General features: G+C 40.2%; 1 non-coding gene and 1 pseudogene across 1 annotated transcript; one reads left to right on the top strand and one right to left on the bottom strand.

Moving 5' to 3' along the window:
• The first annotated feature begins 34,308 nt into the window (after positions 1 to 34,308).
• Positions 34,309 to 34,420, top strand: LOC133098462 (U6atac minor spliceosomal RNA; annotated as a pseudogene).
• A 12,728-nt stretch (positions 34,421 to 47,148) lies between these two features.
• LOC133098487 (U6 spliceosomal RNA) lies at positions 47,149 to 47,255 on the bottom strand. Its single transcript, XR_009702187.1, has one exon. It is a non-coding gene; the product is annotated as a U6 spliceosomal RNA (small nuclear RNA).
• Positions 47,256 to 72,089: the final 24,834 nt, after the last annotated feature.

The following is a 72,089-nucleotide window of genomic DNA, read 5'->3' as shown; positions in this document are numbered from 1 at the left end:
CCACTCATTTCCTCTCTAAGGCTCTCACACTGTGGTCCACTAACCACCTACCCTAATCACCCCAGGACTAGGTACCAGACAGCCAGGGACTGCGTCCGTGGCCCAGAGCCCACTGAAATTATTCAAAATAGCCAATCCTAAGCCTGCTTATTCCGCCTTGCCCATTCCTTCCCATGGAAGTCACAATACAGACTCTTGCCCATGCTTTCCCCCTCTCCCTCTGCCTCCTGACTGACACTGGTGCCTCCCTCTGTGGCCCTGCACGGCATGGTATGTCCCCCCCACCCCTTGGGAACTGTAAGGAACAAACTACCTTTTCAGCAGCAGTGATCTCCTGATCTGTTGGCCTCACTGTATCTCCAGTTTTGTATTAACATATACTGTTTTTGAAACATGGGTGTAGTGACCATGGTCCTCACACGGATTTTAAGTTTCAGCCTGAGAGGGGCTCACAGTTATACACCTTGTGTTTCACAAACATCAGCTCATTGTTTGAAGCTTCAAGTGGCAGAATTTCTCAACTGAGTAGGAAGCCATCTTTGTTGCTGTTCTTTCCATGTCTCCATAACCCAAAAGATACATATCAGCCCAGAGTTCGGATAAGGAGTTGTTTATTATTCTTGAAAGAATAAGGGGAGAGGAGGCAAATCTTGCATCAGAGACTTTGGGTGTCTCTGATGCAAGTTATGATAATGATGGAGAGTCGTTATCATAACTCTAGCCTCACGAGGAGGCCATCTTGTGAATGGGACAGCTGCCCGCAGTGTCCCGTGGATGGACCACTTCAGAAGTGGAAGTGAGGCAGGCAGCCATGCCTACCCAGGAACTCGCCAGCATGGATGCTTTTGCTCTCAGGGACAAAACCCTCTGGCCCTACGCAATTCAAAAGTAACTGCCACTCAATACCCCTGGCACGGCACTTTTGCTTGACTTGCCCCGCTTTGGAAAGACAAGATTTAAAAGGATAAAGTTCAAATATGAGGCAGCCAGTCCTGTCAACTTCATCTCTGCACATTATTTAAGTCAACAACAATCATGAACTTGTATGAACTGCCAGGAACAGAACCCAAATGACGTTCCCCTTTCTCGATCACATTTATTTATTTATTTATTTATTTTGTTAGCACAGCCACTACATTTTGCATTTTTATTACCCAGTCTGCAAACGACACCAAAATTCAAACATAGCAAACTTCCAAAATACATTTGAGAAGCTGTTGACTTGGGAGCGACACCCAAAATCAACAAATCAAATGGAGATAAATTGGCCCCAATTTGCTTGCTTGCGGCTGTGTAATGGACTCAGAGAGACAGGATGGATTTTATGGCTCTTGGAAAATAGTCTTGTGTCACTTTAATTAACTGGAGCATGATGGTGAAATGCAAGCATGAAATGGGGAATTTTTCCACTTCTGGCTTTCCTGGAAGCTCTGTTAGGACAGCCACGAGTCAGGTCTATGGGAACAGTGGGTCCTCACAGCCCATCAAAACAACCCCTCTGTTAAAGTTTCAGAGAATTAACGATGATCTGTAAAACTCACCTGAAAACTGCAGTGACATACCATGGCCTAGTCTATTTATCCTTTAAGAAAAGGAATCTAGTTACAAAAGGCATTTGAAGGCAACTTAGAACCTTTGCATATGACATCTCTCTACTAACACAGGTTATGCATACCTCTCCCCACGTGGTCTCCCAGCAAAGACAAGCTGAGGAAAGTTTGCTCTCAAAGTCTTCTTGCCGTTCTTTGTGGATTCACTCTCCTTAGCCTCTCTCCCAGGCTTCCCAATTGCCACTTGTGGAGAAATGGCTGATTGCCTATCCAGCATCCGTTGTTTCTTTCTGCCTTAGCAGGAGTCTAATTTTTTTCCTGGGTGTTAGTTTCCAAGCTACAAAATGAGACTTCTAATCCTGCATTGCTGCCAGGAGTGGTCAAGCAACCCAATTCTAGACAATGAGATGAATATGGACATAGTGGGTAGGTTTTCAAAGGAAAGTCTTTTAAAGAAATTGATCCTATTGGTGTTTTGTGCCTTCTACTCCCTTCTTTTTTTTTTCCTTTTTGAACCTGGAATGCAGATATATTGGTTGGAGGTGCAGCAGTCATTTGGGATGATGAGAAAAACTTGGGGGTGGAGGCCATGTCCCAGGACAAGGGAATCTTGAGGGTGAGTTCTAAAGATGGCAGAGGGTAAAGCCAGCAAGAGAACGGAGCACTGAGACATCATGGAATCATTGTACCAGACCCGGATGGCCTTCCTAAGAATTTCAAGTTATTTGGGTGGAATTAAGCCCCTAATAAATAACTTAAGCCACAGTGTGATATTAACCGAGTGCCCTCATAGGCACCTCCGAATCCACCCACACACATACAGACAAAGACACTGGTTCCTGGATGGAACCTAAGCTTCAGACTTTTGTTCACTCAATTTTTTTCTCCCTTTATTATGAAAAGTGACCCTTTCCCTGGGATGGCAACCTATTCTTAAGTAAGAAACTGGTTTCAGTAGAGTAGTACTTCTTGGTGTCTTCTAAATAAGACAAGCTTTTGTACCCATCACCTTCCACTTTATCATCTGTTCCCATGGATGTCCCTTCTCACAATGTCTCCCTGACAACACCATGCACATTTTTCAAGACTCAGCATAGACTTATCCTCTTCTGAAAAGCTCCCTGACCTCCCCAGGCAGCATCTGGGGCTCCTTTCCTGTGCTTTCAAAGTGCCTCCAGCAAAGAATGGCACTGGGGTTATCTGTTTTCCACATGTGAATTCGGAAAGGTCAGGAATGCTATCCATCCAACCAGCCTCTACCCAGTTCCTGGCTCTCTAACAAATGTTTGTTGAATGAATGACTGATTGTAGAATGCATTTCAGATTTAGCTGGATGGATAACTGAATCACTTGGCTGTACACCTGAAGCTAACACAATATTGTAAATCAATTATACTTCAATAAAATTTTTTTTAAAAATGTAGCTGGATGGATATGTTGGGACATTATAGGGTATTTGAAAAGGAAGCCCAAATCCTGCCCTGGCCCAATGCCTCCTCCTCTTTGAGAGGGGGATCACAGAAAACAGCAACACCATCTCCAGCTGAATGTGTGAGTCACCTAGAGTGAGACCAGCAGAAAAACAGTGCAGTCAACCCACAGAACCATGAGAAATAGCATTATTGTCTTAAGTCACTAAATTCTGGCATGGTTTGTTACACAGAGCAGATATTTGCTACGAGATTCTTTCTCCCTAATTCCTTATTCCTCTATTAGTGAGGCAACCTGAGCACTTCCTTGCACCTTAAGAGAGCACAGAGAGACTAAAGACCTGAATGGGACATCAGCATTGGCCTCGAAACAGTATCTGCAGAACGATTTCAGGGCACGGGCTCAGCCTCCCTCTACAGGCGGGTAGAATGACCAGCTTCTGTGGCCTCAGTCTCCACTACTCACGAGCAGCCTGAGTTGACACAGTGAGTTTTCGAAGTGCACTTTGAGGAACAGTGGGGTTTCCAGCAAAGTGCCTCGGGCGCAAGGCCAAGAGTATCCCTGTAACCAGGGCTAGGAAACCCTCCCCTTCTATCAGAGAAGCTGTTCTTGCATGGGTTTCATATATTAGGTTTTGCACAAAAATTTATCTGAAGAAAGCATTCAGTTGCTTTAAGCATGTGAAAGATCCCTGAACTAGATTTTTTTCAGGGCCTGTGGGGACCTAATCTTGAGTAAGCAGGAAATCCGCGGCTCCAGGAGGAGCCCGCTCCCATTTGGTGTCTTGCCGCAAACTTCCAGGAGAAGCTCGTGTCCAAAGCCCCCGCATGTTCACATGGAGCTGGAGAACATGCAGGCATGAGATGGGTACTCAGCACGAAGACATAACTGGCCTGGAGGCTTTGCACAGGGCCACCAGCATGACAGTTCACTTGGAGACTGTCATTTACAGTCTCCTCAGTGCAGGACGAACAGCCTTCGTGTTCCCTTCACGCATCCCGGGGTCCATCCTGCCGGGAATGGAATGTCATCTCCGAGTCCCTGCAGTGACCATGCTCTGTCTGCCTGTGGGAAGGGGCAGCCCGGAGAATTTGTTTTCAAGAAGGAGTTAACCCGCACATCCGTCAGAGGTGAAGGGCTTGGAGTGAGCATCCGCTGCAGAAAAAAGTGGGGAATTTTAAACAGCTATTTCAAAGGGCTGTGTATTTCTAATAAGGTGGGTTTATCTGGTCTGCATCTCACCCGGCCTCTCAGTGTGCAGATGTCCAACAGATGTGCTCACTCTACAGGGGGCTGGGAAAACCTTACATATGATTGACAGTGGGGTCCAGACAGGCCCTCCCCAGGTGTCCAGCACCAGCCCACCTCCCTCCCGCATTGCCCGCCTGTCACACAGGCCCCCTGCTGTCCCTCCTGCCTGTGCCCCGTCCCCAGGTGGACAGCGGAGGAAGGTTGGTGCCACTGCCAGCCTCCTGTCTCCCTTGGCCTCCTTCCTCCTTGGCTGTCTCAGAAAAGGGCACGTGGGAGGATGACCAACCTCAGCTGAGGTTTGAGGACCCAGGGAGGCAGCCATGGCCCGTGTTCTGCCAGATGCCTTATATGCAGTATTGCATAGAATTCAAACCACAGCCCTATGAGATGGAGGCTAATTATCTCCAGGCTACCCACGAGACAAGTGCACCTGAAAAGTTTAGCGAAGTAACCCAGACCACACAGCTACACTATGACCACAAGGCTTCCTGTGAGTCCCTGACAGAAGTACAGCCTGTGAGTGGTGCTTCTGGGCCTCAGAGGTGGGTGTTCATCTACCTTGAATTCCGCCAAACATCATACATTTCTACAGCTTCTCCTCAAAAATATTAGAAACCCATCTAGTATACAGCAGTATAAAATGACACTTCTGAGAGCCATCAACTTCCTATTGTATTAAAAAAGGAAATAAAATATCAAGGAAGCAACTCTAAGTCTGCTTTCTGCCTCTCTGGTGAAGCAGCTGCCTCTTCTGTGATGAGAACAGGCAGGGATTTGCTGGTGGCTGTCTGCAGCTCCAGCACATGGGCCGGCCACTGCAGCCGCCCACCTGCTGTCTGTGGGCCACAGCGGGCCTGTGCCCTGCCCTCTCCTATCTAATTTCTCAGAAATGTGTCTTCTGTGAAGCACAAGTGCAGCTTGGGAAGCCAATCTGGCAGGTGGCATTTCAGAGTGACTGTGGACACCAACTTCAGACTGGCAGCCAACGCGAGCGTGGACGCCCACTGCTTCAGCAGGTCAGGAAGACAGAGCTGTGAGGACATCACAGAGCCCCAGCTGGGGGCCTCCTGTTCCTGGAGCTGCCAGCCTCACCTGCGGTCTCTCATTTTAGCAGAATGTTGTCTTCATCTAAAAGAATCGGTTCAAAGAAAAAACTATTTTTTCTTGCTTTCCTTTTTCTCTCTGCCTTCAGGGCAATTGCTTTTATTTGCTTTGGCCACCAAGTTCTCAGTCTGGACCAGGCTCTTAATATCCTTTGGAGGGTTGCCTGTGGCTGCCTGAGCCATCCCAGGGCAGACTCGTGGCCTGCAGGTCTGTGATCTGCGCCCACGGTGCCTGAGATGGGAGCTGTCTGGAGAGCTACAGGAAGTCCCCTGGAACAGTGACTCATGCTGCCAGTGTCATAAAGCACAAAGCAGGGATGTTTAGTGTGAAAGACACATTGCCTTTTCTAGGTAAATCACTCCAAAACAATTGCTTTATCCAAGTGAGGCAGAGGATATTCCAAATGGGGTAATAAAGAGAGGGGAAAAGGAAGAGGACAAGGATAAGCCCACCCTAAATCCTGCCCAGTCTAGGTCCCAGGATCCACTCTCTGTGGTCCCTTAACCAAGTGGTAGCCTGTCCCCTGGACCATATTTTGAGTCTCTTCGTTTTTTTCTTTTCTGTTCTGGTTCCATTTGTTGGATTTTCTGAATTTGCATTGTTCATTGAATATTTCCAATTCTTCCTAGGGCCAGGTTGTTGCTAACAAGAAATAGAATCCATCTAAGTGTACTTTATACAGTCAGGACTCAGGCAGCACAATTATAAAATGTCATTCTCTTTGTCTCTTTTAAGGCACAGACCTTGAGAAGGTATCCAATGGAGGTATGCCTTCCCCTGGCCCTGGATGAAAATTCTAGCAGACCTCATACTTCTTTTAACCTCTTGATGGAAGTGTTCTGATTATTATCAAGTTTTCAAAAGTCTGAGGGTCACTTTAAGTCTGCTGGCCAGTCTGCAGCCTGAAGCTTCTGTTCTGCTTGACCTCCTCCCCCACTCACTACTGAGGCTTAATGCCCCCACACTAAGCCTTGGAGGAGAGAAAATAGGAGGAAGCCTACCCAGTGGGCCTGGGAAGTACCTCCATGTGGTTCTCTCAGGGGTGTTCTCCTGGCTTCTCTAGGCTCACTGCTCCCTGGGACTTCTCTCACCTGCAGCCCTTTCCCCTGTAGTTGGGTTCACTTTCTTCTGTTAGTTGTTTACTCAGGAAGCTGGAGGTCAGCCCAGCTTCTCCTCACTGAACGGAGGGAGCTAAGCTGGTCTTCAGTGCTGGCTGCCTCCTGCATGAGGCCCACATCCAGCGTCAGTGGTTCTACCCCCTGCTCTTACACAGGAACAAGACCCTTTCTGTGGGCAGGGCACATTCTCCAAGGCCTCCTGTGGAGCCCCTCTGTTGACTAGAGGTCAAAGGGGAAATGCCCTCCACCCCTGATAGGTGCCTGGGATTTACATAACTACCCGCCCCACCCCCCAAATTATCCTCCTTACAAATGATCTCTCACACGTGAGGTCTAGATGTGTTTGAATGTGTCCTATAGTGGCAAGACCAATTTTTAACTGATTCCTTTGTACGCTTTGCACCTTTTTTGAAATGCAGCCATTAGGGTGTGATGACAGCAATATGGTAGAATAGGACATTACAGTCCATATCGCCTCACAGGAACATTGAGATAAACGACTATCCATACACAAAAATGCCTTCATGAGAGATCTGGATTCCAGGTGAGAGATTACAGCACCTGGTGGAACACAGAAATGAGAAAAGACACACTGAAGAGGGTAGGAAGGACAGCTTCATTCTATCTGAGTTACCTCTCCCCCAAGCCTATGCAGTGTAGGGCCAAGAGAGAGACACTCCACAATGGTATGAAACTAGAAATCGATAACAGGAGGAAAATCATAAAATTCAAAAACATGTGGAAATTAAACAACACATAATTGAAGAATTAATGGGTCAAAGAAGAAATCAAAAGGGAAATGAAAATATATCTTAAGGCAAGTGAAAATAGAAACACAACATGCCAAAACTTATGGGATACAGCAAAAGCAGTTCTAAGAGGGAAGATTATGGTGAGAAAAGCATGCATTAAGAAAAAGAAAGAGCTCAAATAAACACCACACTACACCTCACCTCACTTTGAATAAACTTGATTCAAAGGTAAGATTTCACTTACTTCCCCTAGAAGGCCCATATGGGTGGGGTGGGCAATCTGCAGCCTGAGGCTTCTCCTGTGTTTGACCTCCTCTCCCACTCACTACTGAGGTTTAATGTCCCCACAGTAAGGCTTAAAGGAGAGACAATGGGAGGAAACCTGATCAGTGGGCCTGGAAACTGCCTCCATCTGGTTTTCTCAGGGATGTTCTCCTGGCCTCTCTAGGCTCACTCCTCCCTGGAACAAATTAATAAGTGTGATACAACACATGAATAGAATGAAGGACTAACATCACATGATCATCTCAATAGATGCAGAAAAAGCATTTTACAAAGTTCAGCATCTCTTCATTAAAAAACTCTCAACAAAATACGTATAGAAGGAATGTACCTCAATATGATAAAAACCATCTATCACAAGCCCAGAGCTATACTCAATGGTGAAAATCTGAAAGCTCTTCCTCTAAGATGAGGAACAAGACAAGAATGCCCACTCTCACCACTTCTTTTCAACATAGAAGTTGAACAGAAGTCCTATTCAGAGCAATTAGGCAAAAAAAGAAATAAAAGTTATCCAAATTGGAAAGAAGGAAGTAAAATTGTCAAAGATGATATGATCTTATAAATAGAAAAACCCTAACAACTCCACTGTAAAACAGTTAGAACAAACCAACAAGTTCAGTGAAGTTACAGGATATAAAATAAAAAATTAACTCATTTAAAGTGATGAAAGGGAAGAACTTACAACCAAGATTACTGTAGCCAGCAAGGATCTCGTTCAGATTCAATGGAGAAATTAAAACCTTTACAGACAAGCAAAAGCTAAGAGAATTCAGCACCACAAAACCAGCTTTACAACAAATGCTAAAGGAAATTCTCTAGGCAGAAAACACAAGAGAAGGAAAAGACCTACAAAAACAAACACAAAACTATTAAGAAAATAGCAAGAGGAACATACATATCGATAATTACCTTAAATGTAAATGAATTAAATGCTCCAAACAAAAGACATAGACTGGCTGAATGGATACAAAAACAAGACCCATATATATGCTGTCTACAAGAGACCCACTTCAGACCTAGGGACACACACAGGCTGAAAGTGAGGGGATGGAAAAAGATATTCCATGCAAATGGAAATCAAAAGAAAGCTGGACTAGCAATTCTCATATCAGACAAAAGAGACTTTAAAAAAAAGACTATTACAAGAGACAAAGAAGGACACTACATAATGATCAAGGGATCAATCAAAGAAGAAGATATAACAATTGTAAATATTTATGCACCCAATAGAGGATCACCTCAATACCTAAGGCGAATGCTAACAGCCATAAAAGGGGAAAAGGGCAGTAAAACAATAATAGTAGGGGACTTTAACACCCCACATTCACCAATGCACAGAACATCCAAAATGAAAATAAATAAGGAAACACAAGCTTTAAATGACACATTAAACATGATGGACTTCATTGATATTTATAGGACATTCCATCCAAAAAAAAACAGAATACACTTTCTTCTCAAGTGCTCATGAACATTCTCCAGAATAGATCATATCTTGGGTCAAGAGTCAAGCCTTGGTAAATTTAAGAAAATTGAAATCATATCAAGTATCTTTTCCGACCACAATGCTATGAGACTAGATATCAATTACCGGAAAAAATCTGTAAAAAATACAAACACATGGACACCAAACAATACGCTACTAAATAACCAAGACATCACTGAAGAAATCAAAGAGGAAATCAAAAAACACCTAGAAACAAATAACAATGAAAACACGACAACCCAAAACTTATGGGATGCAGCAAAAGCAGTTCTAAGAGGGAAGTTTATAGCAATACAATCATACCTTAAGAAACAAGAAAAATCTCAAATAAACAACCTAACCTTACACCTAAAGCAATTAGAGAAAGAAGAACAAAAAAACCCCAAAGTTAGTAGAAGGAAAGAAATCATAAAGATCGGATCAGAAATAAATGAAAAAGAAATGAGGGAAACAATAGCAAAGATCAATAAAACTAAAATGTGGTTCTTTGAGAAGATAAACAAAATTGATAAACCACTTGCCAGACTCATCAAAAAAAAAGGGGGGGGGAGAAGACTCAAATCAACAGAATTAGAAATGAAAAATGAGAAGTAACAACTGACACTGCAGAAATACAAAGAATCATGAGGGGTTACTACAAGTAACTATATGCCAATAAAATGGACAACCTGGAAGAAATGGACAAATTCTTAGAAAAGCACAACCTTCAGAGACTGAACCAGGAAGAAAGAGAAAATATAAACAGACCAATCACAAGCACTGAAACTGAAAATATGATTTAAAATCCTCCAACAAACAAAAGCCCAGGACCAGACGGCTTCACAGGTGAATTCTATCAAACATTTAGAGAAGAGCTAACACCTATCCTTCTCAAACGCTTCCCAAATATAGCAGAGGGAGGAACATTCCCAAACTCATTCTAAGAGGCCACCATCACCCTGATACCAAAAACAAAGATGTCACAAAAAAAGCAAACTACAGGCCAATATCACTGATGGACATAGATGCAAAAATCCTCAACAAAATACTAGCAAACAGAATCCAACAGCACATTAAAAGGATCATACACCATGATCAAGTGAGGTTTATCCCAGGAATGCAAGAATTCATCAATATATGCAAATCAATCAATGTGATACACCATATGAACAAATTGAAAGAGAAAACCCATATGATAATCTCAATAGATGCAGAAAAAGCTTTTGACAAAATTCAACACCCGTTTATGATAAAAACTCTCCAGAAAGTAGGCACAGAGGGAACTTACCTCAACATAATAAAGCCTGCATATGACAAACCCACAGCCAACATCCTTCTCAATGGTAAAAAACTGAAACCATTTCCTCTAAAATCAGGAATAAGACAAGGATGCCCACTCTCACCACTATTATTCAACATAGTTTTGGAAGTTTTAGCCACAGCAATCAGAGATGAAAAAGAAATAACAGGAATCCAAATCAGAAACAGGAAGTAAAGCTGTCACTGTTTGCAGATGACATGATACTATACATAGAGAATCCTAGAGATGCTACCAGAAAACTACTAGAGCTAATCAAAGAATTTGGTAAAGTAGCAGGATACAAAATTAATGCACAGAAATCTCTTGCATTCTTATACACTAATGATGAAAAATCTGAAAGAGAAATTAAGGAAACACTCCCATTTACCACTGCAACAAAAAGAATAAAATACCTAGGAATAAACCTACCTAAGGAGACAAAAGACCTGTATGCAGAAAACTATGACACTGATGAAAGAAATTAAAGATGATACAAACAGATGGAGAGATATTCAATACTGTGAAAATGACTATACTACCCAAAGCAATCTACAGATTCAATGCAATCCCTATCAAACTACCAATGGCATTTTTCACAGAACTAGAACAAAAAATTTCACAATTTGTATGGAAACACAAAAGCCCCTGAATAGCCAAAGCAATCTTAAGAAAGAAAAACAAAGCTGGAGGAATCAGGCTCTCTGACTTCAGACTATACTACAAAGCTACAGTAATCAAGACAGTATGGTACTGGCACAAAAACTGAAGTATAGATCAATGGAACAGGATAGAAATCCCAGAGAAAAAGTCACACACATATGGTCACCTTATCTTTGATAAAGGAGGCAAGAATATACAATGGAGAAAAGACAGCCTCTTCAATAAGTGGTGCTGGGGAAACTGGACAGCTACATGTAAAAGAATGAAATTAGAATACTCCCTAACACCATACACAAAAATAAACTCAAAATGGATTTGAGACCTAAATGTAAGGTCAGACACTATAAAACTCTTAGAGGAAAACATAGGATGAACACTCTTTGACATAAATCACAGCAAGATCCTTTTTGACCCACCTCCTAGAGTAATGGAAATAAAAACAAAAGTAAATAAATGGGACCTAATGAAACTTAAAAGCTTCTGCACAGCAAAGGAAACCATAAACAAGACAAGAAGACAACCCTCAGAATGGGAGAAAATATTTGCAAATGAAGCAAGTGACAAAGATTAATCTCCAAAATATACAAGCAGCTCATGCAGTTCAATATCAAAAAACAAACAACCCAATCCAAAAATGGGCAGAACATCTAAATAGACATTTCTCCAAAGAAGATATACAGATTGCCAACAAAAGCATGAAAGGATGCTCAACATCCCTAATCATTAGAGAAATGCAAGTCAAAATTACAATGAGGTATCACCTCACACCCGTCAGAATGGCCATCATCAAAAAATCTAGAAACAATAAATACTGGAGAGGATGTGGAGAAAAGGGAACCCTCTTGCACTTTTGGTGGGAATGTAAATTGATACAGCTGCTCTGGAGAACAGTATGGAGGTTCCTTAAAAAACTAAAAATAGAACTACCATACGACCCAGCAATCCCACTACTGGGCATATACCCTGAGAAGACCATAATTCAAAAAGAGTCATGTACCACAATGTTCACTGCAGCACTGTTTACAATAGCCAGGACGTGGAAGCAACCTAGGTGTCCATCAACAGATGAATAGATAAAGAAGATGTGGCACGTATATACAATGGAATATTACTGAGCCATAAAAAGAAATGAAATTGAGTTATTTGTAGTGATGTGGATGGACCTAGAGTCTGTCATACAGAGTGAAGTAAGTCAGAAAGAGAAAAAGAAATACCATCTAATACCATATGGTAACAGATATATATGGAATCTAAAAAAAAAAAAAAAAAAAAAAAATGGTTCTGATGAACCTAGGGGCAGGACAGGAATAAAGACTCAGACGTAGAGAATGGACTTGAGGACACAGGGAGTGGGAAGGGTAAGCTTGGACGAAGTGAGAGAGTAGCATTGACATATATACACTACCAAATGTAAAATAGCTAGAGGGAAGAAGCTACATAACACAGGGAGATCAGCTTGGTGCTTTGTGACCACCTAGAAGGGTGAGATACGGAGGGTGGGTGGGAGACACAAGAGGGAGGGGATATGGGGATATATGTATACATATAGCTGATTCACTTTGTTGTACAGAAGAAACTAACACAACATTGTAAAGCTATTATACTCCAATAAAGATGTTTAAAAAAATAAAAAAGAAATAGAGATTCAGACATAGAGAAAAAATGTATGGATCCCAAGGGGAAACAGTGAGCAGGGGGTGAGGAATTGGGAGATTGGGATTGACACATATACACTATTGATACTATGTATAAGATAGACAACTAATGAGAACATACTGTATGGCACAGGGAACTCTACTTAATGCACTGTAGTGACCTAAATGGGAAGGAAATCCATAAAGAGGGAATATATGTATATGTATAGCTGATTCATTTTGCTGTATAGTAGAAACTAACACAACATTGTAAAGCAACTATACTCCAATAAAAATTAATTCAAAATAATTAACTCAGAATGGATTAAAAATAAACATAAGACATGAAACCATAAAACTCCTAGAAGAAAACACAGGGGAAAATCTCCTGGATATTGGTCTTGGTAATGATTTTTTGGATATGACACCAAAAACACAGGCAACAAAAGCAGAAATAAATAAGTGGGACTACATCAAAGTAAGGCTTCTGCACATTAAAGGAAACAATTAACAAAATAAAAAGGCAACGTACAGAACAGTGAGAAAATATTTGCAAACTATATATCTGCTAAGGGGTTAATATCCAAACTATATAAGGGTTCCTACAGCTCAATAGCAATATAACATATAATCCAATTTTAAAATGGGCAAAGGACCTAAATGGACACTTTTCCAAAGAAGACATACAAATGGCCAAAAAGTACACGAAAAGATGCTCAACATCACTAATCATCAGGGAAATGCAAATCAAAATCACACTGACATAGTACATCACACCTGTTAGGCTGACTATATTTAAAAAAAAAAAGTGTTGGTGAAGATGTGGAGAAAAGGGAACACTTGTACACTGTTGTAGGAATGAAAATGGTGCAACCATACCTCAATAAAATGGTTTTAGAAGAAAAAGAAATGTAGGCATTAACATCCTTTCTTTTTGGACTGCAGCTTCATGTTAACACTGTGTTACACTTATTTTCCTCTATATCTGGAAAGGAATTATTTCAATTGAAAGTATTAGATATACAAAGCAATGAGATTTATAATTCTCTTTATCAAAGCAAGGAGAGTGTGTAAATCTCTAGAAACATGATCAGAGAGATTTTCCCACTCCAAGTCCAACCTTGAGCCAAGTGCATCCCCTGGACCCTGATCACGGCCAGAGTGCCCACTTTTCCTCGGCACCTTAGTTCTATTTAAACAGCCTCTGCTCTAGGACATTTTCTGGTGACCTAATAACCACATTCTCATAAAGAAGGTGTCAGCTTTTAGATTTAGATGAAAAACATAGGAACCTAACTACATTATAAAGGAATTTGCAAATGTATGGTCAAAGCCCCCTTCCTGCAAGCTTGGGGAAAAGTCTGAACACACCTCTGTAGTTTGTTCCCTGCAAATGTGTTTTCAATCCAGAGCAGTGCATTCTGCACCCTCACGTCTCAGGGCTGCTCCTAATAATAGACTGTTCCCTCCCCCACACCCATGCTGGAAACAGAATGTGTCATATCTCAGAATGCTTCATCATGATGCAATTTGCCTGTCAGGCCTCCGTCCCAGCAGCAGCTGCAGCTGATTATGGCTCAGCTCCGGGCTGTGTTTTATTTATGATCCACCTCCTCCCTTTCAAAATCCATCAGTACACACTGATGGAAGTAAAATTAGAGACTCCTGGCAAGGCTGGAGCTTGGGAAATGAACTTTCCTCTCCTTCTTTTCAGGACAGCAGTGTTCAGGAAGGCCATGCAGAGGGGCCAATGTGCAGTAAGAAGGCTAGAGAGGCCCCCTGTGTGTGTTTCTGCTTGTAAGCTGATGCTGAGAAACAATATTCTCTTAGACTTTCAGTGCTTTTCTTCCTTAAATTATCTTCCTCTTTCTCCTGCTTGCCACCATGCTTGACCCCCAAATCTCAGTAGCATTTCAGGTCCAGCACTTACCTTCAACCATTTCTATTTCTGCTTGGGGGTGCTGGTTGGCAAATAGCATGTCCTTCAAAGTCAGATTGTCACTGCCTCCTTCTTAATATCCATCTCAGTCTCTTCTAACTGGTAAGTGTCATCCTCAGCCATTCATGCCCACCCCCCCCCATTTATTCTCAGGTCTGTCGTCTTGGGGGTGTCATCCAAGACTACTGTCCCTCAGTGTGTCTGAACCACAGCTGGCCCATGTTCAGCCTTTTTGGTTGCTTCTTTGACAAGTCATTACCTTGACTTCTCCACACAACATATCCCTAAGATAGCACTGTGTTCTTGATCTATCTCTTGAAATCCATATTCATTTTCAAGAGCTTTTGGTCCCCAGTTAAAACAAAGAGAGTCACTTGCTCAAGGGCTTTCTGGGAAAGATGTTATTAGCTCGGGTGTTCTCTTCTCTGTGGCGGCTGAGAAAGCATTTCCCAGTGAAGGCTCCGTCTCAAACACTGGGGCTCACATATGTTCGGAAGGCGTGTGCTGGGTGTGCACTCAGGTTGGAAGGAGAGCCCGGCAGATCATTACTAAATTAAAGGAATATAGCAGGAGGAAATTTAAGAAGTGAGAGCACTCAGATGCCAGAGAGAAAAAAGGAAGAATAATTTGATGGTGCTCTCCAGCTGCTGTGGGCTTGAACTTGAGAAGGCTCCAAGCCAGTTGACTAGAATTAAAGATCCTACTTTTTCCTAAACTGCTTATTAGAACCAACTACATAATTTGTGGGCCCAGTGCTAAATGAGGGAGTGGGGCTTCTTGCTCCAAATTAATAAGAATTTCAAGATGGCGACAGCAGAGCATTCAGCCAGGTGTGGCCCTTCCGTGTGCAGGGCCTGTGCGACCACCAGGTGGCTCACCAGTGAGGTTGCCCTGCTGCTTATCTGCGCTTGGTGCTGATTTTTCTCCTGTAAGGAAGTTGTTGGCTTTGCTAACCTTATTTTAGTTTCCAGAAAATGGTCATCATCATTTTAGCCTGAGGAGGAAGGGTGTCCACTTGCTCTCTAAGCACCAGAGGCCTGTGGGAGGGAGTGGAGGGGACGCCTCCTACCTTCACCTCATCAGCATCTGCCTTGCAGAGCATCTTGAGGCTATCCTGTTTAACCTGGCTCCTGGCCCAAAGAGCTCAATTTCCTGTACTCAGACCTGGAAGGAGTCCTGATGAATCCCCACAGAGAGGCCTTCCAGCAGACCCTCGGACAACCCCCGCTCTGAGAATGGCATTCTGAGGAAATTGCTAGCACCTGGCCATTGTTAGCTCTCTGCTCGCGGGAACTCCTGTGGGCTGCCTGCTAGGCTGTGGTTGAGCTCTAAGCAGACTCCCAAGCCAGGTGTCACACTTGGTGACTGAAGCACAGTCTGCTCTTCCTTCCTTCATGCTATTTCAGCTCTGTCGGGGGAGGAAGGGAAACACACACCTCAAAGGGAAGGCTGGGCCTGCCATTTGCACTCATGATTGGCAGAGTGACAGCTCTGCAGGATGGCAGCAGGTACGCACGGGTGTGCAGAGCAGAACAGGAGTGTGCTGGAGAACAGCTTCCATAGTGGTTTCTTTTACCTTAAATTTTACCTGGGAGAAAAAAATATCCTCGAGAGCAGCTAATATATTTTACTGAAGTAATGAAAGCAGGGGTCGCTTAGCACACAAGAGCAGAATCATATTTGAAAACTACAGTAATTTAAAACAGTGACATAGGCTAAGGAATGGATAGATCAATAGAATAGGACATAAATTCCAGGAACAGATCCAAATATATACAAAGGAATTTAATATAGGAGAAGAAAAGCATTTTAAAAACTATTTTTTTTATTTAAGAAGGGGAATTGGGAAAATTTGCTAACCGTTTGGAAAAAATATTGAAGACCTTATACCATATGGATAAACTGCAGATGAATGAAAGACTTATTTTTAATAAACATAAAAGTAATGAAAGAAAAGACAGATGAGTCTGCAGATACATTTCAGATGAAGGGGCACTCTAAACAGGATATCCAAGGCAGAGACAATGAAGTTAAAGAATAATGGTTCTGACTTCTCTCCTCCCACCCAAAACACAGTAAATGAGTAAATTAAATGTGTAGATTAAACACATCTAAACCAGATAGGCAAATGTGAAAAATGAATGATATTTATCACTCTGTATGAAAAGCATACATACTCTAAACATATATAGATTAGAAAGCCGAATACCCAGACACTTTTGGAATTGAGCAAATAAATGAAACATTTCACAAGCAAAAATTCAGATTAGAACAATAAGTTATCTATTATATACATAAAAGTGGCTAAGAGAGTAGATCTTAAATGTTCTCACTACAAAAAAGAAATGGTAATCATGTGACATAATGCAAGTGTTAGCTAAGGCTACTGCTACCATGGTAATCATTGTGCAATATATAAGTGTATCAAATCAACACTTTGTACACCTTAAACTTACACAATGTTATATGTCAATTATATCTCAATAAACTTGGGAAAAAAAGAAAAAACCCAATGAGTTATCTTCCTCTTCTTAACCTGGCAAAGATATTATACATTAGTAATATCCGGACAAACATCTATCAATAGTAGAATAGATAAATAATGGAGGGATAAAGTAAAAGTCCAAAAATAAGAGATCTGTTGAAAAAGCTTTGATACATCTGTAGTGATGGAACCCCCAGAGGTCATTAAAAATGACATCGTACAGAAAGACGTTGAAGATATCAGATGACTTTAATTAAATTCTCTTTGTGTATCCTGTGGCTGCCAAAGTGTTGCAGTCTCTGCTGCAGTGTTTAAAACTTGGGTGTTTCTATTCAGTGAATTAGTCCCCTACCCCTAACATTACTGTGAGGTTGATCTCCATAGGGTTGACCAGTTGTGCAATTCATCAAGACAAACAAGGAGGATCTGATTTTGGATTTAATATTGTCATTTCATATGCATTAAGAACCAAGAAGTGCCCAGCCCAGTGCTGGTCCTGTGGACATGGCTAATATGGAGAGCAGGTTTTCCTCCTTCCCTCCCTCCCTTCCTCCTTTCTTCCTTCCTGCTTGTTCTGTTTTTCTGCCTTTCTCTTTATTTTTCTGCTTACCTTATGTCCTTCTCTGATCTCTTTTTTCTCTTTTATGTCCTCCTTCATGTAATCAGCTTTGCCCTGCACTCGACATGCACCACCATCCAGAGTTACGGAGATGGATGGATACCAGCCAAGCCCCCAGAGCATCTCAGTATATGGGGGAAGCACATCTGAGCTAGAGAGAAGCCTTAGCACAAGGATATCTGAAGGTTTGTGTTGCCCAGGAGCCCTCACACATCACTTGTGTCCCCAGACATAGGTGGATTCACAGGGCAAGCCAAGCGTGCTAGCAAAGGGTGTGCACACGACAGAGTCCCACATGCCACACAGCCTGTGTTATGTTTGGGTCATAGTGATGAGTTTGGTGTAAATGGGACATTCAGTGTGAGCGGGAATCTGAAACGACTTGCCACCTTCCAGCTAACAAGGGGAGAAATCTGTTTGGCGTTAAGCTAAGGACAGGCATCCCAGCAAAGCCCGCCAGCCTCCACAGACTCACCTGTGACCCCACAGGCTCTCAGACGCTCTCTGGCCTTTGCTTGGTGACCTACACTGCCCTCAACCTTATGGCCTTCACGACACACTGCTGGCCTGACGGGTTTGCTGGCATCTCTTCCCTCCCCGCCCTTTGGACTTGCTCTCACCCACGTTCAGAGGCTGTTTTGTTCACACCACACCGCAGGGCCTGTCTCAGACACAGCATGAGGGTCATTAGAAAAAGGCTAGAATGGTCTCAAGCTGCAGCCACGGTGTTTTGTTACTCTAGCACTTCATTCATACTGATGAAGTCCAAACACTCAGCCTGGGATGGCAAGGGCTCCTGTCCCCCCACTGGCCAGGTCTCCAGGACCATTTCTTACCTCTTACATCTCCTCTCCACTCCTTGGTCCTGGCATGCCAAGCCCTAGGCTGCTTCCCTTTTCCGCACCCCCAGCAAAGCTTCCCCCGACCACGTGGTGTTCCCATTGTCTGGGACACAACTGCACCAGCTCCTTCATGGCCCTCCAAACTCTGCCTTAGAAGGTGGGGGCGGGGTCAGCTCAGAGAAGTCCTTCAACAATCCTGCACCCTGGTATTCATCCTCAGAGTGTGGGCTGAACCTAATAACTTGCTTCTAATTAACAGAAGATGGAAAAGATGATGGGCCCTCACTTCTATGACTTGATTGCAAAGACTGTGACCCAGTCTTGCACATTTCGATGAAGCAAACTGCCACGTTGCAGAGGCCCACGTGGCAAAGAATTAAGGTCCTTGGTCCAACAGCCTGCAAGGAACTGGATCCTGCCAACAACCATGTGACCGTGGAAGCAGCTCCTTCCCCAGGCGAGCATTAAGGTGAACATGGCCCAGCTTGGCTGCAGCCGACAGGATATCCTGAAGCAGAAGATTCAGCTAAGATGCACCTGTGTTCCTGACAGTACAGAAACCACGAGGTAATGTGTGTTGTTTTAAACTTCTAAGTTTTGGGGTAGTTTGTTATTCAGCAATAGATAACCCATACAGAAGGCACCTGCTGTGGAAACCCACCTCCCACCCCTGTCACCAGACATCCTCTCAGTCAAGCTCAATGTCCCTCTTTGTCCTCCCAGAGCACTCTCTGTGTACCTTTATCATCATATCCGATCCCAATTCTGTAATCATCTCTTTATAGAGCTCATAATGTAATGCTCCTTTGTGTCCCAAACTCTTAGCATGTTTCCTACTCATGAATAAGGACCAACAGATGTTTGCTAAATGAGTGTGAAAAAGTTGGACCTAAGGTGATGTGAGGTCACGGGAGACTTTTTAAATTAAAATTTTCATTTTGTGATGAACATTGACTCACACGTTGTTGTAAGAAATAACAGAAAGATCCTGTGTACCCTTTACTCAGTTTCTCCCAGTGATAACATCTTGCAAAACTATAGTGGGATATTAGAACAGGAAATTGACCTTGATACACTCCACACTTATTCAGATCTCCCCAATACACGTCATATGACTCATTTGTATGTGTATATCTGTGTGTATCTAGTTGTATGCAATTTTATCCTAAGTAAGATCATGTATCCACTACCACAGTCAAGATAATAAACATCTCCATCTCCACAAAATCTCACATGTGGTCCTTTTATAACCACACCCACTTTCCTCCCACTCCCATCCCTGACTCCTGGCACCACCAATCTGTTCTCTGTCTCTATAATTCTGTCCTTCAAGAATGTTATACAAATGGAATTACAGGGTCTGTAACTTTCTAGGATTGTCTTTTTCACTCAGCATAATTCCCTTGCAATCCATGCAAGTTGTTTGAATTTTTATTACTGAGTGATGTTCCATTTACTACTTTATTTCTTTTTATTGCTGAGTGATGCTCTATGGTAAAGAGATACCAGTTTAACTATTCACCCATTGAAGGACATTTTGGTTCTTCCCATATTTTGGCTATTACAAATAAAGCTGCTATGAAAATCTGTTTATAGGTTTTTGTGAGAACATGTCTTCATTTCTATTAAATAAATGTCTATGTATGCAACTGCTGGATCATCTGATAAATGCAGGTTTAATTTTATAAGAAAATGCCCGTTTAATTTTATAAGAAAATGCCAATCTGTTTTCCAGAGGGGCTGTCTCATTTTCCATTCTCACCAGAAACGTCTGAGTGATTCAGCTTCTCTGCATCCTCAACATTTGGAATTGTCACTTTTTATTTTCACCATTGTGATAGGTACATGGTGATGTCCCACTGTGATTTCATTTTGCATTTCCTTGATGGTTAATGATGTTGGCCATCTCATTGGCCTATTTGCCATCCGTGTATCTTCGTCAGTAAAATGTCTATTCAGATCTCATGGCCATTTTCTAATTAGATAGCTTGTTCTTTTCACTGTGGAGTTTTGAGAGTTCTATATATTTTCTAGATTTAGTCCTTTGATAGATTTGTGTCTTCTCCCAATCTGTGTAAAGTTTATGTTAAGGTTGACTTTTTGGTCTGTGGATATCCAGTTGCTCGAGGCCATTGGTTGGACAGGCTGTCCTTCCTCAACTGAATCCCTTCTGCACAATTGTCAACAATCATTTGGGCTTACACATCAGTCTGGGTCCAAACAAGAGATAGAAACCAAGCAGTATGTTAAATGGGAGAAGTTTAATACAAGAATTATTAACTGTAATAAAGTAATAAGTATAGGATATACAGAAATCTATATGGTATAGGGTCTCTACTAAGGCTGAAGGAGAAACCTGAAGAAGAAACCCAAAGAAGGACAACATTGGGAGGAGTTCAGACTTCCTTGAAGAAGGTGTGGTTTGGCCACCAAACTGCAGAGGAGCTCATTGGTTTAGCCAGACTGGAGTTGCTGGGTAATTCAGGCACCGCCCCCCCCCCCAAGAGTGCGATGGACAGGGAGCAGGTAGTCAGCACCGAGTGGGATGGGCTGGCATGGGGTCAGTGGGATGGGCTGGCATGGGGTCAGTGGGATGGGCTGGCATGGGGTCAGCGGGATGGGCTGGCATGGGGTCTGTAGGCTGGAGGAGGAGGACTTTAGGGCGGGCAGACTGCACGTGCTGTGGGAGCAGCCGCCTCTGTGTGCCTCCTCCAGACCCCAGGGGCTGCATGGACTCCAGGGGCTGTGTGGGCCTTGCAGAAGGAGCCCTGGAACACAGGTGGCTGCATGCAAGCTGCCCACAGGCTCTCATGTCTGTGTGGAGAAGGCTGCCCTTTAAAGAATGGCCCAAATCAGTTCTTCAGACAGAAAAACAATGACCGAGAAGGAATCCTGGGGCACCAGGAAGGAAGAAAAAACACTGGAGAGAGCAGAAATATGGGTAAATACAATAGATTACCCTTCTCACCAGTTCATTAAGTCATATTTGACGACTGGAACAAAAATGATAATATGCCAACCCCAACACTCACTCCAGCCATGCTCACCACATCTCGGCCGCCACAGGGCTCCTGCTCCATTTGAAAGCAGAGGGGCTCTGAAGCCACCTGTGTCCCCATGTGCGGTAGGGCACTGCATCTGCAGGACTTTGAGAGGGGTGAGATGATTGAGGGTCTCTTTGGAAGGGGGTCACCTTGGGGGGTGGCCTTGAGTGTGGGAACAGCAGGGTGACCATCGGAGCGGAGGCTGCCAAGGCAAGGGTGGCCTCCAGGGAGCGAGGGCCACTGGGGGCCAGATCCCCAAATCCGGGCCAGACCCCAGATCCTGGCTGTTGCAGGGGAAGGACACAACACTAGTCCCCAGGCGTGGGCCACCCCACCCCTCTGGCCACTAGGAGGGGGAGATAAGAGCAGCAGAGGCTAGTGGGTGCTGCAGGGCCAGGAAACCTGAGGAATCCTCTCCCTGCCTCTTCGTTTAAGCCATTGAAGGCAGAGGTGGGGAGAGGGAACATCAGATTCAGGGCACTGACCCCCCAGTGCTCTTACCAGTATGGAAGGCCCAGCTCTAAGGGGCTCTTCCCCACTTATACATGAGTGGAGATTCTCCAGGAAGACCATGCTCTTTGGAAATAGGGGTTGTGGGTCGAAAACTTTGCAACATGTACGTAATTAAAATCATACAATTACAAAACAACAAGACAACAAAACAAACCAGGCATTTTTCAGGAACACATGGAAGGTCTCTAGGAGGAAAGTTATGAGCTGAAACAGGCTAGCCACACTCACCTGCTGACCTACTAAAAAACGGGTTTAATCTTCAGTAAAAATGCCAACTGGGGCTCCAATTAACCCCTTGTACTATTTCTCTATGTCCTGTTAGACAAAAAGTAAGAGGAGAAAGAATTGTGCAAGCACTGGCTAGGTTATATGCTGTGGCTAATTTTGTTTGTTTTTCAGAAAAGTATATGTTGGCAAAATAAGGATTTGGGAGTTGCAATCTAAGAAGGAAATAACTGGTTCCCCCACTGCCAAGGTCTGCCCGGAGTGAGGCGTGGACCCTGGTGTGTGGGCCCGAAGGTGGGGCTGAGAGGCTCAGGAGGTCGTCTGGAACACCGGCCTTGGGACATCCAAAGCACTTCAAAGTGGAGAGCCTTATCTGAAAACTCTCCTTGTTTCTCTTTCTGGGGGAGGGCCTTCTAAAAGGAGCAGGCCAGGGACTGGAGAATGCAACAAAAGTCTTTAAGGAGGAAGGCTGGAAAGAAAAACAAACAGACAAACATTTCAGGGGCATGATTGTAAAAATGCACTTCCTCTTCATTTGCCCAGAAAACATTTCCTGAGCTCCTCTGGTTGCAGGCTCCGTGCAGGCCTGGGGACAGGGCACAAGGTCAGCCCGAGGCTGCGGTGGGAGGGCACAGAGAAAGCACAGTCGGACAAGTGAACTTCGGGGATCTCAGAACAGCCTCTAGGGCTGTGACCAAGACGCCCAGCTAGCTAGGGAGCACAGGAAACGGGACCCGAAAGACCTGGGAGCAAGGAGGAGGCCGCGGGTGCCTCGAGGCTTTGGCAGCGCCAAGGAGGGGGTCCTCAGTGGAGATGGACTTGCTGGGGTGCCACCCGTGGGCGGCGCTGACGCGGGGCGGCATGGCCAAGCACGGGGGTGTTGAGAGTGTGCACGTGGTGGCCACAGACAGGCTCAGAGGTGACGGGACATCAGCAGCACTCATGGAGTCCTCCCCAAATGCTCCTGTTCAGCAAGTGGGTGCCCTACGTTTCCTTTGGCAGGAAGCTGCGTGAGGGTCTGAGAGAGGGGCGAGTGCAGGGTCCGCAGGCTGTCGGGAGAAGCCATGGGTCCTGGAAGAGAAGGGAGGAGTCGGAGTTGTGTAGATTCCTCTTCTGCGGATAGCGGGCGTGGGCCTGGGGCCGTGCGAAGAGCTGGGGGCGCAGAGACGACGCGTGCCTCGCAGCCCACGTGGGATCTGCGCCTGGCAGAGGAGGGGGCAGGAGGGGCAGCCGCGGCGCCACCCTGAGCAATGGGAGTCCTAGTGCAAGTGACGCTTGCCAGGGTGGGTGAAGGGAGAAGAGCAAGGCGGCAAGGATGGGACTCCGGCCGCATCCTGTGCGCACAGTAGGTAGTAGCGGGTCCCGGATGCTGGGAAAGCAGTGGCTCAGGCGCGGGGTGCAGAAGGCGATGGGCAAGCGGAGGCTTCCGGGAAGCGCGGCTGTGACTGGGAGGGGAGATGGGGGGCCGGGTGACAAATGGAATTGAGGTCCGCAAATGCGTGGCTTGTGGGTGGAGGGCCAAAGGCATAGGCAACGTGATGGTTTTAGAGAAACAAGAAGGGAGCTGTCAAAGGAAGAGAAGGGAGGAGTCGGAGTTGTGTAGTTGTGGGTTCACAGCTCAGTAGAAAGGCCCATCAGGAGCAAGGACACGTCCTCCAGAGGCAGTCGGGACTTGAGGAGCATCATTCTGAATTTCTTGCTGAGATGGAGGTTAAGTTGGGTAATCGTGTCCAGTTGTACAGGTTGGGAAGTGCACAAGGTGCCTCATCATGGCGAAAACCCATCATTCTTGAGGCAGGTGATCTGGATTTACATCGTTTTATGACACAGAGGACCTCCTCCTAATCAGCATATACTCATGTATGGGCCAGGAACCTAGAATGTCTGCTGAGTGGGAAGGAAAGGGGCAGATGGGGATTTGAAGGAAGAGGTAAAACGTGGAACTAACAGGCAAGAAATGGAGAAAGGAAAAGCCTTCAGCAAGCAGTGAACATTTTCTCCCTCTTTCTCTTTGCCCAAGTGGTTTCAGGGATTGCCCGTGACTGTTACCATCCTAGAATATTACCACAGAGGCTGTGTTCAAGGACAACTTCCCCAGGAACAGAAAGTAACAAACAAGAAGACTTGGGTCTGGACCTCTGCAGTCATAAATGTGCTGTTTTAATAAAACCTGACAAGCCTGCCTAATTTTTTATGAAGTATTTAATTCCCTAAGTATTTCAAAATACTCAGCAAAATGATTTCCTTTTACCCGTGTCAGATTTTTTTTATTTTTTAAGTACTGATGAAACACAGATCATGGCAACTTTTATTTAATCCAAGTCCAGAAGGACTCACGGCCAGCCCTCAGCCACCAGCGCATGCAGGACTTAGGGCTGTTTAGCAGCGTGTTCACCAGGTTGACTCAATGCCAGCCACCTTCCCCTCACAAAATGACACAGTGCAGCCCTCAGGCTCTGCTGAAACGGGAGCTTACAGGGGCAAATTTTGAGCTGATGTGGGTGAAAGAAACAGCCAGTACACATGCTGCTGGCTTCTGCTGAAATCCATGCCCTGTCAAGGAATTATGTCCTAATAGGCTCCTGTGCACCAGCTCAAATCCAGGCTTCTTAGTACAGTGATAATAGGTCACTCCTGGAGCCCATTCAATTGAGGTAATGCTTTTTGAATCTACAGCACAGCCTGGTATGGAGGTCAATAAATATTAGCAATCATTATTACTTATTTTTCTTTGGCATTCTCCAATGTGTCTTACAATTATTATGACAAAGAAAAAAAAAGAGCTTTACAAAACGTAACACTGCTGGGGAATGACACTGGGGTCTGCTGACCTGAAATCTAGCTCTAGTCCTGGTTCCCAGGCAGATGCTGAATCTCTGTGCACCTATGAGACGGTCTAATAGCACCTCCACCACTTGGGAGACTGTCAGGAGGATGAATCCAGACAGTAAATACAAAAGCCCTTATACCCCATTAGGCCACACACATGCATGGAATAGGGGTACAAATCCCATCTGGAGCGTGGAATCGGAATTAACCCAAGATGATTAGCTTACCTTCCTCTAGTCCCAATAAAAGTGTCAGGTAATGAGACACGAGAGCATACAGTCACAGCGAGAACTAGGAGAAAGGAGCACTCCAAGCACTGGACAATCCTGGACCTGCATGGGTCCCTCTAGGCACACTCAGGATATCCTCCAAGTAGAATTCCTTCAACTATGACTCTGCAAACAGGGACTCTGTTATCGCCTCTCTCTAGTGCGCTCAGAACATTGTGAGGAGCTCACCATGGGATTGGCTGCTAGGAGCCCAGATTGCTCTTTCCTGTTATCACTGATGTCCTGAGCTATCTCCCCTCCATCGCTAATGGATGACCATAGGAGCAGGACTCATGGGTCCTGGGCCACTTCTATGCCTGGGTCTCTTCCCCTGGGTCAGGAAAAAAACAACATCAAGAATTTATTCCCCTTGTGGGAATAAATGGCACAATATGGGGAATTATAATGCAGCAATGAATACCCCAATTCTGCCCTAACCAGCTGTGGAGGGCACCCTGGGAGCTCACACTCTGGCCTGACCCTCGAGCAGGCATATACTGTTCCCCTGTCTTCATTCTCATCTCCACTCCCTGGTCAAACCTAATCTCCATTTCTGCTCCCTACAATTTCTTTTCCCCTTGCCTCTGACCCATTGGGCTGTGCAAATGCCCCCCAGGCTCTTTTCTTCCACTGTCCCTGCAGAGAACTCACCTCCTGCCTTCTCTCCATGAGTCTTCTCTACCTGCCTCTCCCTCCGAAACCTCTCTGGAAAAACCTGCAGCATTGCTACTGTGCTCATTCATTCCCTGTGCAGCCATGTGGTGTGGGACCCACCTTGAGTGCTGTAGGGCTGGTGCAAGGAACGGGGAGTCAGACCTGGGCTGTGAATCCCAACCCACTTGGCAGTTATGTGCCTTGATAGTGGTCTAAAACTCTCATTTGTTGAGAGCTCCTTAAAATTTTGACGAGGTGTTTTTGTCTTCATGTCACTGTGGCACAGGAAGGGACTTTGTAGTCTTGTAGACCCTAGGAACGGCATGGCCGAGTTCACACCCAGGCCTCCAGGCCAGAGCCAGTGCCAAGTCACTTCTGGACATATTGGGTGACTTCTGTCTTGGCTCTTCCTGTATGAAGTGTGGTGGCTGCCACTACTTAGAATTGTCATGAAGAGCAAGTGTACATCTATGCCCATTGGATCATGGGGTGGTTGGGAAATACATGTTTTGTCTGCTGAAGAACAGGATGTCTCCCTGGCACGCAGAACCCAGCCTGATAGCTAAAATAGGTGCCAACCAATATTTTTTTTGACTGATAATATAAGCAGAGCCCTAACACAGTACCTGGCAAAAGATGGACATTCCAGAAACTACAGTCATAGGAGGAGGCATTTATATACATGCCTAACCAAGTTGTTCACCATCTATCTGTGGGCAAAAAATTTTGCCTGCCTTTTCAGTAAACAAAGAACGTTGCCTGCCATTCCAGTAAACAATGAATTTTGTCCACCATCAAGCCATCAGCCACTGCAGCCACCCCTGGCAGCGCACCCTGAGGGGATTCAGGATGGAGACAAACTGGGTACTGGCCCCAGATAGTTAAAATGCATATCAAAGGAATAATTTCTATGACCCTAGACTCTTGCATCTTCCCATATAGAAAAGCACAAAAATCATTAATTTGAGATCTCTGTTTTTGGTGTTTAGCAGCAACCTTTTGACGTTTGACTACATGTTTGTTTGTTTGTTTGTTTGTTTTTTCAGCAAAAACTCCTATGTAACCTGACTCCTTCTTCACCTCTTTGGAATAGTCCCTCAGAGCTATCTGAGAGGCTGCCTACCCGGGCTATAGTCCTCAGTAATGTTCTTGAATAAAACATAATTCTCAACTTTTGGTTGTGCATTTTTTTTTTATGGTGGACATATCTTCACCTCATTCCCACAGTCTATGGTCAAGGACCCCCAGAGCCCAGCATGAAGACTGGTTCACACTTGTCACTCACACTTGTCTGTGCTGCTGAGGAAGGTGGTAGCCACACAGAAGGCAAAAGAGGCACACCAACCCTCACCAAAAGACAAAGGGCTTGGTTCTCTTGTTCTGCCCATTGTACAGATGAGGAACCTAGGGCCCTGACTGGTTAAGTTGCCCACAGACATGAGAATTAAATGAATCACAGAATGTTTCCATTGTCTAACAGTAAACACTAAATAAAAATCTTGATCTTGTTTATTTGGAAGGATTATTTGTCCTAATCCACTGGTCCACAGGGCCACCAAGGAGGCGAAGTCACCGAGTGCCCCGACACCCCATGGTAGACAGGACGCCAGGCGCCCACAGTCCCAGTCTGGAATTTCTCTCGTCCACACTAAGCAATGCCCCCCCCCCAAAACATCTTGAAAGTGGTAGTACTTGCATCGAAGCAGAAAACAAAGAACATCTGGAGGTTCTTCCTCCTTTCCAAGCACAACACAGGCTGCAATTTCTTTCCTTTTTTTTAAAATTTAATAAGAGAAAAAATATCCCCCCTAAATTCCTAGGGGAAATCCAGAGACAATTATTCCCATCATATTTTGAGGAAGTCTTGAATCCTTCTCTGGTAGATATTGGATTCTCAGAAGGCAACTGACCTTCTGCAAAAGCCATTAGAACAACGTCATCTGAATGAGGTTTCCAGAATGAAATACTGCAGCCCCACCAGGCAGAAAAACAAACTCAGCCATCAGAGCCCGCAAACACGGCCTCACCAAGCACGGACACACAAATGTACCACACATGTGCAGCCAAGGCTTCTCCGAGATTTCCAGGAGGGTCCACGGGTCCAGAATGCCACACATTTCCACCCCAGCAGGCCAAGGTGAAGCTCAAAGGGATGTTTCATTTCCTGAATGGGCCACCTCCTTTTTGGTAGGAGAGAAGGTCCACGCTGGGATACATTTCCAGGGCTGCTTCTGCACCACAGGAAGACTTGTTCCTTAATAATGGCATGGGAATGAACTCACATTTGCAGATGATTCTGGATGATTTACTCTATTTACAGTTGTGGGAAATGAGACTTGGAGAAATAAGTAACTTGCCCAAGTCTACCTAACTAATAGTCAGAACCAGAAGAAGAACCCGAGTCCACCTCAGAGTCCATGCCCCCCATCCACAGCCATATGGGGGCCACTTTAGCACAACTCCCTGTCACAAGCCCCCTCTAATCCATCACCTATTTACACAACATCGCAGAGATAGTTTGGAAATTCACATCTAATCTTTCACTCCCTCCCCTAGACCCTTTGGGTGCTTGCTGACTAAATAAATCTCATGTGGCTCACAACTTCCAAGACCAGGTCCACACAAACCCTCTCAGAGCAGGAAGGGGAGGGATGGTCCACATCCCATATGTCTAAATATTTTAAAGCCCTGGTCCCAGACCAGGCCTCCGTCCAAAGGAGACCCCAACCCAGGAACTCATGCACATGCATGTGGACACGTCAGTCTGTACCTCTAATTTCTGTGCACACGCATATGCTCAGCCACCCCTCAGGCCTAGGGGTGCACATTGGAGGGGTGGTCAGCCCTCAGGATGTTTGGACAGAGAATTCTGGATGATTAGAGTACCCCACACATGATCTAGAAGGAGGAGTGCAGGTCCCAGGTGGACACATCCTCTTGGCCTGGTGGAGGCCTCTGTGCAGGAAGGAACCCAGCAGAGCAGGACCTGCATGGGCCCTCTAAGGACCAGCACTGGCCATGGCCCCCTCGTGCTGGGCTGAGGGCCTCACTGTCCAGGCACATGTCTCCTGTCCAACCATGCTTTCCACTGCGTGCTACCAGCCTTTATAAGCCACTTACAGTTCTAAAGAGTAACATCTGCTTCATGTCCCCATGAACACATTTGCCATGACCCACCTGCCTAGGATTCCCCTCACCGTTTCACCTGCTGATCCCCCGACCTCCAAAACTCCAGTATGGTTCTTACCATACTGTCTCACAATTATTTTACAGTCTGTCTTCCAGACCAGATGAAGATTCTGTCCAAGCATGAGGCCCAACACAGAGGTGGTGTTTAATCAATATATTGCCTCAATGGATGTCTTTGCTTTGCCCACATCCCAGAAAAAATGAAAGATATCAGCTTCTGTTTGAGTCACAGATGCCTAGGAAAGAGAAGGACTAGAGCAATGTGTGCTTAGATTGTCTTCTCCCAAGCAGACCTCAAGCCAAGGGGACCCCAGCTCAAAACCATGTTTTTCTAATCTGCGAGAAATGTGTGAATTTCATTTAGCATCATACAACAAATAAATATTGGGCACTTACTACATGTCGGACCCTGTCTGGACACTGGAGATACAATGGTGTAGACTATCAAGACAAATACTTGTATCCGGAGCTTACACTTAGTGGGAGCAGACGATAAAACACCAATTACCCGTACCTGTGTGAGCACAATATCACACGTTGACACGTGCAATCCAGGGATCAAATTACAGTTGGATAGAGTAAGCTTGAGTGGCTGCTTTGTCCTGGGAGACCAGGAAGTGGAGGTGACATCTACACTGAGCCCCAAATGTTGAGCAGGAGACAGTCACGTGCACAAGAGTAAAGGTTCAGAGGCGGAAGGAGGAGCCAGCAGTAAGTGCTGGTGATAAGAGCTCAGCATCTCCAGACAAATCCACCTGTGAAGTCACAGCTTGATGAGAACAAGGGGAGCAGGGAAGAGAGAAGCTTAAGGAAGAGGTCAAGGGCTAGCTTCTGCTGGTATGAAAGTGGGTAAGGAGATTGTACCTTATTCTACATCTGACCAGAGCTGGTGCAGGCATTGAGTGGGGGAGTCATAGCCAGTGAGTTATGTTTCCAAATGTTCATCCTAGCTGATACATAGACAATGAACTGTGAGACACCAAAGGTCACTACAAGGTGACTCAGTAGTTCAGGGACTTGTCCAGGATGGTTGAAACGAAGATACCCAGATAGAGAGAGTTGGGTTAGGTTTTAAGAGTCTCCTCAACAGGACTCAGTGATGGATCTTAAGGAAGGGATGAGGTGTCAAAGGTAACATGTGGATGTTTGATTTGAACACCTAGCTAAACAGTTACGAGCCAATGCAGGCAGGGTCCAGTTCCTGGAAGGCTGGATTGAGAAAAAGGCAGGATAACCAGGCCAGAAGTGGAGGCAAAACTGTACTTTCTGAAATCTCATTTGTAATTTTGTCTTTTGGAACTAAAACTCATTTTTCTGTTGACATGATAAAAGGTAGTAAGGCCCCAGGCCAACCCATAAATGCCAATTTAATCCACAATGCACTAACCATAGGCCTAATGAGTCCACTGCCAAGGGACCGGTGCTTCCAAGGAAGAACATCTAGAGTTCCAGTGTGGAGTCCTGGGAACATAGTGTTAAAGAAAACCAGAGCCAAACAGATGTGAAAGAAGTGAAAGTAGATTTTATTCAGAAATTACTGCAATAAAAGAAAAGAGGTCTCAGTTTAGAACTGGGCTCAATTCCAGGTACATCATGGACAAATGGGGATTTATAGCCACGGAGCAGGGTGGTGGACAGTGGATGGAAAATTACTAAGAGGAAGAATCACAGGTAAGGGAAGATTCTGGCTAAACCAAATTGACAGGAATGCTGATAGCATGCCAGGGTGATCAGATATCACCTGGAGAATGGAGAAGGATGAGGGAATTTGATCAGATATTGAGGGTGATCAGATATTGAGTGTGGGAGGTTCTGTCTAAACTGACTCAGCAGGAGTTTTGCTAAAATTGGACAATGCAAAGGCAGACACAGAGGTTCAAAGCTGAATTCTACTTGGGAAGGGTGTTCAGAGGAGCCTGGCTGAAGTTTAGTCAAGGAGAGTCTTTTTCAATAGCTCACTCCTGTGCAGAACCCCCCTTCCCTCTGAGGCCTGGATACAGCAGGAGGGTGAGGCTGGGACTCCAGAAGGCTGGTGGGGAGAGGCTGCTGCAAGAACTCAGCAAGAGGAAGTGACTGACTTGGCCAGGAGAATGCAGGTGATGTGCCTGGGCCTAAGGATGGGGTCTGAGGGAAGGAAAGTACACAGGTGATTTTTCTCCTTACCCACTGTAAGATGATGTTCCCCTTTGCAGACATGAAATACTAAAAGGTGAAAATTGTACAGAGATTTTTTTAATGGTGTCAGTGCAAAGTGATCTAATCTTTTGGAGAAAAAATCGTAACATTTTTCAATATTCACAAAAATGTTATTGCACTGTGATCTAGTAAATTTATAGTTTACTAGAAATCTACACCAAGGAAATACTGTAAAGAAAAGAAAGGTAGCAGTCATTTACTAATTTCTTTTTTGTTTTGTTTTGTTTTTCTCTCTTTCATTTTTTTTAAAATAGAGGTATAATTGATATATAACATTCTATTGGTTTTAGGTGTATGACCTAATGATCTGATACGTGTATGCATTGTGAAATGATTACCACAATAAGTCTAGTTACCATTTGCCAACATACAAAGTTAACTTTTAGGATTCACTCTCTTGGCAACTTTCAAGTATGCTCTGCAATATTACTGATTATAGTCAACATGCTGTAAATTACATCACCCGGACTTATTTATTTTATAACTGAGAGTTTGTACCTCTTGACCCCCTTCCCTTCCCTTCCTTTCCCTCTGGCAACCACCTACTCATTTCTTTATTCAACAAATTTTTATTAAACCAGGCTCTGTTTTATGCTCCAGAGAGATGGCAGAGAAAAACAACAATTTCCTGATTTATTGAGATTCTATTCCCATGCAGGATAAGCAAATATGTAAATAAATAAGTAACCTGTACACTATGTTAGGTGGTGATAAGATTTTTGGGGAAAGTAAAGAAGGACTTCCTATTCAGTAGGATGGAATAGCCACATCCATCTTCCCTCTTAAAATTAAAAACCCTGGACAAACCACAATAGCAAGCATTGGGAGATTCTGAAAGGCGGAAAAAGAAAGTAAACTGTCTAGGGACCACAGGGCTTGAGGTGTGCCATGGCAGCAAGTTCCCTGGGTTTTCTTATTGCAGACTTTATATCCCACACAGAGAACTATAGAAGCCTCCAATCTGGGACTGCCAACAGACACAGACAAAAAAGCTCCAAGAAAAACCTGTTCTTCTGAAACATGCATTTACCATTTAACTAAGCAATTATACTCTTGGGCATTTGTCCCAGAGAAATGAAAACTTACATTCACACAGAAACCTCACACAAATGGTCAGTGCAGCTTTACTGTTAATGGTAAAAAACTAAAAACAATCTAGATGTCTGTCAGTGGGTTAAATAAACTCTAGTACACCCATAAGTTGGGCTCTAAGTCAGCGGTAAAAGGAACAAACTATTGATACAATTAGGATAAATGTCCAAGGAATTATGTTGAAATAAATAGGCAATTCCAAAAGATAACCTACTATATGATTCCATTTATATAACATTCTTGAAATGACAAAATTATAGAAATGGAGAACAGATTAGTGGTTTTCAGGGGTCAGAGATGGGGTGAAATGAGATGGGGAGATGAGTGTGGCTATAAAAATGTGACACAGGGGACTCTTGGGGTGATGGTAATAATTCTGTACCTTGTCTGTGTTAATGTCAATATTCTGGTTGTGACATTGTACTGCAGTTTTGCAAATTTTTACCATTGGGGGAAACTGGGTAAATGGTATATGGGATTTCTCTATATTATTTCTTACAACTTATTGTGAGTTTACAATTGCCTCAAAATGAAAAGTTTAAAAAAGGAAAGGGGGATAGTGAATGTTAGGACAAAGTGGAGACAAAAGGTCTCATGGAGCAAGTGACACTTGAGCAAACCAACGAAGGAGGAGAGGGATCCAACCAGGAAATCATCTGGGGAAGAGCATCCCAAGAAGAGGAAACAAAAGAGTAAATTCTTGTTTATCAAAAAATAAAGAGGGGATAGCATGGTGGGCTAGGAAGCTCCAAGCTCTCATTCTTCCAAGAAATATTAAAAACACAACTAGGGACTGTCTGAAACAACTTGATACAAGCTCTGGAAAATAGTCAAAGCTTTACACACCATGAAAACACCCAATCAAGAAAAAAACACCCTTATTCACACTTGCCCCATCCCTTCTCAGCATGGCAGTGGCCTTGGTTTTGAGAAGGTGGAAGCTCAGTTTCCAGTCCCCTTCTTCCATCAGAACTGGAGGGAGCAGAGCAGATGTTATTTGCCATCTACTGTGTACAACTGTTCTAACTAGTTTGGGGATACTTGAAGGACTGCTGTCAGGTGCTCATCTGTTTTGCATAACTCAGAATCCAGGCAGAAAAAGTGTCAGGAGTTGCTCATAAAACTACAAGATGGACATACAATAGACTACCTAAGGCATAGAGAAGAAGCTGGGGTGAGACTTGTTTGGAAATTAAAGTATTCAAAAGCAGTCATATGTATGGCAGAATTTAGAAAGCCATTCACATGCACAGGACTTTTCTCAGAAAAGTCCTGAGAAAACCTTAAGCTTTCACCTGGGCTGATCCCTAAGCTAAGCGGTATAGGCATGCAAAGACTGGAAGAGGTGGCTGTTGTTCTCTCCCTCTCTCTCCCTCTGTGTGTGTGTCTTTCTCTCTCTCTCTTTTGCTCTCTGTTTTTTCTTGTTGTTGTTTCTTAGTTTCAATTCCTGTCATTAAAGGAAATCTCTGTCAAACATTAGCTGAGCATGAGCTAAAGGAACAGAGAGTTCAGTGATCACACACATCAAGGAATAGTCTTTGCATAATAGTTTGAAGAACTCTCAAAACAGACTAACATAACCTTCAACAATATAAATATCAAACCTTGGAGAAAGAAGATAATGTGATTTCCAAAGTTACTGCATTATAACCGTCAAATGGCAAGCTTTGAAAAAAGAAATTACAAGGCATAAAAAGAAACAGGAAAGCACTGCTCATTCTAATGAACAAATTAGGTTGAAAGAAATCATTCCTGAGTAAGTCCAAAACATCAAACTTACTACACAAAGACTTTAAAACAAATGTTTTAAATATACTCAAAGTGCTAAGGAAAAACACAAACAAAGAACTGAAGGAAATCAGCTGTTATCTGAAAGGAGAAAAGGTTAGTTTTCCCTTGATGCATGGAAGAGGCCTTCAGGCCTGACATTTAAGACACTGCCATCTACTTTGTGACATCTAAATATGGTTTAAAAATAATTTTAAAAAGAATGGAAGGAAATCAGGAAAATGATGTATAAACAAAATGAGAAAATCAACAAAAGATGGAAATTATAAAAAAGAACTGAACAGAAATTATGGAGCTATAAAGTACAGTAACTAAAATTAAAAAATTAACTAGAGGGGTTCAAAATCAGATTTGAACAGACAGAAGAAAGGTTTAGTGAACATGAAGATAGACAATTAAAATTATCAAGTCTCAGGAACAAATAAATCAGTAAATAAATAAATAAAGAATGAAGAAAACTGATGACGGCACTTATAGGACAATATCAAGCAGACCAAAATACTTATTATGAGATTTCCAGTGCAGGGGGAGATGAAAATGAACAAAAAAATAGACAGAAAAATGACAGAAAACATTAACAAAATGTGATAATAAGTTCTTACCTATTAATAATTACTTTAAATGTAAACTGATTAAACTCACCAATCAAAAAGCACAGCCAAATGGATTAAAAAAAAAAAACAACCACAGGATCCAACCATATTTGTATACAAGAGACTCATCTTAACTTTAAAGACACACATAAGCTGAAAATGAATAGATGGAAACAAGTATTTCATGCAAATAGTAACACAAAGGAAGGAGGAGTAACCATACTAATAATAGATAAAATAAACTTTAGGTCTAAAAGTGTCATAAGACACAAAGAAGGTCATTACATAATACCAAAAGAGTAAATTCAAGAGGGAGATATAACATTTATAAATATACACACTCAATATCAGAAGACTTAATAATATAAAGCAAATATTGATATATCTAAAGACAGAAAGAGATGGCAATGCAATAATAGTAGGAGACTTCAATACCCCACTTTCAATAATAGATAAATTATCCAGAAAGAAAATCAATAAGGAATCAGTGAACTTGAATCCTATAGACCAAATGAACCTAACAGACATGTACAGAACTTTCCACCCAAGAGCAGAAGAATACACATTATTCTAAAGCACATTCATAACATTCTCCAGTAGAGATCACATGGTAGGCCACAAAACAAGCCTTAACATATTTAAGATCATATCAAGTACATTTTTGACCACAATGTGATTTCTTAATTTATTCCTTCTTTGAGTGTGTTGTTTAATTTCCACATATCTGTGAATTTTCCCATTTTCCTTATGTTACTGATTTCTACTTTCATTCTGTTGAGATCAAAAAAATAGTTGGTATGAATTCAATCTTCAAAAATTTTCCTCAACTTTATAGTGGTATAAATGACAGATTAAAATGTATATAATTAAGGTGTACAATTGATAAACACCTTTTATATATGTTGTCACCACAATGAAGTTTATTAACTTATCCATCACATCACATAGTTACTTTTTCCTGATAAGAATACTTAATCTACCTTCTTACCAAATTTCAAGTATACAATACAGTAGTGTTAACTATTGTCACCATACTGTACATTAGACCTCCAGAACTTATTCATCTTGCATAACTGAAAATTTGTAATCTTTGACCAACATTACCCCACTTCCCTTTCCCCCCAAGACCCTGGAAACCACTATTATACCCTCTGATTTTATGAGTTTGACTGTTTTATTTGACTATAGATTCCATGTATAAGTGGCATCATGCAGTATATTTCTTTCTGTGGCTTGCTAGTTCACTTAGCATAATGTCTTCTAGCTCTATTCTTGTTGGGACAATTGACATGATTTCCTCCCTTTTAGGCTTAATAATTCATATATATATATATATATATATATATATATATATACACACACACACACACACACACACACATTTTTTATCCATTCATCCATTGGTCAACATTTAGTTTGTCTCCATGTCTTGGCTATTGTGAATAATGCTGCAGTAAACATGTAGGGCAGATATCGCTCGTATCAGGTGATTCTAATTTCCATTCCTTTGGCTATATACCCAGAAATGGGATTTCTGTATCATATGCAGTCCTATTTTTAATTTTTTGAGGAACCCCATACTGTTTTCCATAATGGCTGAACCAATTTCCATTCCCACCAATAGTGTATAAAGGTTCCCTTTTTCCCACATTCTCACCAATGCTTGTTAATCTTTCATCTTTTGATAATGACATTTCTAACAGGTGTGAGATGATATCATATTGTGGTTTTGATTTGTATTTCTTTGACGATTAGTGATGTTGAGCATCATTTTATATACATGTTGGCCATTTGCATGTCTTCCTGAAGAAACTGGTTGATATTCTAGTCATTGCTCTTTTTTAAAATTGGGTTATTTGGGATTTTTTTTTGCTTTTGAACTGAAGGAGTTCCTTATATGTTTTGGATATTAACCCCTTATCATATATACAGCTTGCAAATATTTTCTCCCATTCCATAGGTTGCCTTTTCACTCCGTTGTTTCCTTTTCTGTGCAAAAGCTTTTTAGTTTGATGTAATCTCACTTGTCTATTTTTACTTTTGTTTCCTGTGTTTTTGATGTCATACCCAAAAAAATCATTGCTCAGGCTAATGTCAAGATTTTTCTCTATGTTCTCTTCTAGTAGTTTTATGGTTTCAAGTTTTATGTTTGTCTTTAATCAATTATGAGTTGATTTTTGTGTATGATATGAAATAAGGGTCCAATTTCATTCTTCTGCATGTGAATACCCAGTTTTCCCAACACCATTTATTTATTTATTTATTTTTTTTAAACATCTTTATTGAAGTATAATTGCTTTACAATGGTGTGCTAGCTTCTGCTTTACAACAAAGTGAATCAGTTACACATATACATATGTTGCCATATCTCTTCCCTCTTGCATCTCCCTCCCTCCCACCCTCCCTATCCCACCCCTCTAGGTAGTCACAAAGCACCGAGCTGATCTCCCTGTGCTATGCGGCTGCTTCCCACTAGTTATCTATTTTACATTTGGTAGTGTATATATGTCCATGACACTCTCTCACCCTGTCACATCTCACCCCTCCCCCTCCCCATATCCTCAAGTCCATTCTCTAGTAGGTCTGTGTCTTTATTCCCATCTTGCCACTAGGTTCTTCATGACCTCTTTTTTTTTTTTTTTTCCCTTAGATTCCATATATATGTGTTAGCATACTGTATTTGTTTTTCTCTTTCTGACTTACTTCACTCTGTATGACAGACTCTAACTCCATCCACCTCATTACAAACACCTCCATTTCATTTCTTTTTATGGCTGAGTAATATTCCATTGTATATATGTGCCACATCTTCTTTATCCATTCATCCGATGATGGACACCTAGGTTGCTTCCATGTCCTGGCTATTGTAAACAGAGCTGCAATGAATATTTTGGTACATGACTCTTTCTGAATTATGGTTTTCTCAGGGTATATGCCCAGTAGTGGGATTGCTGGGTCATATGGTAGTTCTATTTTTAGTTTTTTAAGGAACCTCCATACTGTTCTCCATAGTGGCTGTATCAATTTACATTCTCACCAACAGTGCAAGAGTGTTCCCTTTTCTCCACACCCTCTCCAGCATTTATTGTTTCTAGATTTTTTGATGATGGCCATTCTGACCGGTGTGAGATGATACCTCATTGTAGTTTTGATTTGCATTTCTCTAATGATTAATGATGTTGAGCATTCTTTCATGTGTCTGTTGGCAATCTGTATCTCTTCTTTGGAGAAATGTCTATTTAGGTCCTCTGCCCATTTTTGGATTGGGTTGTTTGTTTTTTTGTTATTGAGCTGCATGAGCTGCTTGTAAATCTTGGAGATTAATCCTTTGTCAGTTGCTTCATTTGCAAATATTTTCTCCCATTCTGAGGGTTGTCTTTTGGTCTTGTTTATGGTTTCCTTTTCTGTGCAAAAGCTTTTAAGTTTCATTAGGTCCCATTTGTTTATTTGTGTTTTTATTTCCATTTCTCTAGGACCTGGGTCAAAAAGGATCTTGCTGTGACTTATGTCATACAGTGTTCTGCCTATGTTTTCCTCTAAGAGTTTGATAGTGTCTGGCCTTACACTTAGGTCTTTAATCCATTTTGAGTTTATTTTTGTGTATGGTGTTAGGGAGTGTTCTAATTTCATACTTTTACATGTACCTGTCCCATTTTCCCAGCACCACTTATTGAAGAGGCTGTCTTTTCTCCACTGTATATGCTTGCCTCCTTTATCAAAGATAAGGTGACCATATGTGCGTGGGCTTATCTCTGGGCTTTCTATCCTGTTCCATTGATCTATATTTCTGTTTTTGTGCCAGTACCAAACTGTCTTGATTACTGTAGCTTTGTAATATAGTCTGAAGTCAGGGAGCCTGATTCCTCCAGCTCCATTTTTCGTTCTCAAGATTGCTTTGGCTATTCGGGGTCTTTTGTGTTTCCATACAAATTGTGAAATTTTTTGTTCTAGTTCTGTGAAAAATGCCAGTGGTAGTTTGATAGGGATTGCATTGAATCTGTAGATTGCTTTGGGTAGCAGAGTCATTTTCACAATGTTTATTCTTCCAATCCAAGAACATGGTATATCTCTCCATCTATTTGTATCATCTTTAATTTCTTTCATCAGTGTCCTATAATTTTCTGCATACAGGTCTTTTGTCTCCTTAGGTAGGTTTATTCCTAGGTATTTTATTCTTTTTGTTGCAATGGTAAACGGGAGTGTTTTCTTAATTTCACTTTCAGATTTTTCATCATTAGTATACAGGAATGCAAGAGATTTCTGTGCATTAATTTTGTATCCTGCTACTTTACCAAATTCATTGATTAGCTCTAGTAGTTTTCTGGTAGCATCTTTTGGATTCTCTATGTATAGTATCATGTCATCTGCAAACAGTGACAGCTTTACTTCTTCTTTTCCGATTTGGGTTCCTTTTATTTCTTTTTCGTCTCTGATTGCTGTGGCTAACACTTCCAAAACTATGTTGAATAATAGTGGTGAGAGTGGGCAACCTTGTCTTGTTCCTGATCTTAGTGGAAATGGTTTCAGTTTTTCACCATTGAGGACAATGTTGGCTGTGGGTTTGTCATATACGGCCTTTATTATGTTGAGGAAAGTTCCCTCTATGCCTACTTTCTGCAGGACTTTTATCATAAATGGGTGTTGAATTTTGTCGAAAGCTTTCTCTGCATCTATTGAGATGATCATATGGTTTTTCTCCTTCAATTTGTTAATATGATGTATCACGTTGATTGATTTGCGTATATTGAAGAATCCTTGCATTCCTGGAATAAACCCCACTTGATCATGGTGTATGATCCTTTTAATGAGCTGTTGGATTCTGTTTGCTAGTATTTTGTTGAGGATTTTTGCATCTATGTTCATCAGTGATATTGGCCTGTAATTTTCTTTCTTTGTGACATCTTTGCCTGGTTTTGGTATCAGGGTGATGGTGGCCTCGTAGAATGAGTTGGGGAGTGTTCCTCCCTCTGCAATATTTTGGAAGAGTTTGAGAAGGATAGGTGTTAGCTCTTCTCTAAATGTTTGATAGAATTCGCCTGTGAAGCCATCTGGTCCTGGGCTTTTGTGTGTTGGAAGATTTTTAATCACAGTTTCAATTTCAGTGCTTGTGATTGGTCTGTTCATATTTTCTATTTCTTCCTGGTTCAGTCTCGGCAGGTTGTGCATTTCTAAGAATCTGTCCATTTCTTCCAGGTTGTCCATTTTATTAGCATAGAGTTGCTTGTAGTAATCTCTTATGATCGTTTGTATTTCTGCAGTGTCAGTGGTTACTTCTCCTTTTTCATTTCTAATTCTATTAATTTGAGTCTTCTCCTTTTTTTTCTTGATGAGTCTGGCTAATGGTTTATCAATTTTGTTTATCTTCTCAAAGAACCAGCTTTTAGTTTCATTGATTTTTGCTATTGTTTCCTTCATTTCTTTTTCATTTATTTCTGATCTGATCTTTATGATTTCTTTCCTTCTGCTAGCTTTGGGGTTTTTTTGTTCTTCTTTCTCTAATTGCTTTAGGTGCAAGGTTAGGTTGTTTATTCGAGATGTTTCCTGTTTCTTGATGTAGGCTTGTATTGCTATAAACTTCCCTCTTAGAACTGCTTTTGCTGCATCCCATAGGTTTTGGATCGTCGTGTCTCCACTGTCATTTGTTTCTAGGTATTTTTTGATTTCCCCTTTGATTTCTTCAGTGATCACTTCGTTATTAAGTAGTGTATTGTGTAGCCTCCATGTGTTTGTATTTTTTACAGATCTTTTCCTGTAATTGATATCTAGTCTCATAGCGTTGTGGTCGGAAAAGATACTTGATACGATTTCAATTTTTTTAAATTTACCAAGGCTTGATTTGTGACCCAAGATATGATCTATCCTGGAGAATGTTCCATGAGCACTTGAGAAAAATGTGTATTCTGTTGTTTTTGGGTGGAATGTCCTATAAATATCAATTAAGTCCATCTTGTTTAATGTATCATTTAAAGCTTGTGTTTCCTTATTTATTTTCATTTTGGATGATCTGTCCATTGGTGAAAGTGGGGTGTTAAAGTCCCCTACTATGATTGTGTTACTGTCGATTTCCCCTTTTATGGCTGTTAGTATTTGCCTTATGTATTGAGGTGCTCCTATGTTGGGTGCATAAATATTTACAATTGTTATACCTTCCTCTTGGATCGATCCCTTGATCATTATATAGTGTCCGTCTTTGTCTCTTGTAATTGTCTTTATTTTAAAGTCTATTTTGTCTGATATGAGAATTGCTACTCCAGCTTTCTTTTGATTTCCATTTGCATGGAATATCTTTTTCCATCCCCTCACTTTCAGTCTGTATGTGTCTCTAGGTCTGAAGTGGGTCTCTTGTAGACAGCATATATATGGGTCTTGTTTTTGTATCCATTCAGCCAGTCTGTGTCTTTTGGTGGGAGCATTTAATCCATTTACATTTAAGGTAATTATCGATATGTATGTTCCTATTCCCATTTTCTTAAATGTTTTGGGTTTGTTATTGTAGGTGTTTTCCTTCTCTTGTGTTTCTTGCCTAGAGAAGTTCCTTTAGCATTTGTTGTAAAGCTGGTTTGGTGGTGCTGAACTCTCTCAGCTTTTGCTTGTCTGTAAAGGTTTTAATTTCTCCATCAAATCTGAATGAGATCCTTGCTGGGTAGAGTAATCTTGGTTGTAGGTTTTTCTCCTTCATCACTTTAAGTATATCCTGCCACTCCCTTCTGGCTTGCAGCGTTTCTGCTGAAAGATCAGCTGTTAACCTTATGGGGATGCCCTTGTGTGTTATCTGTTGTTTTTCCCTTGCTGCTTTTAATATGTTTTCTTTATATTTAATTTTTGATAGTTTGATTAATATGTGTCTTGGTGTGTTTCTCCTTGGATTTATCCTGTATGGGACTCTCTGTGCTTCCAGGACTTGATTAACTATTTCCTTTCCCATATTAGGGAAGTTTTCAACTATAATCTCTTCAAATATTTTCTCAGTCCCTTTCTTTTTCTCTTCTTCTTCTGGGACCCCTATAATTCGAATGTTGGTGCGTTTAATGTTGTCCCAGAGGTCTCTGAGACTGTCCTCAGTTCTTTTCATTCTTTTTTCTTTATTCTGGTCTGCAGTAGTTATTTCCACCATTTTATCTTCCAGGTCACTTATCCGTTCTTCTGCCTCAGTTATTCTGCTATTGATCCCATCTAGAGTATTTTTAATTTCATTTATTGTGCTTGTCATCGTTTCTTGATTCCTCTTTAGTTCTTCTACGTCCTTGTTAAATGTTTCTTGCATTTTGTCTATTCTATTTCCAAGACTTTGGATCATCCTTACTATCATTATTCTGAATTCTTTTTCAGGTAGACTACCTATTTCCTCTTCATTTGTTAGGTCTGGTGTGTTTTGACCCTGCTCCTTCATCTGCTGTGTGTTTTTCTGTCTTCTCATTTTGCTTATCTTACTGTGTTTGGGGTCTCCTTTTCACAGGCTGCAGGTTCGTAGTTCCCGTTGTTTTTGGTATCTGTCCCCAGTGGCTAAGGTTGGTTCAGTGGGTTGTGTAGGTTTCCTGGTGGAGGGAACTAGTGCCTGTGTTCTGGTGGATGAGGCTGGATGTTGTCTTTCTGGTGGGTTCGTCCACGTCTGGTGGTGTGTTTTGGGGTGTCTGTGGCCTTATTATGATTTTAGGCAGCCTCTCTGTTAATGGATGGGGCTGTGTTCCTCTCTTGCTAGTTGTTTGGCATAGGGTGTCCAGCACTGTAGCTTGCTGGTCGTTGAGTGAAGCTGGGTCTTGATGTTGAGATGGAGATCTCTGAGAGATTTTCGCCGTTTGGTATTACGTGGAGCTGGGAGGTCTCTTGTGGACCAGCGTCCTGAGGTTGGCTCTCCCACCTCAGAGGCACAGCCCTGATGCCTGGCTGGAACACCAAGAGCCTTTCATCCACACGGCTCAGAATAAAAGGGAGAAAAAATGGAAAGAAAGAAAAAAATGGGATAAAATAAAATAAAATAAAGCAATTATAATAAAAAATAAGAAAAAAATTATTAAGAGTAAATTTATTAAGAAAAAAATTTTTTTAATTTTTAAAAATAGATTTATTAATTTTTTATACTAAAAATAAGAAAAAAATTATTTAGAAAAAATTATTAAGAAAAAAAAATTTTTTAATTTTTTAAAATAAAAAATATGAAAAAACTTATTAAAAATTTTTTTAAAAATAGAAAATAAGGAAAAAATTATTAAGAAAACATTTATTAGGGAAAAAAAATTTTTAAGCCAAAAAAAAAAAAAAAAAAAAAAAAAAACGGACGGACCTAACCCTAGGACTAACGGTGAGAGCAAAGCTATACAGACAAAATCTCATCCAGAAGCATACACATCTACACTCACAAAAAAAAGGAAAAGGGGAAAAGTTAATATATCCTGCTCCCAAAGTCCATCTCCTAAATTTGGGATGATTCATTGTCTATTCAGGTATTCAACAGATGCAGGCACATCAAGTTGTTTGTGGAGCTTTAATCCGTTGCTTCTGAGGCTGCTGGGAGAGATTTCCCTTTCTCTTCTTTGTTCGTACAGCTCCCGGGGTTCAGCTTTGGATTTGGACCCGCCTCTGCATGTAGGTCCCCTGAGGGCGTCTGTTCCCCGCCCAGACAGAACGGGGTTAAAGGAGCAGCTGATTCGGGGGCTCTGGCTCAGTCAGGCCGGGGGGAGGGAGCGGTACGGAGGAGGCGGGGCGAGCCTGCGGCGGCAGAAGCCGGCGTGACGTTGCAGCAGCCTGAGGCGCGCCGTGCGCTCTCCCGGGGAAGTTGTCCCCGGATTACGGGAGCCTGGCCGTGGCGGGCTGCACAGGCTCCCGGGAGGGGCGGTGTGGAGAATGACCTGTGCTCGCCCACAGGCTGTTTGGTGGCGGCAGCAGCAGCCTTAGCGTCTCATGCCCGTCTCTGGGGTCCGCGCTGATAGCCGCGGCTCGCGCCCGTCTCTGGAGTTCGTTTAAGTGGCGCTCTGAATCCCCTCTCCTTGCACGCCGCGAAACAAAGAGGCAAGAAAAATTCTCTTGCCTCTTTGGCAGCTGCAGTCTTTTTCCCGGACTCCCTCCCGGCTAGCACCGAAGCCGGAGCCCCAGCTCCCAGGCCCCGCCCGCCCCGGTGGCTGAGCAGACAAGCCTCTCGGGCTGGTGAGTGCTGGTCAGCACCGCTCCTCTGTGCGGGAATCTCCGCTTTGCCCTCTGCACCAATGTGGGTGCGCTCTCCTCCGTGGCTCCGAAGCTTCCCCCCTCTGCTACCCGCAGTCTCTGCCCACGAAGGGGCTTCCTAGTGTGTGGAAACCTTTCCTCCTTCACAGCTCCCTCCCACTGGTGCAGGTCCCGTCCCTATTCTTTTGTCTCTGTTATTTCTTTTTTCTTTTGCCCTACCCAAGTACGTGGGGATTTTCTTGCCTTTTGGGAGGTCTGACGTCTTCTGCCAGCGTTCAGTGGGTGTTCTGTAGGAGCAGTTCCACGTGTAGATGTATTTCTCATGTATCTGTGGGGAGGAAGGTGATCTCCGCGTCTTACTCTTCCGCCATCTTGCCCCTAGCCCCAACACCATTTATTGCAGAGACTATTCGTTCCCCATTTTGTGTTCTTAGTACCCTTTTTGAATATCATATATTAACAAAACTAAGAAAATTTTTGAAAAGACAAACAAAATCAACAAACCCTTAGCTGAAATAAGAAAAAAAAGAGAAAACACTCAAATAAATATAATTAAAAATGAAAGAGGAGATATTACAATATCCATTATTTCAAGTGAGATATTGAAACCCCTTACTATTATTGTATTGCTGTCTATTTCTCACTTCAGGTCTCTTAATATTTGCTTTATATATTTAAGTACTCTGACACTGGGTGTATATATATTTATAATTGTTATGTCTTCCTAATGAAGTGACCCTTTATCATTATATAATGACCTTTTTTGTCTCTTGTGACAGTTTTTAACTTGAAGTCTATTTTGTCTGATGTAGGTATAGCTATCCATAATTTCTTTGTGTTACCATTTGCATAAAACATCTTTTTCCATTCATTTACTTTCAGCCTCATGTATCCTTAACTCTAAAATGCATCTCTGATAGATAACATACTGGTTAGATCTTGTTTTTTTTTTAATCCATTTAGCCACTCTATGTAGTTTGATTGGGAAATTTAATCCATTTATATTTAAAATAATTATTGGTAAATAAGGACTTACTATTTCCATTTTGTTAATTTTTTTGTCTGTTTTTACACCTCTTTTGTTCCTCTCTTCTTCTCTTGTTTTCTTTTCTTGGCATTTTACATTATTTTACATCCTCCATTCTTCAGTCTTGTCACTTGATCACCACAAGATGACTGTCACAGCTCTAATTATCACAACCTCATACAAACATCTCCAAAGGTTGAAAAAATAAGATTTGGAAAAGGAGCTCTTCTTGCATTCCTTTCCTCTTTCATCAGGGAGGAAAAAATTTCTAGAAATCCTCCAATAAATTTCTCCTAGGATTCCACTTGCCAGAACTGTGTTACATGGACATTTTTTAGCTGTAAAGAAAGCTAAGAAAGTTAATATCTGTTATTTTCAGATAAGTTAATATCTGACATTTCCAATGTGAACTATGGGGAGTGTCCAGAAAAGAAAGCAGTTGCCCCTACATGTCTGTGAGTTCCTAACCCACAGATATAATCAGCCACAGATGAAAAATATTCACCAAAAAGAAGTTCCAGAAAGTTCCTGAAAGCAAAACTTGAATTTGCTGCATGCTGGCAACTATTTACATTGTATTTACAACCATTTACATGGTATTTACATTGTTTTAGGTATTATAAATAATCTAGAGATAATTCAAAGTATATAGAAGGATATATGTAGGTTATACGCAAATTGTATGCCATTTTATATAAGGGACTTGAGCATCCTCGGATTTTGGTATCTGTGGGGGGTTCTAGAAGCAATCGCTCATGGATACAAAGGGACAACTGTAGTAACTGAGTCTAACAGACCAACCCACTATTTAGGAATATTTATTAAGATAGATTTGAGACAGGGGTTTGCAGAATTTTAGGACTTCCCCCTAAGACTTTCCCAAGTTTCCTCATTAGTGTAATAAGTAAAAACTAAGACATTGGTTTCCAGATGATACTTTGAATTTAAGAACCATGGCCAGAAGCATAACCATGTATATAATTATGAGTCTAATATTAGAGTAGAAAGGGGTGGGAAGCAATATGAGCCCCAATTTTCCAGAAGTAGAAAATTTTTTAATTAAAATAAGACAAATGCTCAAGGGTATATGGAAGGAAAGTTTATAAAATGTAAAATATTAGTAATGGTTTTATGCATTAGACAACATAAAATTTAAAAAATTATGTCTATATGAAATTAGTTTGAAAGTCTTATAATCACTTTGAAACACATCATACTTTCAACACAGTACCTCTATGTTGTTATAGCTGGTATTTTCACCACTTACAATTATGAACTCGTTTTTCCTATCAACACTCATTCACAACTATGCATGTTACTAAACAAATTTAATATCTTTGTAATTGATTAACTATTTGTTTAGTTAACGTACATTCTCAGAAAGACCTCCACAGTAACAACTTTGATCTGCAGAGTTGACTTTGTAAATGAGGGTTGGATTCTAAAAACTAAGCATGGTACTAGAAGTCCTAGCCAGAGAAATTAGTCAAGAAAAGAAATAAAAGACATCCAAATCAGAAAGTAAGAAGTAGAACTATCTCTGTTTGCAGATGATAGGATCTTATGTGTAGAAAACTTTAAAGACTGCACAAAAAATCTGTTAGAACTAATAACTGAATTCAGTAAAGTCACAGGATACAAAATTAACATGCAAAAAACAGTTGCAGTTCTGCACATTAACAATGAACTATCAGAAAAGGAAATTAAAAAAAATTTTATTGGAGTAGAGTTGATTTACAATGTTGTGTTGCTTTTTGCTGTACAGCAAAGTGAATCAGTTATAAATATACGTATATCCACTCTTTTTTAGATTCTTTTCCCATATAGGTCATTACAGCATATTGAGTAAAGTTCCCTGTGCTATACAGTAGGTACTTATTAGCTATCTATTTTATATGTAGTAGGGTGTATATGTCAATTCCAATCTTCCAATTTATTCCTTCTTCCCCTCTCCCCCCGATAACCATAAGATTGTTTTCTACATCTGTAACTCTATTTCTGTTTTATAAATAAGTTCATTTGTACCATTTTTTTTAGATTCCACATATAAGTGATATCACATGATATTTGTTCTTCTCTGTCTGACTTACTTCATTCAGTATGACAATCTCTAGGTTCATCCATGTCACTGCAAAAAAAATATGGAATGCTTCATGAATTTGCATGTCATCCTTGCTCAGGGGTCATGCTAATCCTCTCTGTATTGTTCCAATTTTAGTATATGTGCAGCCGAAGCGAGCACCAGAAAAAGAAATTAAAGAAACAATCCCATCTATGATAGCATCAAAAAGAATAAAATATCTAGCAGTAAGTGAAAGCTGTGAACGACTTGTATTCTGACATCTACATCACTAATGAATGAAGTCAATGAAGACACATACAAATGGAAAGATATCCTGTATTCATTGAATGGAAGAATTAATATTGTTAAAATGTACATACTACCCAAAATAACTTAGAGTCAATGTAATGCCTATCAAAATCACAATGGTATTTTTGCAAAAACAGGAAAGAACATCCTTAAATTCATATTGAACCAAAAAGAACTTCAAATGTTGCAAAAGAAAAGCAAAGCTGGAGGTAATACACTTACTGATTTCAATGTCTTACAAATCTATGACAATTTAAAAGTGTGGTATTGACATAAAGATAGACATATAGACCAATAGAAAAGGATAGAAAGCCCAGAGATAATCCCTCCCCCATGTATATATGGTCAACTGATCTTTGACAAGGGTGCCAAAAATACAGAATGGGGACAAGGTAGTCTTTTCAACAAATGATGGTGGGAAAACTGGATATCAACTTACAAAATAATGAAATTATACTCTTACTTTACACCATACACAAAAATCAACTCAAAATGGATTAAACACTAAAATGTAAGACCTGAAACTGTAAAACTCTTAGGGAAAACATAAGTGAAAACTTGATGACATTGGTCTTGACAATGATTTCATGCATATGACACCAAAAACACAAGCAACTGAAGAAAAAATGAGCAAATGGGACTGAAAACTAAAAGCTTCTGTACAGCAAAGGAAATATTTAACAGAGTGGAGAGGCAACAGAGTGTAAACAACCTAAACAATGGGAGAAATTATTTGCAAACCACAGATCTGATAAGAAGTTAATATCCAAAATGTATAAGGAACTCCTTCAGCTCAACAGCAAAAAATCCCCAAATAACTGAATTCAAAAAGGAACAAAGGACTTGAATATCAGTTTTTTCAAGGAGACATATAATAGCTAACAGGTGTACAAAATGATTGCTCAACATCACTAATCATCAGGGAAATGGAAATTAAAATCACAATTAGATATTACCTCACACTATTAAGATGTTAGTATGGCTATTATTTTTATTTTAAAAAAGTGTTGGCAAGGATGTGAAGAAATTGAAACTCTTGTACATGGTTCGTGGGAAATGGTATGTACAGCCGCTGTGGAAAACAGCATGGAGGTTTCTCAAAAAATTAAAAATAGAAATACCATATAAGCCAGCACTCCTACTTCTGGGTTTTTATCCAAAAGAACTTATATCAGGATCTCAAAGAGGTATTTGAACTCCCATGTTTATTGTAACATTACTCACAATAGCCAAAATGTGGAAACAACCTAAATTTCCATTAATGGATGAGTTGATATAGAAAATGTGGTATATATATATAGTGAAATATTATTCAACTTTTAAAAAGGAGGAAATCCTGCCATATGCAACAACATAGATGAACCTTGAGAACAATATGATAAGTTAAATAAGTCAATCACAGAATGACAAATACTGCATGATACCACTTATATGAGGTGTATAAAATAGTTAAACACACAGAAGCAGAGAGTAGAATAGTGGTTGCCAGGAATTGGGGGTAGGGAAATATTGGGAATTGTTATTCAATGGATATAAAGTTTCAGTTAGTTGATATGATAAGTTTAGAGAGCTGCCACATAGCATTGTGCTTAAAGTTAACATTAGTATATGTTAATTTGTTAAGAGGGTAGATCTCATGTCAAGTGAACACTTGATATTCATAGAAGAAGAAGAAGAAGAAGAAGAAGAAGGAGAAGAAGGAGAAGATGAAGAAGAAGAAGAAGAAGGAAAAGGAGGAGGGGGAGGGAGGAGGGGAGGGGGAGGGGGGAGGGAAGAAGGGCAGGATGGGGGAGGGGCGGAGGGGAGGGGGAGGGAGAGGGGAAGGAGAAGAGGCTGAGCAAATTCCAACATAATAAATCCGAAGAAACTGATATCAAGATAAATTCTAGTCTAACCTCTGAAAACTAAAGCGAAGAAAAAAAAAGTTGAAAACAGTGAAAGAGAATGACATATTGCCTATAGGGGAAAAACCATTTGAATGACAGATAATTTCTCATCAGAAACCATGGAGACCACAGAGAAATAGCTCAACATTTTCAAGTCCAGGCGGCAGAGAGGTGGAATGCTGCCAACCCAGAATTTTATACCTAGAAAAATACTTTTTTTAAGAATGGAGGGGAAATCAAGACATTCTCAGATGAAGAAAAAGTAAGCAACTGTGTTGCCAGCCAACATAACCTAAAAGAATGGCTAAAGAAGTTTCTTTCAACAGAAAGGAAATAATAAAATAAGGAATCTTGAAGCATTAGAAAGAAAGATCAATGAAAAAAGTCAAAAATATGGGTAAATACCACAAACTTTCCTCCTCCTCTTAAGTTTTCTAAATTATGTTGGATGGTTGGAGTAAAAACTATAACACTCTAATATTGTTCTCAATACACATGGAGGAAATTTTTAGGACAAGGGTATTCTAAATAGGGAAATACTAAAAAGGTGTAAAAGAAAAGAAGGTTTTTATCCTTCACTTGAACTAGTAAAATTTTGAAGACATCAGACTATGAAAACATGTGTATGTATAATGAAATACCTAAAGCTACCACACAAAAAGCTATACAAAGAGATACACTCAAAAGAAACATGGTAGTTACATCAAAATGAAAGTCTAAAAATATTCAAGTAACCCACAGGAAGGCAGAAAAATGAAAAGAAAGAAATGAAAATGAGAGAACAAACAATACAAAAAATAATAGCTAACTTAAGCCCAAACATATTGATAATTACATTAAATGTAAGTGCTCTAAATACACAAATTAAAGGTGGAGATTGGTAGAGTATATAAAATTCATGACACCCAAAATATGCTGTCTATAAGAAAATCACTTCAAATATATTGATATGGGTAGGTTGAAAGTAAAATGATGGAAAATATATGCCATACTGCATGGAAACATATCAAAAGAAGGGAAGAATGGCTGTAATAATATCAGATGAAGGAAACCTCAGCACAAAGAAAATTACCAGAGACAAACATTACATAATGTTAAAAGGGTCAACTTACCAAAAAGACATAGCAATCCTAAATATGTATGCATCAAATAAGAGAGTTTCAAAATCTGTGAAGAAAAACTGGTAGAAATAAAGGAGGAACAGACAAATCCACACTTACAATTGGAGACTTCAACACTTCTCTCTCAAAATCGGTAGGACAACTAGGAAAACAGTTGGCAAGTATATAGAAGAACTCGATAACATCATCAACTAAAGGCTCTAATCAACATTTTAATCATTTTTCAGTGAACAGTTCATTGGCATTAAGTCGTTGGCATTCACATTGTTGTGAAAACATCCATCTCCAGAGCTTTTTCATCATCCCATCCTGAAACTCTTGTATCCATTAAGTAAAAACTCCCCACTCCCCCCTACTTGCTGTCTCCAAAAAAAAGAAACTCCATATACATTACCAGTCACTACTCATTTTCCCTCAACTTTCCAGTCCTAGGCTTTCTGTCTCTATAGAAATGCCTATTCTGGATATTTTATGTAAGTGGAATCGTACACTATGGAGCCTTTTGTGACTGATTTCTTTCACTTAAAATAATGTTTTCAAGGTTCATCTATGTTGCAGCAGGTATCAGTATTTTATTCATATTCTGATTATTTATTGAAAATGTGTAAAAATATAATTAATATTAGAATATTGATCTTGTATCCTGACACCTTGACGAACTCATTTATTGGTTCTAATGTTGTTTGATGGATTTCTTAAAGTTTTCTACATACAAGATCATGTCATCTGCAAATATAGTTTCCAATCTGGATACTTTATTGGTTTTTCTTGCCTAAATGTCCTGGCTAGAAACTCCAGGAAAATGTTAAATAGAATGGTTGGGAACAGAAATCCTTGTCTTGTTCCTGATATTACAGGGAAAGTATTCAGTCTTTTACCATTAAGTATGATGTTAGCTGTGTGACTTTCAATGATACCTTTTAACAGATTGAGGAAGTTACCTTTTATTCCTAATTTGTTGAGAGTTTTCATCATGTTGAGTATTGGATTTGTCAAATTATTTTCTGCATCTATTGAGATGATCCTGTGGGGGTTTTGTTTTTTTTTGTTTATTATATTAATATAGTATGTTACATTAGTTGATTTTTTAATGTTAAACCAACTTTACATTCCCGGGATAAATTCCAGTTGGCCGTAGTGCATAAGCCTTTTATATATTGCTAGATTTAATTTGCTAATATTTTGTTGAAGATTTTTGCATGTATATTCATGAGGAATACTAGCCTGTAGTTTTCTTTTCTGATGATGTCTTTGTCAGGTTTTGGTATCAGGGTAATATGGCTTCGTAGAATTAGCTCCCTCCATCTCTGTTTTCCAAAAGAATTTGTGAAAAGTTGATATTCTTCTTTAAATCCTTGGTAGAATTCACCGGTGAAGCTATCTGGGCCTGGGCTTTTCTTTGTGAGAAGTTTTTAGATTATTAACCCAAATCTTTACTTCTTATATGTCTCTTCAGATTGTATATTTCTTCTTGAGTCAGTTTCTATAATTCGTGTCATCCTCGGAATTTGCCCACTTATTTTAGTCTAAGTTATCTAATTTGTGGGCATACAGTTGCTCATCACATTTCCTTATAATACATTTTATTTCTATAAGATCAGTAGTGTCACCCCTCTTTCATTCCTTATTTTAGTAATTTGCATGTTTCTTATTTCTTTCTTGGTCAGTCTTGTTAAAGGTTTGTCAATTCTATTGATCTTTTTGAAGAACTAACTTTTGGTTTTTAAAATTTTTGCTATTGTTTTCCTTTTATCTATTTCATTAATTCCCACTATACCTGTATGTCCTTCCTTTTGCCTTTTTAGGTTTATTTTGCTCTTCTTTTTTCAGTGTCTTATGGTGGTTGTTAAGTTATTGATTTGAGATCTTCTTATTTTCATGTGGGCTTTTACAGCGATAAATTTCCCTATAAGCACTACTTTAGATGCCTCCTATAACTTTGGGCATGTTTTTCCTTCATTTTCATTTATCTCAAAGTGTTTTTAAAATATTTCTTGTGATTTCTTCTTTGACCATTGTTTATTTAGAATGTGTTGCTTAATTTTCATGATTGTGAATTTCTTAAATTCTTTCCTGTTATTGCATTCTAACTTCATTTCATTTTGGGCATAGGACTTTCTTTGTATGATTAATACTTTTACACTTATTGAGACGTGGATTTATGGCCTTGCATGTGATCTATCCTAGAGAATGTTCCTTGTATACTTGAAAAGATTATATATTGATATGATTGAATTTATGTCTATTTGTTTACATTATGACTTCTACGTGTTTCATGTTTTTCATTAGGAAAAAGTCTAATCCACCTTAATTGCTTTCTTTCCATTAAGTTAAAATTTTTAGAGTAAGATTTTAATTACTTTAATGATTTTTTCACTATATATATATATTTTTTTTTAAGTATTTTTATTTATTTATTTTTGGCCGCACTGCATGGCATAGGGGATCTCAGTTCCCTGACCAGGGACTGAACCCGTGCCCCCTGCAGTGGAAGTATGGAGTCTTAACTACTGGACAAGCAGGGAATTCCCTCACTATATAGTTTTAATTTATATTATTAGTGGTTCTTCTGGGGATTACAATATACATCTTTTCATAACCTACTTCAGATTTATATTAACTTAATTCTAGTGAAATATAGAAACTTTATTCTTGTGTACCTTTCTTCCTTCTTTTCTCATTTTGTGCTATCATTGTTATACACACTACACCTATATACATTGTTATAATTAATACAATATATATGTCTTCTAAAGAAGCTCTGAGAAGAAAAGATGGCAAGAATGTATTTAAAGAGTTTGCTATATTAACCTTATTTGCCATTTCTAGGTCTCTTATTTTGTTCTTGTGCATTTGAGTTACTCTCTGGCTTCATTTCCTTAACTCCAATATAGCTGTTTCCATCCATTTCTTTTGTGCTGTAATTTTTAAAATATATTACATTTCTATATACTAATGCCCAATAATGCAATTATACAAACATTGTTTTTCATCAAATTTTGAAAGTTTTCAGTCATTATTTCTTTGAAGATTTTTTTTATTCTCCTTTCTTTCTCTTCTCTGATATATACATATTGGTGTGCTTAATGGGGTCCCATATTTCTCTGAGACTCTTTATATCTCTTCCTTTTTTGTTCCCTCTGTTTTTCAGATTACTTAATATCTATCAGTATATCTTCAAGTTCATTGATTCTTCTGCCATTTCAAATTTATTATTGAGTCCTCTAATGAATTTTTCATGTTAGTTCCAGAATTTACATTTAATTTTTTTCTAGTTTCTATCTCTTTATTTGATTTTCTGATCTCCTTTTTCTTTATTTGATGAGATAAAATTATCATACCTTTCTTTAATTCTTTTTTTTTAAACATCTTTAGGGAGTATAAATGCTTTGCAACGTTGTGTTAGTTTCTGCTGTACAACAAAGTGAATCAGCTATATGTATACATATATCCTAATAGAGCCTCCCTCCCACCCTCCCTATCCCACCACTCTAAGTGTCACAAAGCACCAAGCTGATCTCGCTGTGCTATGCAGCTGCTTCACACTAGCTAACTATTTTACATTTGGTAGTGTATCTATGCCAATTCTACTCTCTCACTTCATCCAAGCTTCCCCTTCCCCTTCCCCATGACCTCAAGTCCATTCTCTACATCTGTGTCTTTATTCCTGTCCTGCCCCTAGGTTCATCAGAACATTTTCATTTTTTAAGATTCCATATGTATGTGTTAGCATATGGTATTTGTTTTTCTCTTTCTGACTTACTTCACTATGTATGACAAGTCTAAGTCCAACCACCTCACTGCATAACTCAATTTCGTTTCTTTTTATGGCTGAGTAATATTCCATTGAATATATGTGCCACATCTTCATTATCCATTCATCTGTCGATGGACACTTAGGTTGCTTCCATGTCCTGGCTATTGTAAATAGTGCTGCAATGAACATTGTGGTACATGTCTCTCTTTTTTTTTTTAATTAATTAATTTATTTATATTTTTGGCTGCGTTGGGTCTTCACTGCTGCATGCAGGCTTTAGTTGCGGCGAGTAGGGGCTACACTTGGTTGCAGTGTGTGGGTTTCTCATTGCAGTGGCTTTTCTTGTTGCAGATCATGAGCTCCAGGCGAGCGGGCTTCAGTAGTTGTGGCACGTGGGCTCAGCAGTTGTGGCTCTCAGGCTCTAGAGTGCAGGCTCAGTAGTTGTGGTGCACGGGCTTAGTTGCTCCGCGGCATTTGGCATCTTTCCAGACCAGGGCTCGAACCAGTGTCCCCTGTACTGGCAGGCGGATTCGTCACCACTGCACCACCAGGGAAGCCCTCTTCTTGAATTATGGTTTTCTTAGGGTATATACCCAGTAGTGGTGTTGCTGGCTCATATGGTAGTTCTGTTTTTAGTTTTTTAAGGAACCTCCATACTGTTCTCCATAGTGGCTGTATCAGTTTACATTCCCACCAACAGTGCAAGAGGGTTCCCTTTTCTCCACGGCATCTCCAGCATTTATTGTTTGTAGATTTTTTGATGATGGCCATTCTGACTGGTGTGAGGTGATACCTCATTGTGGTTTTCATGTGCATTTTTCTAATGATTAGTGATGCTGAGCATCCTTTCATGTGTTTGTTGGCAATCTGTCAGTCTTCTTTGGAGAAATGTCTATTTAAGTTTTCTGCCCATTTTTTGATAATGAGCTGCATGAGCTGTTTGTATATTTTGGAGATTAATCCTTTGTCAGTTGCTTCGTTTGCAAATTTTTCCTCCCATTCTAAGGGTTGTCTTTTCGTCGTGTTTATGGTTTCCTTTGCTGTGCAAAAGCTTTTAAGTTTCCCATTTGTTTATTTTTTATAAAATAAAATGGGACCTTTTATTTTTAAGGTCCTATTTGTTTATTTTTGTTTTTATTTTCATTTCTCTAGGAGGTGGGTCAAAAAGGATCTTGCTGTGATTTATGTCATAGAGTGTTCTGCCTATGTTTTCCTCTAAGAGTTTTGTAGTGTATGACCTTACATTTAGGCCTTTAATCCATTTTGAGTTTATTTTTGTGTATGGTGCTAGGAATTGTTTTAATTTCATTCTTTAACATGTAGCTGTCCAGTTTTCCCAGCACCACTTATTGAAGAGGCTGTCTTTTCTCCACTGTATATTCTTGCCTTTTTTATCAAAGATAAGGTGACCATATGTGTGTGACTTTTTCTCTGGGATTTCTATCCTGTTCCATTGATCTATATTTCTGTTTTTGTACCAGTACCATACTGCCTCGATTACTGTAGCTTTGTAGTATAGTCTGAAGTCAGGGAGCCTGATTCCTCTAGCTCTATTTTTCGTTCTCAAGATTGCTTTGGCTATTCGGGGTCTTTTGTGTTGCCATACAAATTGTGAAATTTTTTGTTCTAGTTCTGTGAAAAATGCCATTGGTAGTTTGATAGGGATTGCATTGAATCTGTAGATTGCTTTGGGTAGTACAGTCATTTTCAAAATGTTGATTCTTCCAATCCAAGAACATGTTATATCTCTCCATCTGTTTGTATCATCTTTAATTTCTTTCATCAGTGTCTTATAGTTTTCTGCATACAAGTCTTTTGTGTCCTTAGATAGGTTTATTCCTAGGTATTTTACTCTTTTTGTTGCAATGGTAAATGGGAGTGTTTCCTTAATTTCTCTTTCAGATCTTTCATCCTTAGTGTATAGGAATGCAAGAGATTTCTGTGCATTAATTTTGTATCCTGCTACTTTACCAAATTCATTGATTAGCTCTAGTAGTTTTCTGGTAGCATCTTTAGGATTCTTGATGTATAGTATCATGTCCTCTGCAAAGAGTGACAGTTTTACTTCTTCTTTTCTGGTTTGGATTCCTTTTATTTCTTTTTCTTCTCTGACTGCTGTGGCTAAAACTTCCAAAACTATGTTGAATAATAGTGGTGAGAATGGGCAATCTTGTCTTGTGCTTGATCTTAGAGGAAACAGTTTCAGTTTTTCACCATTGAGAAAGTTTGTTGGCTGTGGGTTTGTTATATATGGGCTTTATTATGTTGAGGTAATTTCCCTCTATGCCTACTTTCTGGAGGGTTTTTTATCATAAATTGGTGTTGACTTTTGTTGAAAGCTTTTTCTGCATCTATTGAGATTATCATATGTTTTTTATTCTTCAATTTTTTAATATGGTGTATCACATTGATTGATTTGCATATATTGATGAATCCTTGCATTCCTAGGATAAACCTCACTTGATCATGGTGTATGATCCTTTTTATGTGCTGTTGGATTCTGTTTGCTAGTATTTTGTTGAGGATTTTTGCATCTATGTTCATCAGTGATAATGGCCTGTAGTTTTCTTTTTTTGTGACATCTTTGTCTGGTTTTGGGACCTCTGATCTTTATGATTTCTTTCCTTCTGCTAACTTTGTTTTTTTTGTTGTTGTTTTTCTTTCTCTAATTGCTTTATGAGTAAGGTTAGGTTGTATATTTGAGATTTTTCTTGTTTCTTGAGGTAGGATTATATAGCTATAAACTTCCCTCTTACAACTACTTTTGCTGCATCCCACAGGTTTTGGGTTCTCGTGGTTTCATTGTCATTTGTTTCTAGGTATTTTTTTTATTTCCTCTTTGATTTCTTCAGTGATCTCTTGGTTATTTAGCAACATATTGTTTAGCCTCCATGGGTTTGTATTTTTTACAGGTTTTTTTTCCTGTAATTGATATCTAGTCTCATAGTGTTGTGGTTGGAAAAGATACTTGATACTATTTCAATTTTCTTAAATTTACCAAGGCTTGATCTGTGACCCAAGATATGATCTATTCTGGAGAATGTTCCATGAGCACTTGAGAAGAAAGTGTATTCTGTTGATTTTGGATGGAATGTCCTATAAATAGCAATGAAGTATATCGTGTTTAATGTGTCATGTAAAGCTTGTGTTTCCTTATTTATTTTCATTTTGGACCATCTGTACCTTGAAAGTGGGGTGTTAAAGTTCCCTACCATTATTGTGTTACTGTTGATTTCCCCTTTTATGGCTGTTAGCATTTGCCTTAAGTATTGAGGTGCTCCTATGTTGGGTGCATAAATATTTACAATTGTTATATACTCTTCTTGGATTGATCCCTTGATCATTATGTAGTGTCCTTCTTTGTCTCTTGTAATAGTCTTTATTTAAAGTCTGTTTTGTCTGGTATGAGAATTGGTAGTCCAGCTTTGTTTTGATTTCCATTTGCATAGAATGAGTTTTTCCATCCCCTCACTTTCAGTCTGTATGTGTCCCTAGGTCTGAAGTGGGTCTCTTGTAGACAGCATATATATGGGGCTTGTTTTTGTATCCATTCAGCCAGTCTACGTCTTTTGGTTGGAGCATTTAATCCATTTACATTTAAGGTAATTACCAATATGTATTTTCTTATTACCATTTTGTTAATTGTTTTGGGTTTGTTTTTGTAGGTCTTTTCCTTCTCTTGTGTTTCCTGCCTAGAGAAGTTCCTTTAGCATTTGTTGTAAAGCTGGTTTCGTGGTGCTGAATTCTCTTAGCTTTTGCTTGTCTGTAAAGGTTTTAATTTCTCTGTCAAATCTGAATGAGATCCTTGCTGGGTAGAGTAATCTTGGTTGTAGGTTTTTCTCCTTCATCACTTTAAATATGTCCTGCCACTCACTTCTGGTTTGCAGAGTTTCTTCTGGAGTATCAGCTGTTAACCTTATGGAGATTCCCTTGTAGGTTATTTGTTGCTTTTCCCTTGTTGCTCTTAATATTTTTTCTTTGTATTTAATTTTTGATAATTTGATTAATATGTGTCTTGGTGTGTTTCTCCTTGAATTTATCCTGTATGGGACTCTCTGTGCTTCCTGGACTTGATTGACTATTTCCTTTCCCATGTTAACGAAGTTTTCAACTATAATCTCTTCAAGTATTTTCTCAGACCCTTTCTTTTTCTATTCTTCTTCTGGGACCCCTGTAATGTGAATGTTGGTGCATTTAATGTTGTCCCAGTGGTCATGAGAGTGTCCTCAATTCTTTTCATTCTTTTTCCTTTATTCTGCTCTGTGGCAGTTATTTCCACTATTTTATCTTCCAGGTCACTTATCCTTTCTTCTGCCTCAGTTATTCTGCTATTTATTCCTTCTAGAGAATTTTTAATTTCATTTATTGTGTTGTTCATCATTGTTTGTTTGCTCTTTAGTTCCTCTAGGTCCCTGTTAAACGTTTCTTGTATTTTCTCCATTCTATTTCCAGATTTTGGTTCATCTTTAATGTCATTACTCTGAATTCTTTTTCAGGTAGACTGCCTATTTCCTCTTCATTTGTTTAGTCTGGTGGGTTTTTACCTTGCTCCTTCATCTGCTGCATATTTCTCTGACTTCTCATTTTGTTTAAATTACTGTCTTTGGGGGTTTCCTTTTTGTAGCCTGCAGGTTCACAGTCCTCATTGTTTTTGGTGTCTTCCCCCCGTGGGTGAGGTTGGTTCAGTGGTTTGTGTAGGCTTCCTGGTGGAGGGGACTGGTGCCTGTGTCTGGTGAGTGGGGCTGAATCTTGTCCTTCTCATGGGAAGGGCTGTGTCCGGTGGGACATTTTTGGGTGTCTGTGAACTTAGCATGACTTTAGGCAGCCTCTCTGCTAATGGGTGAGGTTGTCTTCCTTTCTTTCTAGTTGCTTGGCATGGGGATCCAGCACTGGAGCTTGCTGGGCATTGGCTGGAGCTAGTCTGATTGTTCAGACAGAGATCTCTGGGAGACCTCTCACCGATTGATATTACATGGGGCCGGGAGGTCTCTGGTGGTCCAATGTCCTGAACTCAGCTCTCCCACCTTGAGGATCAGGCCTGACACCGGGCCAGAGCACCAAGACTCTGCCAGCCACATGGCTTGAAAGAAAAGGAAGAAAAAAAAAAAAACTGATAGAAACTCAAACCAAATGGTGAAAGCAGATCTAAAAAGACAAAATCACCCGAAGAAACATACACATACACACTCACAAAAAGAGAAGAAAGGAAAAAAATTTTTTAATTAAAAATAATAAAATAAAATAAAACATAATAAAAAATTTTAAAAAAGAAGAGAGCAACCAAACCAATAAAAAAATCCACCAATGATAACAAGCACTAAAAACTAAGCTAAGATAAACATAAAAACCAGAAACAAATCAGGCACAGAAAGCAAACCCCAAGTCTACAGTTGCTTCCAAAATCCACTGTCTCAATTTTGGGAGCATTTGTTGTCTATTCAGGTATTCCACAGATGCAGTGTTCATCAAGTTGATTGTGGGGATTTAATCTGCTGCCCCTGAGGCTGCATGGAGAAAATTTCCCTTTCTCTTTTTTTTCGCACATTTCCTGGGGTTCAGCTTTGGTTTTGGCCCTGCCTCTGTGTGTAGGCCACCCTCAGGCATCTGTTCCTCGCCCAGACAGGAGGGGGTTAAAGCAGCGACTGACTAGGGCTGTCTTGCTCACTCATGCCAGGAAGAGGGAGGGGTACCGTAGACATAATTGGAATGTGGGGCAAGCCTGTGGCAGCAGAGGCCAGTGTAACATTGCAACAGCTTGAGGCGTGCCGTGTGTTCTCCCAGGGAAGTTGTCCTTGGATCTTGGGACCTTGGCAGTGGCGGGCTGCACAGGCTCCCAGGGGGGTGTGGGTAGGGACCTGTGCTTGCACACAGGATTCTTGGTGGCAGCAGTGGCACCATTAGCATTTCATGCCCGTCTTTGTGGTCTGAGCTGATAGCCATGGCTCATGTCCATCTCTGGAGCTTGCTTAGGCAGTGCTCTGCCTTCTCTGGGCACACGGAGCAGGAATCCCCTCTCCTCGCACATCCCAAAACAATGGTCTCTTGCCTCTTTGGTAGGTCCAGACTTTTTCCCTGACTCCCTCCTGGCTAGCTGTGGTACACTAGCTCCCTTCAGGCTGTCTTCATGCTGCCAACCCCAGTCCTCTCCCTGGGGCCCTCTGAGGCCTGAGCCTCAGCCCCAGCCCCCACCCACCCTGATGGGTGAGCAGACAAGCATCTCAGCTTGATGAGTGCGGGTCGGCACTGATCCTCTGTGTGGGAATCTCTCTGCTTTGCCCTCTGCACCCCTGTTGCTGCACTCTCCTCCATGGCTCTGAAGCTTCCCCCCTGCCCACCCCCCATCCCTGCCAGTGAAGGGGCTCCCTAGATTGTGGAAACTTTCCTTCCTTCACAGCTCCCTCCCAGAAGTGCAGGTCCCATCCCTATTCTTTTGTGTCTGTTTTTTCTTTTCTCCTACCCGGGTATGTGGGGATTTTCTTGCCTTTTGGGAAGTCTCAGGTCTTCTGCCAGTGTTCAGTAGGTGTTCTGTAGGAGTTGTTCCACAATTAGATGTATTTTTAATGTATTTGTGGGGAGGAAGGTGATCTCCACATCTTACTCCTCTGCCATCTTGAAGGTCTCCTCTTTAATTTTTTATGCATGGCTTTCTTTAGTCTTTAAGGGTAATTGTGTAATTATAAAAGGCAGTATAGATGCATATTTCTTCTGTTTTTCTCTACTGTCTTATTTAAGAAACAACTGCATAAGACAGTATGTAATGAAGTGTGAATACATGTTACAACATAAATGAACCTTGAAAACATTAAGCTAAGTGAAGGAAGCCAGTTACAAATGACCACATATTATATGATTCCATTTATATGAAAAAGCTAGAATAGGCAAATCTATATAATTTGTCTGCTAAATTTGACATTTGGGCCCTTTCAGAGGCACTTTCTGTTGTCTGATTTTTTTCCTGTGTATTCATGTTTTCCTGTTTCTTTGCATGTCTTATAATTTTTTAGTGAAAATCTAAAATGAAGATAATATATTTTCACAATTCTGGATACTGACACCCTCCCCTCCCAGTTTACCAGGTCTTGTTGTTTCTATTTGCTTGCTTATTTGTTTAATGATCTAGCTGGAGTATTTTACTGTAATCTATTTCCACTCTGATATCACTTCTCCAAGGGCACCATCTTGGACACATGCACAGTCACTCTGGATGACAGCAGTTTTAACAGGGATCTCTTGACTGTCTCTTTCATCTTTTTACAACTTTCTTTCTCTATTAATATCACATCCATTATCATACTCCACTAAATTGTGAGCTGATTGTTCTATTATTTTCAAGAATATTTAGAGGAATAAATCTACTGTCTAATTGATTTAAATTCAGGCCCCTCACAGGAGTAATTTTTGAGGCCATACTTTAAAGTTTGTTCTTATTAGTTGTCTCTTTCCTGTTATTCTCTGTAACTTAGCTGACCTATGGTTTAGCTTGTAGCTCTCAAGAAGCTACCAGCCTCCTATTCATTATTTACTGTCAAAATCTCCATTGTTTTTGAGCATTCTCTCAGGCTTACACCTACTCCATACTCTCTTCCAAATAAGTCAGTTTCTTTGAGGAGAGTGTTGGAACTCTCAGTTCTTATAGCATGACTCTCCTTCTAAACAAAATCTCTGAGCAACAGGCCTGGAACTGGGGCCAGGGACAATGATCCTCTTCTCTCAGAAAGATACCCCTGGTTTGTAGGCAAGGCACTGGTTGGGGGATATAGCCTCTGGTCTTCTCCACTTGACCTTACCTGCTTGGAAATTCTGCCTCATGAGTGACCTGCTCTGAGGATGACAAGGGTCTCAGTATTCTCTGGCTGCATGCCTGGTGTAGAGGCTTTATCCTATAAGTGGAGCAAGGGCTGGGGAATGAGGCTACTGACTGCTCAGCGGCACTTGTTTTGAATTTAATCTCTGAAACACAAAGCTGGAGGGGGATGAGTAAAGCTGGTATCCTGTCCCTCCCAGGGAAACACCACAGTCTTTGACTGGGGACAGCAGTAGAGGTATCCCTGTTTTCCTAGTGTGCTGATCTAGGAGTGGGGAAAGAAAGAACTGTGGCTCAAGTGTCACAGACTCTTGCCAAAATCTGATAGGTTTTCTTGAATAAATATTTCTTCATTTTCTGTATGCTTTTTGGACAATTTCCAAAAAACTTTAAATAGTTGAGCTTTTTTTTCTGATTTTATTTTTATTTTTTTAATTTATTTTTTTATTGAAGTATAGTTGATTTACAATGTTGTGTTAATTTCTGCTGTACAGCAAAGTGACTCAGTTATACGCATATATACATTCTTTTTTATATTCTTTTCCATTATGGTTTATCCCAGGATATTGTATATAGTTCCCTATGCTATACAGTAGGACCTTGTTGTTTATCCATTCTATATATAATAGTTTACATCTGCTAACCCCAAACTCCCACTCTATCTCTCCCCACCCCACTCCCCCTTGGTAATCACAAGTCTGTTCTCTGTGTCTGTGAGTCTGCTTCTATTTCATAGATAAGTTCATTTGTCATCCTCCCAGAAAAAAGGCCAGATGACTGCCACTGTATCCCCTTTGATGAGAAAGTACAAAATAAATTAAGGCAAGTAATTGGTGTGAAAATATCTTTAAAAAATCCATGTTTAGGAAATATTTTGAGAGGTGCAAGGAGAATAGGGTACTATGGAGTATTCCTTGAAAAGATTTCACAGAGGCAGAAATGTCATTTTGATTTCTGATGGGCTTCCAGCCTATAGAGCAGCAGCTATGCATAGTCTTTATCCATTCATCTGTTGATGGACATTTAGGTCGTTTCCGTGTCTAGGCTATTGTAAATAGTGCTACTATGAACATAGGGGAAGCAACAGTTTTGAGTTGCTTAAGCTCACTTAAATGTGCTGGAAGACAAGGAAAAGGAGTTATCCCAGAAGATAAGAAAAGACAGAGAGAAATGAAAGAGAGAAGACAAAGACCTAGAGGATAAATCCAGTGGTCCACCTACTAGGAACTGGAGTTCTAGATGAAAAGAGCAGAAAAAGCTTAAGGAGAAGAAATTATCCAAGAAATAATACAAGGAAATTTCTCAGAATTGAAGGACATTCATCTGCAGATTGAACATACCTTCTAAAAGTCCAGCACAATAAATTTTAAAAAACAAGGACAGGAACATAATTATGGAATTTCAAGTCACAAAACCATAAAGAAAATTTCTGAAGTCAAAAATAGACTTATTGTGGTGGTGATCATTTATAATATCTACAAATATCTAATCATTATGTTGTACATCTGAAACTATAATGCTATGTCAATTATACCCCAATAATAAATAAATAAATACTTTAAAAATTTTTTTTAAATTGAGAAAAACATACCACTTTCAAAGGAACATGGTTAAGAATGTCATTGGTCTGGATGCTGAAAACAATAGAGAAATGCCTTCAAAATTCTGAGGCAGAATAATTTTGAACATATAGTTCTAATACCACACCAAATATTGCATGTGTAATGACAGAATGAAGATATTGTAAACATGCAAGGACTTAAAAAGCTTATTTTCCCTGTGATCATTCTTTGGAAAATACTTAAGGATGGGTTTATCTAAAATGAGGCACTGAATCATGTCAAAAGCATCATTGGAGTTGGAAAACTCCTAGTGTCTCCACTAGGAAGAGTGATGTGAGGAAATTCCAGGACAGCATCTGTTTAGTGATCCTAAGAAACAACCAACCTAAACTGCAAGAGAATGGAAGGAATTCCAGGAAGAAACTGAAACACTGAGGTTTGGGAATGGGAGGGGTAAGTGAAGGCCATTAAAGGGAAGGCATCATTAGATAAAAAGGCAGATCTAAAAGTCACTGGAGGAAACCAGACTCAAAGAAAGGAAAATTGTGGTAAACCATAGTTCCAAAAGCACAATAATGTGTCTCTTAACTAAAAGTAGTGCTACTGCAACACTTAACGGTAGATGAAGGGAGGCGGACAGTAGCATTAGAGAGCTAACGTCTCAATTATCAGAAGTTAAATAATATCTAAAATTGAAGGAATCAAAAAACAACATAAGCATATTATTTAGAGTAATGGAGATAATGACTCAAAGAAACAAATAAAAAAGTTAAAGTGGTTGCCACTGAGAAATATGATGGATTTCTTTTGGCAGGATTGGTTTTGCAAGGCTTTTGGTATGACAATAATTTAACCATGTATCATTTTGATGAAACACCATCTTAAATTTACTTTATCATGTTTGTAATTTAGCTTAGATCTTTACTATCTATTATTTTACTTCAGAAATGAATACAATACCCAGTTTACCCAGGTCAACCATTCATGAACTGCATGGGCATACAGAGACTTGTGCAATTTGCCTGTACCTCATCCAGTAAAACTTTGTTTTATTTTCCAAATGCAATTATTCCTCTCTAAGTGGCTCCCTGACAGTTCCCATTTTGTCACTGTTCCTCCACATTAATCCCAAACTTAGCATTTTTCCTTCCTTTTGTGGTCTCTTAGCTAAAGCCCCTAGTCCCTGTGTCCTTTGATCTCCCCCACAGCCTGTGGGGCAGTGACCTGATGCTTCTCCCTATAGATTACAGATAGTAAACTTTCCTCAAGAACATGGCCTCTTCTGAAACAAGTAGGAAGGAAATAAGGCAAATCAAAACCAGAAGGAAATCATTCACTTTGGGAAATTTCAAACTTCAGGAAATTTTCTAAAGCCTAAACATCCTCCACAATTCACTTTCATTCATTCATTCTTCATTCGTTTGTTTGTTCAACATTCATTCATTCTTCATTCGTTTGTTCAACATTCATTTGTTTGTTCAACAGCACTGTGCCTGCTCTGTGACTTGTGCTTTGGTAGCATTGGGGCAAATTCACGGGCTCTTTTCTCTGCTTCCCACTTTACAGGGGCTCATGGAGAAGCTCACCCAAATCCCTTCATGGCAGCCACTTGTCCAGCTCACATCTTCTGCCACAAGCACACCCCTTTGCTGAGAGGATCTTTTGCTTTAAGATTTCAAACTTCCAAATTCCCAATGTTGTTTACCTCATATTCAAAACTTATGAAGTTCACAGTAGAAAACAAGTGAAGACACTCCCACTAGTAATAAGTTTCTTTCCAATTGTCCATTACAAATGAAAAAGACAAATTACTGAAAATCTTCGCATTTCATACAAGCAGCCAGGCAGTAGGCAGTTTAGAAAGAATGAAGGGAACAAAACTATCACTGTAAATATTGAGCCCAATCACTGATTTTAACAATCTATAACTAGAGTTTAAAATCGATTTTACTTTTTTAAAATTAAATACTTACTAAAAGGTTATTACCCTGAATATTTAAGTTACTGTTACTATTTCTTTCCTTTTTGAGCAAAGACCAAGTTTCTAATTGCGTTTGGTGCTCCTGGAATCTTCTCACTGATTCTTTTGAAAGTGTACAGCCAAGTGGACACCGCAACCCGAACAGTCTCCAGAATTTCAAAATTTACATACAGGAAATGTAATGAGTCAACTCGAAATTTACATAAGCCTTGAAATCTTGGGAAGAATGACCTAAAAACAGCAAAACAATGCAGTAGACGTTTGGGTTTATAATATTTACAATCTGAGCATTTACAACCACACCTTACATAGTTTCTACCAGTGAACACGACAAAGGCCATGCCCAGCACTGCTTAAGCAAATGCACAGAGTTACTGACCAAGGGCACCACTGCCCTGTTCAAAGGGAAAGAATGTGGCAAAATTAGGTCACATTTTCTGCAGAAAGAGCATCCTAAAGTACTTTCGTCATCACCATCCTTTGAACATATCATCCATAGGAAGGGAATTCTAACCCATGATATTTGGGGCTAAACCATAGCATTCAGCATGCCATTCATTCCAGAGGTGTTTCTCCATGCCAGCCTGTGTCTTTAATGACAGTATCTAAGAAGCTATGTAAGAAGGACAAAGATTACATCTTGTCTTTTATATTTGAAAGGATTTTCCATGGCTTGGAGTGTGTCATGCTTATGAAAAGCAAGGAAACAGAGTAGAAACCCCAGATTCCTTTTCTTTAATTTACTCGTTCATTAAACAAAATAATTATTGAATATATCACATGTGCCAGGTCGACGCTCAGAGTTGGTGAACAATGCACAGTCGTGGTCTCACGTTGTTTCCTGTCTAGGACTCTTCCCAATCACTTACTTATGCTTCTTGATCTGCAAAATGTGTAAGTATACCAGTAAGAAAATGGCAACCACTAAAGAAATGTTTTAAGCACTGGTCCTTGTGAATTACATTTTAAGAGGGAGACAATGGAAGTTCAAGTGTTCAGAGCACCAGGCCTTCAATTAATTGTTTGACTAAAACCTTAAGATCGTTTTCAAAAGCCAACGGTTTACTAGCAAGTTAGAAGATAAATTTACGTTTCTTATTTCATTGGAAAGTTATAGAAGGGGAAAAGAAGTATTCTAGAATTTACCATGTGTTTTGATTGACTTACAGATAACTTATAATCTCAACTCCTGGGAAACCATATGGCAGCATCACACAAAAAGGTAGGAACACTCAGATCCTTGTCTTAGGGTTAAGGCAAAGGCTTCTAAAAGGAGCTCCAAAGATACTCCTAAGATTGCCAGTGTAGAGAGAGTCTCTTGGGGGAACTTTTGAAAGACGGAGCAGCAACTGCAAATAGAATTATCTTCCTAGAACACTCAGGAAGATGGGTGCTCCTCAGAATGATGAAAACTAATGACCTGCTGAGTGGGAGAGAAACCAACTTTATTTAGACCAACAACTAGTTTCTTTCTTCTTGTTTTTGTCCTAGAGAAGTTTGTCTGAGTTGTCAAAGCTGGGAACAGTAAGCTCCTCAAGGACAGAAATTGTGTTTTAGTCAACCCTCCTCCCCTCCCCCCACAATCCCTACCATGTAGCAAGTGCTCAAAAATTAAAGGAAGACAAGAAACTCTTTACTCTTTGACAGGGAAAAAGTTACAATAATTGTATGTATAACCTTTTCCCTTCCCCACCCTCTATGGGACAGTGTGTTTCTCCTCATCCTCCCGTCTCTGTTTGGCAGAGAAATGAAGTGAGTGGATGAGCTGAATTAAAGACGATGAGAAAGAACAGGGGCTCCTGCAGAGAAATGGAGAAATGGCTTGGAGCCAGCTGGGGGAGAATGAGACGCAGTGAGTTGAAGGAGGAAGTCGAGAAAGAACAGTCACTGTTCCTATGTGGGTGGAGGCTGGGCCATGTGTGGTTGGAGGGAAGGGATAAAGAAATGGAGCCTTGAGATGGAAGTGTCAAAAGAGGATTTCTGGGTGCTTCTCTCTCTTCTGTGCATTTGCTGCTGTCCCAGGAAAAGCCCAGGTTAAAGACCCACATTTTGCAGCAGGGCTCTGGAGTTGGGTGAGTGGGCGCTTGGCAGGGGGTGTTGGATGCTCAGGGAGACTGTCCTAAAAATAAGAACAGGATGGCCCAAGTTTGTCTGGGTTACAGATGGCATCTTACAATGCCTCACATTTGCCATCCCCAGGTGTGTGGCCCTGTCAGGGGCAAAGCTTATGCACTGCCAGCAAATAATTAGCATCCATGAAAAAAATCTGGAGTCCAATAATAGTGTGTCTATTTATCTCCATGAGTCCGGTGATGCTTCTTTAGGTACATGAGAAAATAACCCCTCACATATGGAATACAATGATGACATTTCATTCAGAATTGACTTACTCTTAGCAAATAATCTAAGAAGCCCATTTGTTGACCTGCCTTAATGGAAAAGGCCACCTGAGACAGCTCTAGGACAGACACCTGAGACATAGCCAGGAATTCACTTTGCAAAAGATGTGATAGGATCATTTTAAATGCCAGATCCCTGTTTTGACAAATACAGCAGTCTTGAGCTGTTTGTCCATTAATATTGATTATTATTTATTTAGCGTCTAAACAAGATCAAATTCCAGCAAATTCAACAAGCCCTTCTAAATTCAACAAGCTCTTCTAGAGATCATAGGTACTGCATTTCACAATTCGTTTTTTTTCACATTGAAAACCAAAGGGAAAACGTATTTTAACTTCCCTAAATGTGTGAAGAGTTCTCTTGTTTCTCTACACATTTAGGGGGCTAAGCCTCTGGATCTGAGTCAGATCTCTCAGATTATGTTGCTAATGACCTAAAGCTGCAGGAGTTCTCTTCCCAGAAAAATCTTGGCTTTGCTGCTGAGCACCAGCCCATTACTAATGCGCTGCTCGTTGTCTCAAAGAGATTTTCCCCTGCCTCAGAGCCAGTTTTCATTCCCAGGCAGTGGGACCACACAGCTGCTGCCGGATATCCACGGAGTGGTTCACAAAAGCATTCCTGTGTCTGCGGTCCCTGAGCAAGCAGTTATAAAATGCTGTGTCTTTCTTTTCCCAGAAATAAATTAGTGTCCTCTGCCTGACGAGGAAACGCTGGTGGTTTTCTCAGTTTGCAAAAAAGAAGTTTGCAATCACCAATCTCCAGTGAAGTCATCAACAGGGTGTATGCAAATAAAGAATTATTTTCAAGCATACAACACCTTTCTCTAGAGATACGCAGACAGCATGTGTTCAATTTTATTTCAAAATGCTACTGAAAATTTCATACCTAAGGGAAATTGTAAGTTATTTAATAGCTCCTGAAAACAACGTATTTACCACAATGGTGTGTGTGTGTGTCTGTGTTTGTACAATTATGCCAGTACCGCATTTCTGTAGGATAAATTCCTAAGAAATGGAGTTGGATCAAAGGTCATTCATATTTAAAATTTTGAAAATTATTGCTAAATGGCTGCCCAAAGAAGGTGATACCAATTTACATTCCCTTCGAAAAGATTACCCACATCCTTGCCAGCACTGGATAATGTCAATCTTTTAATCTGATGGATACGAAATGGTACCTTGTACCTTGTTTAGATCTGCATCTGTTAAATTAGTGGTGAAGTTGAGCCTCTATTCATATGTTTACTCTCATTGCTGTTTCTTATTCTGTGAACTACTTGTTCAAATCCTTTGCAGGCCATGTTCTAAAGGATTGTTTATCTTTTTCTTATTGATTCGTATGAGCATCTTATATATTAAGGAATTTTCTCTTTGTTATGTATGTAATGCTAGTAATTTGTACTTCGTGGTGGCATGATATTTGTCTATTTCCTTTGTTACTATGAGGAAAGCTTTCATGGAGCCAAACGTATCAGTCTTTTCCTTTGTGATGTCAAATATGTCAAATATGTTGGAATTGACAGCATATTTAGAAAGTATTTTCATAACTTGGAAAGCTATGTAAAATGCACCTGTTTGGTTTACAGTACTTTTGTGGCTTAATTTTTTACACTTACTTTTTTATTTATCTGAAATGTATTTTGGAATAAGGTAGGTAGTAAGCATATTTGTGATTCCAAATGACAAGCTATCTTTCCACACACAAACGCACTTTTATTTGAAATGCCAACTTTTATACACAGAGTTATCGCATACATTTGGATCTGTTTCTGAGCTTTCAGACTGTGGTGCTGTGCAGGGGCAAAACTAGCACCTCCTTCTATTAGTCTATCCCTGTGCAATGCTGTATCATCATATATTAGCATTATAATGTATTGTTATTAACAGATGCAGCTCGGCTCACATCATTCATTTTTCCCTTAAAAATTTTTCCCTAGTCCCACATATCCCTTAATACATTTTACTATCACCATCATCGTTATTATTTTTGCCAAAACATTTGGTACTACATAGTTGTCATCATGGTTTTCCAGGCATGGAGTCACATTAATTCATTATATTCATTTTATCTTTTCCCTTTCACTTTAGTCTGATTTCTCCTCTTATTTAATTGCTTTGGCAAAGCATTTAGAACAACACTAAACAACAGAGGTCTGAGTGAGTGTCCTTGTCTTTTCCTGACTTTAAAAGGAATACTTTTGGTTTTTATTAAATAGTAGTTGATAATTTAGGTTTGAAAATTGCTTTACTTGGATTCAAATGCCAACTCTATTTCTGACCACAAGGTGTGGCTCAGGGCAAATTTCCTGACATTTCTAAACCTAAAGATTTCTATCTGTTAAATGGGGATATTAACACTGCCAGACTCTGTTTTCATTTTTTTCTGTTCTCTTTGTCAAATATTAAAACCACTGTCATGTCAGTTTCATTGTATAAATTTGGAAGCCTCTTGTCTTCCTATAGGCGCCAAACAATATAAATATCATCAGAATCATATTTTCTTTGAAAGCAGGAAAGCACTTTGGGCTTGGCAATGTAGGCAATAACACTTTAAGAATTTTCACAATTTTTTCTGCCTTTGTTGATCTCTTTAGATTTTGTTTTGTATCCAGTGTAATTTCTCCTCTTTAATTTCAGCTTTTATCTGAGCCTTCTCTCTTTTTTTTTCTTAGTGAGTCTAGCTAAAGTCTTGTCAATTTTGTTCATCTCTTATCCAGTCAAATTTTATAATTTATATTTTCCTAGAAAATTATCTATTTAATCAAGATTTCAAATTTATTGGCACAAATCAGTAAATATGTCCTGTTATACATCTTAGTTTTTCTGGACCTGTAGCTATGTTCCTATACACAGTGCTAATTTTCTGTGTTTATGTTTTTCCTCCTTTTTTTATTAATAGGCCTGGGTAGTTGCAGCAGCCTTTCCCTGGCACTTACAATGAACAAGCTCTGAGATTTGTCAGCCCTATCATTTTTTATTTTATTTTATTTTTCTGTATTTACTTCTTCTTTTGGTTTTTCATTGATTCATTTTTGGTTATTGTTTATTTTTCTTATTTCTGGAGGCTAATTTTTTATTAATTTATGTCATTATTTCTCATTAAGCAATGTAAAGGTTCACACCTATGAATTTTAACTTGGGGAATGGCTCTGCTGGTATCTCATAGACTTTTAAAAACAGCTTTTTTGAGATATAGTAAAGTACTGACATACAATATAAAAACTGTATATTTTTAAAGTATACAGCTTAAGTTTTGACATATACACCTATGGAACCATCACCACAATTAAGATAATGAAGAAAAATTTTTTAAAGTAGCACTAAACATACTGCAAAAAGAACACTTGTTTACAATATGAAAGCTGGAATAAGACGAGAGAACAGCACTTTGTTGAACCTCAGCTGGGAATGTGCATATCCGGAGGCTCAACTATTTCACTGTTCCTCCTTGACTACTGATTAGGGAGTTGTTCGTAAATTTTAGCAAGTAGGCAAATTCACAAAAATGGCATCCACAAATTATGAGGATTAATTGTATTGCTGAATTGGTTTTCTAAAATTTTATTTAGAATTTTTGTGTTTATAATCATGAGGTATATTGGTCTGTAGCTTCTTTAGAATGTCTTTATCAGATTTTGGTATGGGGAAATGATAACCCCATCATGAGTTAAGAAGCATATCTTCTTCCTCCTCAATTTTCTGGAAGAAATTGTGTACGATTTGCATTATTTCTTTCTTAAATATTTGGTAGAATTCACCATTGAAGTCATTCTGACCTAGAGTTATCTTTGTGGGAGGGATTTGTGTATGTACATGTGTGTGAAGGAGCACCATATTATTTATTAACTTTTTTAAAAAATACATTTTATCTTTTAACAGTTTTAGATTTACAGAAATCTTGCAAAGATAGTACCAAGAGTTCCCATAACCCTCCCACCCAGTTTCCCCTATTATAACATCTTATATTAGTATGGTACGTTTTTTATAATTAATGAGCAAATATTGATGTTATTAATAAGTAAAGTTCATACTTTACTCATATTTCCTTAGTTTTTACCTAATGTCCTTTTTTATTTTCTGTTCCAGGATCTCATCCAGGATATGAAGAAGGATTTTGATTACAAAATAAATTTCTGTAGTAGATACAGGGCTATTCAGATTATCAATTTCTTCTTGAGTGATCTTTAGTAGTTTG

Source organism: Eubalaena glacialis, chromosome 9 (genome assembly GCF_028564815.1).
Source record: "Eubalaena glacialis isolate mEubGla1 chromosome 9, mEubGla1.1.hap2.+ XY, whole genome shotgun sequence".
Taxonomy (NCBI): domain Eukaryota; kingdom Metazoa; phylum Chordata; class Mammalia; order Artiodactyla; family Balaenidae; genus Eubalaena; species Eubalaena glacialis.
Note: the sequence above shows the minus strand (reverse complement) of the source record. Positions and strands in the feature narration are given on the sequence as shown.